The 71,717-nt window shown below is 46.1% G+C and overlaps 1 protein-coding gene across 1 annotated transcript; it reads left to right on the forward strand.

Annotated features, from left to right (window-relative positions):
- The first annotated feature begins 408 nt into the window (after positions 1-408).
- On the forward strand, positions 409-33,309 carry SCPEP1 (serine carboxypeptidase 1). Its single transcript, XM_028093009.2, has 13 exons — positions 409-526; positions 3,781-3,929; positions 8,115-8,204; positions 12,853-13,008; positions 13,358-13,432; positions 18,621-18,693; positions 23,300-23,337; positions 23,785-23,913; positions 24,517-24,610; positions 25,386-25,499; positions 27,223-27,360; positions 28,956-29,119; positions 32,725-33,309. The coding sequence occupies exons 1-13, from the start codon at positions 460-462 to the stop codon at positions 32,785-32,787; spliced, it is 1,350 nt and encodes a 449-aa protein (XP_027948810.1). The 5' UTR covers positions 409-459; the 3' UTR covers positions 32,788-33,309.
- Positions 33,310-71,717: the final 38,408 nt, after the last annotated feature.

Raw genomic sequence — 71,717 nt, forward strand, 5'->3', positions numbered from 1 at the left:
CAGTTGGTTCAGGCTTCATCTTCTTGGGGGGAAAGGCAGCTTTTGAAATGCCAGGCCTATTTTGGGGGAAGGAAGAGATGAGCCCGACAGGAAGGACGGTTCTCGTGGTTATTAGTCCGTAGCGTTTCATTCCTGTACCACGACCCGACCTAATCAAACAAATGCATTAAACGCCTCAACTTCTCTGATCCGTCCCCAAAACGGCGGAGGAGGACGTGGTGGGGCAGAGAGCATACCCCGAGCGCCGCCCCTCGCCTCCGGGTGGGCCAGACCAGCAGAGCCCGCCCAGGACACAGGCAGCGGTCCCCCGCCCATCGCCCAGGCCCCGCCCCCGCCCCCGCCCGGGCCCCTCAGACAGGCCCCGCCCCCGGCCCGGGCCCGGCCAGGCCCCACCCACCGCTGTCACGTGGTGGGGTGCGAGTCCCAGCCTACGGCTGATGCTGCCGCCCGGTATTCGCCATGGAGCTGGCGCCCCGAACCTCTCCCGTGTCTCTGCTGTTGCTGCTGCTTCTGGGCCTGAGCACCGGTAGGTTCGGGCAAAAGGTGCATCAGCGGCCAGCACCTCCGTCTCTCTCCAGGGATGAGCGTCTGTTAGTGGGTTTGTGCTTTTGAAAGCAAATTTCTTTCCCCTAGTTTCTACCTTGCGTAATTATACTGCTTTAGAACCTCGCTCTCTTTCCTTCTTTCTTTCTTCTTCTTCTTCTTTTTTTTTTTTAATGCTAAGTGCTTTTTCTACCCCTTTCTGGCCCTGAGTGCTCTGGTACTCCTCTCTTCCCTACGCCTAGGTAGAAGCAGTTGTGCAAAATACATGACTTGGGGAAACTGCTGATCGATGAGGTTTCCACGATCCTAAGTCCCCCTCCCTTTTCCTGCGGTGATTGGCTGCTAAACGGGATTAATGAGGACTTTCTATTTTGAGCTGAAACATGCGGTGCGAAGGACCCTGAAAAACCAACCCTACCACGATTGGGACGTTTCATTGAGATGAGGTCTTTCTCTCTCTTCTTACAGAACAAACAGCATAACATCTCCCCTCACTGCCGTTCTTTTTGACAAAAACAAAATCGTGTTTAATAGGATGACTTGCAAATCGATTTTCAGTCTTTCAGCAAAATGTTTCTTGGTCTGAATCAAGATCCGAGAATTCGAACTGGCCACCAACTTCCTTGTGATCTTAGGCAGAAGTTCCCGTCTTCCCATTTATAAACTGGGGATCATCTGGCCCTTCAGCTTGGGTCTGGGAAATGTTGTCAAATATGCCTCCCCCCCCCAATTTTAACAGCGGTCACTGCCAGGAAAGGGAGGAGGGCCACCGATTAAGTCAAAAGGGACCCGAGCCATATTTGTCATGTAATCTTGGGTCACTTGTACAGAGAATCTTCCAGCCACATCTATGATCTAGCCACTCTGTTTTGCTCTTCAAGCCACTTTCTGGTTTTCTTAATCTATATCCTTCTCACTTGCAAAACCTCATTGTCTCCTCCTCTACTCCCTTCTCTTCTTTTTGAGACCAGTTTTTGTGCTTTTCCTTGCCACGGGGTCTTGAAATTTAAGAAAAGAGGAAGTAGAAGGCAGGAAACTCCCATCATGGGGAGCCCATCATCTCTGAACAGCAGCCTTTTCTTACCCGCAGAGGGATATTTGAGAAAAACAAATGTAACTCAAGAGTTGTTACTTTCGCAAAGGTGACATGGAAAATGTATTGAACCTCCTCTTTTCAGATACGTATTTTGCAGATGCTACAAAGTTAACTAGGGAAAATTGGAGCTGTGGGATTAAAGGATATATGTATATATATAGGTTTTGATCTATGGAGTCACCCAGGTGCCCCTGAATCTGTCTTTCTAAAACAGAATTGCAAAACTCCATATATTTCTTTTGATATTTGGAAAGCCAAGCTGCCTTCCCCAAAACTGATGTCAGTGTGCACTCTTGCCAGCAGTGCCAAGGACTGGTCTCCTGTGTCCTTGTGGCCATTGGGCACTTGCCATTATTTTTTGATCTATCAAATAAGCAAAGATATTTTTAGTGACCATATTGGTTTGATTTTCATAGCTGAATATTAATGATGTTAACCCTTTTTTCACATATTTATCAGACATTCAGATTTCCTTTTCATAAATTATTTCCTCAGAGCCTTCACCCATTTTAACTATTAGGATCTTCCTTTTTGAAATTGATCTACACAAGTAAGAAAAATCACCCTTTTTCATATTTGTTGCAGATCTTACTTTGTTGTATGCCTTTTAATTTTATTTCTGATGTACATAAATTTTGTTGTACAGAAAATATAACAAGTCCCTGCCCTCAACTCTTCTGATCTTTTCCTTTATAGTCTCTGGGGTATGCTTAAATCACTTCCCCATCCAGAGATCAAAAAAACATTCAAATATATATATATATATTTTATTTTTATTTTTATTTTTTTTAAGATTTTATTTATTTATTCATGAGAGACAGAGAGAGAGAGAGAGAGAGGCAGAGGGAGAAGCAGGCTCCCAAGGAGCAGGGAGCCTGACGCGGGACTCGATCCCAGGACCCTGGGATCATGACCTGAGCTGAAGGCAGACGCTTAACCATCTGAGCCACCCAGGCGCCCTATATATATATATATATTTTTTTTTTAAGATTTTATTTATTTATTTGAGATAAAGTGAGTGAGAGAACACAAGCAGGGTGAGCAGCAGGCAGAGGGAGAAGCAGGCTCCCCACTGAGCAAGGAACCTAATTCGGGGCTCGACACCAGGACCCTGAGATCATGACCTGAGCCGAAGGCAGACACTTAACCGTCTGAGCCACGCAGGCATCCTCAATTATATTTTTATATTATTTTTAATATCTAAATTTTAAAATTGAAATACTTGAACTGCTTGAAATTTATTTTGGTTTATAGTGTCGAGTAAGGACCTACGTTTTTTTTTCTCCTTCACAAAAGCTAACAGTTGCCCCAGCATAAGATAGTGAATATTGGTCCCTCTCATTTGGGATATCTCTTTAATCATATATTAAATGAGATATAAAGGCTAGCATTTTGCATTGTGTGATTTTTCTTTTTTTCCAGAAATGTGAATCTTTCTTTCTTTTTTTTTTAAAGATTTTATTTATTTATTTCACAGAGAGAGACACAGAGAGGGAACACAAGCAGGGGGAGCGGGAGAAGGAGAAGCAGGCTTCCCGTGGAGCAGGGAGCCCGATGTGGGGCTCGATCCCAGGACCCTGGGATCATGACCTGAGCCGAAGGCAGATAGATGCTCAACACCTGAGCCACCCAGGTGCCCCTGAATCTGTCTTTCTAAAACAGAATTGCAAAAGTGTTTCATGCTAATTGTTAAAAATCCGAATATTACAGGGCGTGCAGAGGAAAAAGTGAAAGCCCTGACCTCCTATGCCACTCTTAAGTTTGGTTTGCCTTTTTTTTTTTTAAGATTTATTTATCTGTTATAGAGAGAGAATGGGTGGAAGGGGCAGAAGGAGAGAATCTCAAGCTGACTCTGTGCTCAGCATGGAGCCCGATGCAGGGCTTGAACTCACACCTCTGAGATCAGGACCTGAGCTGAGATCAAGAGTCAGAGGCTTAACTGACTGAGCCACCCAGGCGCTCCTGGTTTGCTTTATCATAACTGAAGTGCTTTTCCTTATCTCCACAATATATTAGAGTGAGTAGAGTGCCTAAAATAGAAACGAAATCATCTCCAGTTTATCATGGCCGTCTCTGTGGGCTTGGAATTTACCTGGACGTTACACATTCTTTGGGACAATCACGTTGTGCTTCTGTTTCAGGAGCGATCACGGAGTGGCCCACAGAGGAGGGAAAGGAAGTATGGGATTATGTGACCATCCGCAAGGATGCCCACATGTTCTGGTGGCTCTATTATGCCACTAACCCTTGCAAGAACTTCTCAGAACTGCCCCTGGTCATGTGGCTTCAGGTAAAAGTGGCTTGGCTGCCTGGTCAGGTTTCCCCACTTAACCACTTTGCTTGCTCTTAAGAACTCACAGTTCAGCGGGGAAGGACTGATCTGATCCAGCGGCCAGTGGGGGGTCTCCGAAGCTTGGGGCTTTGGTGTCCTCCTGAGGCAGGCAAAGGCAATGGTATACCAAGGGGGCCAAATCAGAGAGTGATTCTAGCCTTTGCAGGGCTTTTCTTATATTGAGCCCAGTCAGTGGCAGGATGCCTTCGTGGAAGCTCCTAAAGACACATTTGACTCTGTGCTGACAGAAATATTTTGAAAGATTCCAAAGCAAAGGCTGAGGTACTCTGAGCAGCACCCCCCTCTCCCTTTTCTCCCGGTCCTTCCTCGACCCTAACTCGTTGCCCCTAGAAAAGCTGATCTTTTGAAAGGACTCAGCCTTTTGTACCTTAGTGTTAAATGTACCCTATCCTTCTCCCTGAGTGTGTTTGCATCTTAATCTTGAGCTCTGATTGTAGGATGGAAGGCAGGGAGCTGGTTGAAGGGTATCTGGGGGCAGGCAGAGGATCCTTTCTTGCCTTCCTAAAATACCTGTCCAGAGGTGGCCCACACCCACCTGGAAGACGAGCCTCTAGGGAGGGGTTGAGGAAACTTGCTTCAGCCTCTGGAAACTGGACGTGTGGCTGAGATTGGGCTTCAGGTTGTTCACCGGTGAATAGGGTGTCCTGCTACTCCTCTCCATGGGATGCAAATGTCACTTCCTCCCGGAATGTCAGTATTCGCAGGAAACCTGCCAGTGCCCTGGGCTTGGCCTCCTCAGCTTGCCCCTACAGACTTTTCTGGTGAGATAGAGCTCAGAGGAGCTGCCCTTTGCAGGGAGGGCCATTTCTCTTGTAGCATTATCACAGTTGTCTCCTTCGAGGGCTGGAGGTGAGGCCCAGCCTGAGGGTGCAGATATGAAAACATCTGAGAAAAGACCCCACATGTGTACCCCACGGAACTTCTGTCCGCCCCCGGGCTGCCGGAGGTGGAGATGCAGCAGGGTTCCATTTTCCGAGCTTTGGTTTTTAATCTGAGGGATTTTGAGGGTTTTGAACGTCTTTATTAATTAATCAGCAGGACTTTTTCCACACTCAAGTGAGAGCTGACATACAGAGCCAAAGCAGAAGTGCTGGCGTGTAGGCCAGGTGCTGCCCAGTCAGTGTTCCCTTTGTCATGTGCTGCCCTGAGGCACTTTCTGGGCCCTCAGGAATTTAAAAACTGTTCAGGTTCAGAAGTTGCCAAACCTTCCCTTTGGTTGATTGCAGCGTGAGGTGGTGATTCAATCTGAATTAGTTGCCAACATTTTTTTTTTTTAAGATTTATTTATTTATTTGGGCGCCTGGGTGGCTCAGTTGGTTAAGCGACTGCCTTCGGCTCAGGTCATGATCCTGGAGTCCCGGGATCGAGTCCCACATAGGGCTCCCTGCTTGGCAGGGAGTCTGCTTCTCCCTCTGACCCGCCCCCCTCTCATGCTCTCTATCTCATTCTCTCTCTCAAATAAATGAATAAAATCTTTAAAAAAAAAAAAGATTTATTTATTTATTTGAGAGAGAGAAGTGGCGGGGAGGGAGAGGGAGAGAGAATTCCAAGCAGACTCTGGGCTGAGCGTGGAGCCCAGTGTGGGGCTCGATCTCATGACCCTGAGGTCACCACCTCAGCCAAAACCAAGTCAGAGGCGCAGCCGACTGCACCACCCGGGTGCCCCAGTTGCCAACATTTTAAATTCAAGACATTCCTTTTCCCAAAAATCAGGAGACTTGGCAACTTGGGGCCTGACCCTCCTTTCCCAGAGGAGTGACCCCCTTTCAGACAGGGCAGGAGCTTATGGAGGAGGGGATCCCTCTGCCCACAGCCGAGTTCTCTGCTCCGTGCGTACACTTCGTGGCCCCCAGAGGCCGCCCCGTTTGTCACCTTTGGTTAGGTTGACCCTCTGAGCTGAGGTACTATATGAAGTTTATCAACAGGCTAACTAACCAGCCTGCCCTTCAGTTCCCCAGAAGCCCACGGGAGAAGGAAAAAGACTAGGGAAGAAATAATTAATTTAGATTTAAAGGAGATCTATCTTAGCAGCCTACTGACGATGCACGTACTGACTTCTGTGGGCAGGTCTTTGAGAACTGAGGTCATGTCACCTGAGTGAAGTAACTCTGAGTGGAGTAGCGAGCTATTTTAGGTACACACTCAAGTCATTTAAGCATTTCGGTTGGTCTGTTGACACACTTCCCGTATTTCAGAGTCACTGGGTAGTCCTGGGCCATGACAGCACCCCATCCCAAGGTTCTAAAGGAAAAAGGATTTTGCAGTGGAATGTTCTCAAATAGAACAGAAACATCCTCCAGCCAGTTTCTTGTTGCCATTGCGGGGCGGGGGGGGGGGGGGGGGGGGGCGGGGGAGTGTCTTCTCCTGCTGCCAGCCACAGTTTATCAAAAGCAGGACAGGAAATTGGGGTTTGTGCCAGCAAGGTCAAGCCCCCTAGGATTCCCAGCTTCCCTCCTTCAGCTCTGGTCCTGTTCTGTCTCCCAGTCAGTCAGCTAGGAGAAAGGGGCCCAGCACTCACCCAGGGATCCATACTTGCTCTTAACTTACTGCGTGTTGCATTATAAGCATTTTTCAGTGTTGCCACATAGTTTTGTATAGTTTGTGGTTCTCAGTGGCTGTTTCATAGTCCGTCTTGTAGACGTGTCATAACTTACTAACCTGTTCCCAAGTGAGGGACACTGGAGGTGTATCCTTTTGCTGTTATAAATATCACTGTGATGAATAGCTGCCTCGGGTTGGTGAGCTTTTTACCATGCTATTAGGAAAGCTTAAGATACAGAGTGCATATAATTAGAGGGATTTATAGCCACCCAGTTTTGTAATAGTTTGGTGTAGGTTCAAAACATTACATAGTTTCATCAGTCTTTCCCTGTTGGGGTCCTCCAGTTACCCCTAAGCCCTGACCCTATGTTGTCTTTTTTTCCTTTTTTTAAGGTTTTGTTTATTTATTCGACATAAAGAGAGAGAGAGAAAGTACACAAGCAGGTAGAGGGAGAAGCCGACTCCCCGCAAAGCAGGGAGCCCGACGCGGGGCTCAATCCCAGGACCCCGAGATCAGGACCCGAGCCAAAGGCAGCCACTTAACCAACTGAGCCACCCAAGCGCCCCGGCTTTTTTTTTTTTTTCCCCTTTAGATTTCCCTATACAAATAGCCCTGGCTTCTCTTTTGCCAGAGCTATTCCTTCCATGTTTGTGGATCTCCCTTCCTGCCCATCTTGCTCATGCACTGGGAGGCAATATCCTTTTATTCAAGGCCTATCCCCTTGGCTCAGCTGGCCCCCGAGACTTTGTCCCGAAGAGTACTGACCATGCTTTCCCCTGACCATCTTCTGAAGGGCCTCCCTCCCTCACTTAGCCCTTCACAGCTCACAGGACCGCCACCTCTCATGGTTGGGCCCCAGCACCGAGCTCTGGTCACAGTGCTGCCCCGCCCTTGGTCCTGGGTGTGCGCGGTTTTGGGTCCTCCCTGCTCTGGAGACTTTTTTGCATTTGTTGAATTCTATGCTGGGGATCCTCGTGATCAAATTGCCCCTCAATCTGCATCCCTTGTCAGTCTGCAGGGACACTGAGGAGAGGGTGATGAGGTGGAGGGTGACAGGGCCCCAGGTCCAGGCCTGGCAGACCCCTAATTGCTGTGCCCCTTCCCTGAGCCTTAACTGCTCATCCTAGAAATGGGAGGAGGTGGACAAGGTGTTTTGAAGGCCAGCGAGCCCCGTGGCAGGCCAGGGTTCAATCTCAGAGGATCAGAGGTAGGAAAGTTCCCTCTGGGGCTCTTAGGCCATGTCTTTTCTTCCTGTTTGTTTATTTATTTATTTATTTAAATTGAAATTTTATTTTCAAGTAATTTCTGCACCCAACACGAGGCTCAAACTCGCAACCCTGAGATCAAAAGTCACATGCTCTACGGACTGAGCCAGCCAGGTGTCCCTGGGTCTCTTCCCTTTAAAAGGGGCTCTTTTGGTACAGACACCCCGGTTCACCGGGTCAGTTCGGTCTTTTGTATAATGTTGTCCCAGCCGTTGCTAAATCATGAATTGTTTATTGTGAATGTGGTTGCCGTTATAATGACTTAAGATTTGACTGATGTTTTCTCTGGGTTTATTTTTATTTTCTCTTCTGCAGGGTGGTCCAGGCGGTTCCAGCACTGGATTTGGAAACTTCGAGGAAATTGGGCCCCTTGATAGTGATCTCAAACCACGAAGAAGTACCTGGGTACAGTGCGCACAGCCCCTAAGTGCAAGCGCCCTATGGCATCCCCAGGGCTGAGGCCCTCCCCCCCCCGACCCTCCCCCATTCCGGGTGGGGTCACAAGTCCAGCCATCCTGCCCCATCCCTTTCCCCGTGTGTCCTGGGGCCTGCGCACTTGTCCACAGGCTTCCTCTCTGGCCGTGCCGCATCGAGGAGCTTTCTCTCCACTTGGTGGCAGAAGCCTATTCTAGCTGACACCCTGGACTTTGACACCTCCTACATCTTGGCCATCTCTCTAGCCCAACTGCAGGGTCCCCGCCTCCGGCCACAACCCCCAATCCTGTCCCGTCTCCCTTCACCTGCCTTGCTTCTTGACTCCATCAAGACCTCAGACCCCTTGTCCTCTGCCCTTCTGGTGTCTCTCTAGTTCTGTCTCCCTCCCTCCCTCATTCTTAGTTTCACTTCCTGCCGTAACCCCTCGCTGCTCAACCCCTGGCTCCTTCCTCCGTCTCCCGGAACAGCCCTGCCACCCCTAAGCTTGGGTCAGCCCCACTGTTCACCTGCTTGGCTCCTCCTCCCAGGTGCCCAGCACTGGCGGCCGACACCGTAGCCGGGTGGGGCTGTGGCCCGGCTGTGGGCTTTGCCCGGGCTTAGGGCCGCCTCTGCTGTGTGCTGAGACTCTGCTCCCCCCCCGCCCCGTGTCTGACCTGTCCACCTGCCTCCCGGGAGAACAGAGCCGTCTCCTGTGGTATGCCCTGTCCTCGCTAGTAAGTGCTTTACCCCTCTGCCCCTCAGCCTCCCTCCCAGAACAACACCTGAGGTTCCTCTCTGCTGATGTCCTTTCCTCCAATAGTCCACTCAGTTACTACCTTTCTCTATCCTTACGCCATCTCTAGGCTCTCCCTGGGATGCAGGCATGCACAGGTTTTCCCCAGCTTACTACACCAGCCCCTCCAGCTCCTGCGCTTCCTTTTTTTAAAGATTTTATTTATTTATTTATTTGACAGAGAGAGAGAGAGACAGCGAGAGAGGGAACACAAGCAGGGGGAGTGGGAGAGGGAGAAGCCGCTTCCCGCGGAGCAGGGAGCCCGATGCGGGGCTCGATCCCAGGACCCTGGGATCATGACCTGAGCCGAAGGCAGACACTTAACGACTGAGCCACCCAGGCACCCCAATCCCGCTTTTCTTAAAAGAATTCTTTATCCAGGCAAACCTCGGAGATACTGCGGGTTCGGTTCTGGACCACCACAATAAAGCGGGTCAGATGACTTTTTTTATTTCCCAGGGCATATAAAAGTTATGCTTACACTATACTGTGGTCTGTTCCACAGGCACTGATGTGATGTGTAAAAAAACAGTGTACGTACCTTAAGGGAAAAGGACCCTGTTGCGTAAAAAAACAGTGTACGTACCTTAAGGGAAAAGGACCCTATTGCTAAAAATGCTAGCCATCATCTGAGCTTTCCGTGAGTGGCAATCACTGGTTACAGAACACTGTAACAAGTACAGTAATAATGAAACAATTTGAAATATTGCAAGAATTACTAAAATGTGGCCCAGAGACATGAAGTGAGCAGATGCTGTTGGGAAAATGGTAGCGGCCGACTTGCTTGATGCGGGGCTGCCCACAAACCTTCGATTTATAAAAAGTGCAGTAAAATGAGGTGTGCCTCTGTTTACTGCTGTCTAGTCTTTACCTCCTATTTATGCCTTCACCTAGAGCTTTCTGGGCTGGGGGCTGGGGCTGAGGGCAGGAGAGAGTGGGTGCTAGGGAATCCAATGCACATTAGCTCTAGGATGGAATACACGGATCTCCTCCATGGCCGTGATGAGGTTGGGCAGCCCTGCCCTAACCCACCTGGCTCTCTCCTCGTAACTCTGCTGGAGCCCTTGTCCCCAGGGGCATGCTGGCTTCCCAATCCCAAGTCCAGCAGATCCTTCATGGGATTTTTTCATGGATTTCTTTTGCCACCCTGTTGGCCATTCCCGTGCCTTGGACGTTGCTGTGTCCCGTACTCTGTCCTTGGTAACATTCTCTTCTGTGTGTTCTTTGGGCAGCCCTGTCCTCTCAAACTGCTTTAAGGACACATAGAAGGTGATGATGAACTCCCAAGTCAGTATCTCCAGCTCAGAACTTTTGGCCCCAGAACTATTTCTCCATTTGCTTCTGAGATGTCTCCATGTCGATGTCCCTCATACATCCCCTATTCAGCATATCCCAAACTATATTCATTAGTACACCAGACCCTCTGTCCACCCACAAAACCAGCGAACTCCATGTGTCCCAATCAGGTGCCTGAGCCAGAAACCAGAGAGCCATCCTTGTCTTCTGCCCCTCACCCCGCTCATCCAATCGGTTTGACCTAAAAATGAATCCTTTTTTTTTTTAAGATTTTATTTATTTGAGAGAGAGAGAGAGAGAGAGAGAGAGAGCACAAGCAGGGGGAGGGAGAAGCAGACTCCCCGCTGAGCAGGGATCCCAATCCCAGGACCCTGAGATCATGACCTGAGCCAAAGGCAGATGCTTAACCGACTGAGCCACCTAAGGTGCCCCTAAAAATGAGTTCTTAAAATATAGCCTTATTGAAATATAATTCACATACCATACGACTCACCCATTTAAAGTATACGATTCAGTGGCTTTCCATATATTCAGAGTTTTACAACCATTACCACAATCAGTTTCAGAACATTTTCACTACCCTCCCATCCCAGAAAACCTCATACCCCTTAAGTATTAACCACCAGCCTCTCCTTAGGCCACCACTAACAACTTCCCGTCTCTACAGATTTGGCTGTGTTAGCCGTCTTATAACTATGGAGTCATACAGTATGTGGCCTTTGGGGTGTGGCTTCTTTCACGTCGCATGATATTTGCAAGGTTCATCCATGTCGGATGTGCCACTAGTCCCCATTTTGTAAGGCTGAATAATAGTCCATTGTGTGGATAGACCACAGTTTGTCTCTTCATCTGTTGATGGACAATTGGGTTGTTTCCACCCTTTGGCTCTGATGACGAGTGCAGGGGATACTGGTGTGCAAACATTTGTTTGAGTTCTTATTTTTGGTTTTGTGGGGGGGAATCCACCTCAAAGTGGAATTGCTGGGTCATATGGTAACTCTGTGTTTAACACCCACGTGTTAAGATTCTTCATCCATCCCTTTTCCATCCTCTCTAGTGGCTGCTTTCAGAGTGCCTCTCCAATACAAATCACTCCTTAGTTTAATATCTTTCAGTTCCCAGAAGATCAGAGCCAGATTCCCGGGCTTAAATTGGTCTCTGCCTACCTCCTGCCCCATTTCCCAACGTCTGTCCATGTACATACTCCCTTCAGGCCCTGCCTGGCCAGTTCCTTGGCTTGGACCTCATTCCTTTGGCCCCTCATTCACATCTAGCTTCCTATACTCACATCTACCATTCAAGACTCATTGCAGGACCACCTCTTCCTTAAGGTCCCCTCTGAGCCCTTGGATTCTCTTTGTCTCCTGCTGGTCCTTCTTAAGTGCAGTTTACTTTTGCCTCAGGGTCTTTGCACATGCCGTTCCCTTAGCCTGGAACATTCCTGAACTTGCTACGTGCTGTAGCAGAGCGCCACACTGGCTTGTTCGCAAGTTTTCCAGAACTCAGAGCACAGCGCAACTCAGGCAGAGAGCCTGAATGAGAAGTGAGGAGGCCCAGGCCTGAGTGCTGATGCTGCCATTACTTGTCCAGCTTTGTGACCTTCTTTGGACAAGTCCTGGGTCTTTTCTCAACTTTAATTCCCTGATCAGTAAAGGACATGGCTGGACTGTGTCACCAGTGAGGATCCTTCCAGACAGAGGATTCTATAGCTCTGAGCCTCTTTGGAAAAGGTATTAGGGTGAGTTCTGTACTTGCGGTGTACTGGAGGCCAGGCTTCTGTGGAAATTGGATTCATCTTGAAGAAAACTGATGCGTGATATTCAGACCTCAGTGGTACCGTCACTGCTTTGAGCCGTGGCTCCGACTGATGCTGCGTGGCTCTACCTGAGCCAGTGGATTATGTTTAGGATGCCATATTGTGTGAAAAGTGACAGCTTAGATGCTTTGGTCCCTGTGTGTATGTTAATCTTTCCTTCTTGCCTCTTCTTTTCTTTGCCTCTCTTTGCCTTAGTAGTCTATGTTCCTGGTCCTTCTTATTTATTTTTTTAAGTAGGCTCCAGGCCCCATGTGGGGCTTGAACTCACAACCCTGAGGTCAAGAGTTACAAGCTCTACCGACTAAGCCAGCCAGGGGCCCCTCCTGACCCTTATTTTTTGAAATCCCTTTTAGCAGTAGGATCGTAAGCACACTGGTATCTTCACATGCATGGGTTAACACGCATAGAAGATGGTGGAAATAAAAATAAATAAAGGGCGCCTGGGTGGCTCAGTTGGTTAGGTGACTGCCTTTGGCTCAGGTCATGATCCTGGAGTCCTGGGGTCCAGTCCCACATCGGGCTCCCTGCTCAGCAGGGAGTCTGCTTCTCCCTCTGACCCTCTTCCCTCTTGTGCTCTCTATCTCTCATTCTCTCTCTCTCAAATAAATAAAATCTTTAAAATAAATAAATAAATAAATAAATAAATAAAAATAAATTAAAAAAAAAGATGGTGGAAAGATAGTCGGTGACTAACTGAGTGGTTGTACCACTTGACTTTCCTGTGTGATGTATAGCTCCAGTCAGCCAGTCTCCTATTTGTGGATAACCCTGTGGGCAGTGGGTTCAGTTATGTGAACAAGAGTGACGCATATGCCAAAGACCTCGCCACAGTGGCTTCAGACATGATGGTTCTCCTGAAGACTTTCTTTGATTGCCACAAGGAATTTCAGGTGAGCAGTGACTTGGGGACAGGTGAGCAAAGGGGCTAGCAGTCACCCTGCTACAGCCATCTGAATTAACTTGTTTCCCCAAGAGTTCAATGTCCAGCCATTATCAGAGAAAACTTTTCTGCACCCGAGAGCAGGTTGTGGCCTTTTGTTTCTATCATCTCAAAGTGGTTTTGAGCTTGAAAGAATGACCTTAGAACCCAGTATTCTAATCAGATATGGGGGAAAAGACCAAGAAAAGCAGATTTGTTTTGTTTGGCCATTACATGCGGTAGAAATTTGAACTTAACTCATGTGGGGGAAAAGAAGGCATCCGGGATATTTATTCTTTGTAAATTCCTTTTCTTGCTAGACGATTCCATTCTACATTTTCTCAGAGTCCTACGGAGGCAAAATGGCAGCTGGCATTGGTCTAGAACTTTATAAGGTAACGGGGAAAATGACTTTGTTGCTTTGGTTTCAGATAGACACTGATTCTGTTTCTTTCTGTATCACCTGATACTGAATGTACTTTGAGTGGGACCTTGTGTAAAGTCTGTAATAATAACCACAAAAAGTTTCAAAGAGAACAGTGAAGGTTGCCCTAGCAGATGTGGTACAAGCTATAAAGAAAGCTACAGCATGTAAACCAGTGTGGTACTAATGTAGCAGCAGACTAGAGGATTAAATGCAGCAGGACATGATGTGTACATATGTGTATGTAAATAACGTGTCACGCATATGATCATATGGCATTGTCATATCCGATGATAAGATGGCATTTCAAATCATTGGGTAGCAGATAGAATAGTCAATGAATGGTATGGAAATGAACGGCTCTCGCTTTGAAAAACCATAACGTGGAGTTCTTTCTTTCATAAAACATCAGTTCTAGATAGATTAAAAATCCAAACATAAAAATCAAAACTGTAAGAAAACCTGAGGCTTTCCTTCATTTTTTAAATTTTTTATTTTCTTTTCATTTTAAATAATTTTTTTTTTTTTTTTTTTTTTTAGAGAGAGAGAGAGGGGGTGAGTGCTCGTGAGCCGGGGAGGGGGGAGGGGCAGAGGGAGAGAGAATCTCAAGCGGAGTCCATGCCCAGCACAGAACCCAACACGGGGCTCCGTCTTACAACCCCAAGATCCTGACCTGACCCTAAATCAAGAATTGGACACAGCTGACTGAGCCACCCAGGCGCCCCTGAAGCTTTCCTTCATACGATGGAACACCCAAAACACAAAAAGGATAAGGTTGACATATTTAGACCACATTCGAATTTAAAACCTAAGAGTTCCATAGATAATTTCAAAAGATGTATGTATATACATACACAAATATATGATAGAAAAAGTATTCGTAGTGATAACTATAAAAAAGGACAATATCCCAGTAGTAAATTGACAAAGAGTATAAACAAGCCATTTATAGAAAAAAATAAACAGCCCGTGAAGATAAGATAAATGCTCCACTTTTTTTTTTAAAGATTTTATTTATTTATTCGAGAGAGAGAGAGAATGAGAGACAGAGAGCACATAAGAGGGGGGGAGGGTCAGAGGGAGAAGCAGACTCCCCGCCGAGCAGGGAGCCTGATGCGGGACTCGATCCCGGGACTCCAGGACCATGACCTGAGCCGAAGGCAGTCGCTCAACCGACTGAGCCACTCAGGCGCCCTCAACTTTTGTTAGTAGCTAAATCTGTAAGGCTTATAAATATTTAGAGATTGATGACACCCAGTTTTGGTAAGAAGTCAGGGAAATAAGTGCTCTCCTACACTCTTGATGGGAATGGAGATTGCTAAGTCATTTTAAAAGAGCAATTAGGCAGTCTCTGTCAACTTTTAAAATCTATATGCCCTTGGACCCAATAATTTCAGTTCCAGGAACCCGTCCTTGGGCATTCTTAAGTGTGTGTGTGTCAGAGGATTTTTTTTAAAAACTTTTATTTATTTATTTGAGAGAGTCAATGAGAGTGTGGGATGGTGGGGGAGCAGAGGGAGGAGAGAGAATCTTTTTTTAATTTTTTTTTTTAGATTTTATTTATTTATTTGAGAGAGAGAGAATGAGAGATAGAGAGCACGAGAGGGAAGAGGGTCAGAGGGAGAGGCAGACTCCCTGCTGAGCAGGGAGCCCGATGCGGGACTCGATCCCGGGACTCCAGGATCATGACCTGAGCTGAAGGCAGTCGCTTAACCGACTGAGGCACCCAGGCACCTGAGAATCTTTTTTTTTTAAAGATTTTATTTATTTATTTGACAGAGAGAGAGATAGCGAGAGCAGGAACACAAGCAGGGGGAGTGGGAGAGGGAGAAGCAGGCTTCCTGCCGAGCAGGGAGCCCGATGTGGGGCTCGATCCCAGGACCCTGGGATCATGACCTGAGCCGAAGGCAGACGCTTAACGACTGAGCCAGCCAGGCGCCCCCCTTTACTTTTTTAAGATTTATAAGTTCTTTAAAAAAAACCTTTCATAAGAAATAGTACATGTGCATAACAGAAAATTAGAAAATACGGCAAGTACAAATTAAAGCTGAAAATGTCACCTTCCCAGCAGCTGGAGAGCTCCCTAACGCCTCAGTGGATGGCCTTTACGTCTTTTCCTGCACTTTTATAAAAGGCTTTTTTAAACCAATATGAGATGATCTTAGACATAATGTCTGCAGCCTGCTTTCTTCAGTCACTAGTCCTCACCTTCCCATTTCAGTACATTTTTTGTCTCAAATATGCAGATTTCTTTAATGATCCCGGCATGTCCTTGATAGCTGGTTAGTCTAAGCCATTAATCAGACCAGATGCAGGAATTCGTCTGGCTGCGGTGTCCCTAAAGTCTGTTTCCATCTAGCACAGCCCCTTTATTATGACTCTGATTTGGTGAAGAAACCAGACCACTTGGCTTGTTTCCTTTTCAGGCTTTGGTAACGTCTTCATGGTGTTTATTTATTTTGTTTATTTCTCTCTTTACTGCGTTTCCTATGAAACTATCAGTTATATATAATGGTCTAATACATTCAAGGTAAAAGTTTTGGATAGCATATATTATAATAGGTCAGGTTTGGGGAAACTATGGCCCAGAGGTCAAATCCAGCTCACCACCTGTTTACATACAACCTGTGAGCTAAGAATGGCTTTTACATTTTTAAGTGGTGGGGGTGCGGGGAGGGGATTAGAAGCAGAATAATATTTCATGATGCATGAAAGTTATATGAAACTCAGATTTCAGTGTCCACAAATAAAGTTTTATTAGAACTCTTCATTTGTTTACATACTGCCTATAACTGCTCTAGCCTTACAGTGGCAGAGCTGAGTAATTACAACATAGACTGGTCTAGAAAGCTTAAAATATTTTAAATTCTGGCCCTTTATAGAATAAATTGCCAGCCTCTAATAATCCGTGATGTTGTGCACTTCATTGTGCTTCAAATCAGAAAGGACATAGTATCTAGATCTAGTCTGATTTTTCCACTGGACTGTCTCACCCTTTGTCTGGGCAGAAAGTTATGAGTCGTGTTCTCTTAACCCTGTATGGATGTCCAGTTCATCCATCTTTCACCTAATGGCTTTAGCATCATTTTTAATTCTCCTGTAAGTCCATAAGTTCATTAGGAGTTTCAAAATGATGGTTTTCTCCTCCTATCTTTTTGTTCACACCCATTAGCTGGTATTCTTCTATAAAGTGGAACTTTCCCTCATCGTCTGGACTTCTTAGGTCACTTATGAAATAAGTTCCTGGGGGCACCTGGCTTGCTCAGTCAGAGGAGTGTGTGACTCTTGATCTCCAGGTTCTGAGTTTGAGCCCCACATTGGGTGTAGAAGTCACCTAAATTTTAAAAATAAAACAAATGAAAAGAACTAAGTTCCTTCTGGAAAACCCAGATAAATGCATAATTCCTTCTCTATAATTACTAATGCTCCAAGTCAGGTAGTTTTGTTTTAGATCTCTAAGTAGTTTGTGCAGGTACATAATTTAAAATTCAAAAAATGAAAAAGGTATTCTGTAAAAAATCTCCCTCTTACCTCTGTCCGCCTCCTCTAAGGCAGCCTCTGATATTAGTTGCTTCCGTATCATTCCAGAGGTATTCCATGCCTCCATAAACTAATCCAACGTGGGGGTTAGGAGCTATCACCTCCTGCTCAGTGGAAAATCCACATATACTTATTTTTTTTAAAGATTTTGATTATTTGAGAGAGAGACAAAGCAGGAGCGGTGGGGGGGGGAGGGCCAGAGGGAGACGGACAAGCAGACTCCCCACTGAACGCAGAGCCTGACGCAGCGCTCCATCCCAGGACCCTGAAATCCTGACCTGAGCCAGAGGCAGACGCTTAACCAACTGAGCCACCCAGGTGCCCCTACACACATCTTTTTTTTTTTTTTTAAGATTTTATTTATTTGACAGAGAGAGATACAGTGAGAGAGGGAACACAAGCAGGGGGAGTGGGAGAGGGAGAAGCAGGCTTCCCGCGGAGCAGGGAGCCCGATGCGGGGCTCGATATCCGGACAGTGGGATCATGACCTGAGCTGAAGGCAGACGCTTAACGACTGAGCCACCCAGGCGCCCCAAGGTTTTTTATTTGTTTGACAGAGAGAGAGAGACAGGGAGAGAGGGAACACAAGCAGGGGGAGTGGGAGAGGGAGAAGCAGGCTTCCCGCGGAGCAGGGAGCCCGATGCGGGGCTTGATCCCAGGACCCTGGGATCATGACCTGAGCCAAAGGCAGATGCTTAATGACAGAGCCACCCAGGCGCCAACACATACATCTTTTTTAAACGCTTTTTTTTGTTTGAGGACAGTTGACACACAATGTTACATTAGTTTCAGGCGTGTATCATAGTGATTCATGTTCTCTATATAAGTTATGCCATGGAAAATACAAATATAACTTTTGACTCTCCCCAGACTTACCTACTAATAGCCTACTGTTGACCAGAAGCCTTACTGAGAACATAAACAGTCGATTCACATATTTTGTATGTTATGTGTATTACATACTGTATTCTTACAATTAAGTAAGCTAGAAAATAAAATGCTATTAAGAAAAACGTAAGGAAGAGAAATACATTTACATTACTGTATTGTATTTGTTGGAAAAAAATCAGTGTATAAGTGAACCCGTGCAGTTCCAACCTGTGTTCAGGGGTCCACTATATATTCTTTTTTCTCATTTTATACAAATGATAGTATAGTCCTGAGGCGTCCATCTCTCCCTCAAGGACCTCCTGAGGAGGCCCTCCACCCTTCAGTGACTGCCATGTGGACAGTGACCGTTGTACCCTGGTCCTCCCCCCCCCGACTCAACCCCCCAGCACCTTGTTAGAAATCCCAGACCTCAGGGGAAAGAGTGCCAGTGACCCTGGGAAAGAAGCTAGGGCTGCACCAGACCCCATGCACATCGTGCCAGCACTCTTAAAAACAGTAGAGAAAAACTTGAGCTGTTCTTCATTTTGCAAATGGCAGCAGGAAAGAGTTACTCTTGCTCTTTACTGGGTCTCTTGGTTTTCGGATACCCAGGGAGTCTTAGAAAGGATGGGCAGAAGTTCTCTATGGTTGGTAGAGGGGGTGCCTAAAGGCTTGGCTCCCTCCTGCTGAAGAAGGGACGGAGGTCCCTGGGTTCCCTTGGCAAGAATGTTTCTGGGCTCTTCTTTCAGGCCATTCAGCAAGGAACCATCCAGTGCAACTTCGCCGGCATCGCTTTGGGTGACTCGTGGATCTCCCCTGTTGGTAAGGACACAATCCTCAGATACTTCTTTACTCCTTTTCTCCATCCTTGCCTGGGACTTTGGGCTGTGTGGTCCAGATCAGAAAACAGGGAAACAGAATTTTCTGGGTCCTTAGAGATGTCAACACAGAAAGTGTTTACCCCAGGAGTGTCCAAGAAATTTGGGGATGAGAACTCATTTATAGAGCCCCTACCATGGACTGCTGCTGGCCAGACTGAATTCTCTTATTTGATTCTCACACCAAAAGAATCACATTTTACAGTTGAAGACTTTTTTTTTTTTTTTAAGAGTGGGAAGGGCAGAGGGGGAAAGAGAGTCTTTCTTTTTTTTTTTAAAGGTTTTATTTATTTATTTGACAGAGAGAGAGAGAACACAAGCAGGGGGAGTGGGAGAGGGAGAAGCAGGCTTCCTGCAGAGCAGGGAGCCAGATGCGGGGCTTGATCCCAGGACCCTAGGATCATGACCTGAGCCGAAGGCAGATGCCTAACGACTGAGCCACTCAGGCACCCCGACAGTCTTAAGCAGGCTCCCTGCCCAACACAAGCCCAAGGCAGGGCTCCATCTCACAAGCCTGAGATCATGACCTGTGCCAAAATCAAGATTTCGACACCTAACCGACTGAGCCACCCAGGCACCCCTACAGTTGAAAACATTTTATTTTTTTTATTATTATTTTTTAAAAAGATTTTGTTTATTTATTTGACAGAGAGAGACACAGCGAGAGAGGGAACACAAGCAGGGGGAGTGGGAGAGGGAGAATGAAAACATTTTAAAGACCAGGGAGGTGATGGAATTTGCCCTCTGACACACAGCATGAGTGGCCTGGTCAGGATTCAAACCCCAGTCTGTTGGTTATTTGTCACTGCCACTAGAATGAGCATTTGGGATGAAATTGCCGTGTGTTACTCACCGTGGTGATGAGACAAGGTTACCATTAGGTCCTGCCGCTCAGGTTCATAGTTTCATAACCAGAGTGTCCTCTTTGGGAGTACAGATCAAAGTTGTTTGTGATGCAGACATCTGGGGTGTGGCTTCTGACATCTGAGATAGTCACGTTGGTGGGGTTAACTCTAACACAGGATTTCTAAGTCTCGGGGCTACTGACATTTTAAGCCACATAATTCTTTGTTGGGGGAGCTGTCCTGCACGTTGTAGGATGTTAGCAGCGTCTCTACCCTTTAGATGCCAGTATACCCACTCTGGTGTGGCACACAGACTCCTCCAGATGTCCCTGGTTGAGAACCACTCGAACTTAACAGAAGGTGACTTTTCACAGGCAAAACCAAACTACAGAGTAGGAAATCAGAAGAGAAGTTACCTCTGGAGGAGGGAGGGGAATGAGCCGGAAAGGGGTACCAAGGAACTTTCTAGGCTGTGTATGCTCTGTATCTTCATTGGGCTGGTCGTTACATGGGTATATGCATTCATCAAAATGTCTCAGTTTGCCTGTATGATTTCTGATGGATGATGATGCCTCAGTTTTTAAAAATAGTAATTTATATAAAGTAATATTTTTCCCCTAAAAGATAGGGATTCAGTTTGGTACAGAGCCATGTCCGTAATGGATTTGGGATATTCTGATGCTACTGGGAATGGTATTTCTTGCCCTTATTCTTGGCATCACCCGGGGCTGAAATGGCATAAGTGGGAGCTCTTGAGTTAGCACTGGGAGAAAGGCTCCTCTTTGTTTTTCCTTCCTGGGTGGACCTCCCAGGACATCATGAAGCTTCAGAAGCCTCGATCAGAGGCGTGAGTCCCCCTGGCTCACTCAAAATCACAGCCATGGGCCTCATGCTGCCTTCTGGGGTCTCATCACAGTTTCCTAACAGCACTCAACACTTTGCATATGTTACCTTCATTTAATGCTTACGACAGCTCCATGGGATGGCTGCTATCATCATCACAGTTTTGGAGATGATGAAACTGAGACTCAGAGAGGTTAAGCAATTTTCCTAAAGTCAACACAGCTAGAGTCAGCATTCATCTCCAGGAAGCAGGCTCCATAATCTCTGCGCTCACCCAGTACACCTCACTGCCTGCGCAAGACACAAGGCTTCACAAGTGCTATTCATCTGTCTGTAAAATCTACCTTTCTTCACCTTACTGTGACCAACTTCCCCTTAGAAATCCTCCTACCCAGGAGTGCCTGGGTGGCTCAGTCAGTTGAGTGTCCGACTCTTGATTGCAGCTCTGGTCATGATCTCAGGGTCGTGAGATCGAGCCCCATGTTGGGCTCCACGCTGGGTGTGGAGCCTGCTTACGATTCTCTTTCTCCCTCTCCTTCTGCCCCTCCCTCCCCACCCCCAACCCCCACTTCCTGTTTGCGCATGTGCACTCTCTCAATTAAAAAAAAGAAAAAAGAAAAAAAGAAATCTTCTGCCCAGATCTGAATCCCTCCTTTCAGAACCACTTAAGTTCTACCCCTTCACCCCAGGAATACTCCTTTTTTGAGAGAGAGATACTGTTAATTTATATGAACAATTATTATTTGCTAGGTAGTAGGCATTGTGCTAGGGGCTAGGAAAGATGCACAGGCATGCTCCGTGTCTTCAAGATCTGCACAGTTCAAGATGGTAGCCATAGCCGTATGCCACTAAATTTAAATTAATTAAAATACAATAAAGATTTAACTCTTTCAATTGCACTATCCACATTTCAAGTACCCAGTGACCACATGTGATTATTGACTTGTTCTGGACCCCATAGATAGAGAATATTTCCATCATTACAGAAAGTTCTGTTGCACACCGGAGGTTGGCAAACTACAACCTACAAGTTGAGTCTGTCCTGCCACCCTCCTTTTTTTTTTTTTAAGATTTTATTTATTTGACAGAGAGAGAGACACAGTGAGAGAGGGAACAGAAGCAGGGGGAGTGGGAGAGGGAGAAGCAGGCTTCCCGCGGAGCAGGGAGCCCGATGTAGGGCTCGATCCCAGGACCCTGGGATCATGACCTGAGCCGAAGGCAGACCCTTAACGACTGAGCCACCCAGGCGCCCCATCTGCCACCCTCCTTTGGTAGAGAAGTTTTTTTACTGGGACACAGTCATGCCCATTCATTTACATGTTGTCTGTGGCTGCCTGGAGGCTGCCACAACAGAGTCGAGTAGTTGCAACAGAGGCCGCCTGGCCTGCAAAGCGAAAAATGTTTACTGTTTGTTCCTTTATAGAAAAGTTTTGTCCCTCCCTGGTCTAGATCAAGCAGGGAATGGGGTGCATTGGAGAATTGCAGACGATTCTCTATTTCAAGAAACTAAGGCACAAGCTTGATAGTTAAGTTGGAGAGGTGAACGATAGCAAGGTTCCGGAGGACCTGGTATGCCTGCATGTCTCCGAGCGTACCCTGACGAATACCACACCAAAACAGGTGCTGTACAAAGGGCTTCGTAGTTAAATAAGTTGCCAGGGCTAAATACTGGTGAATACTGGCTAAATACTAAAAGAATCAGTTCTTTTAGCTTTATTGACATAATTACATACCACAAAAGACCTCAAGCTTTCACAGGCATGTTAAAGGCTCTGGGAAGTCCTGCGGGGGGGAGAAATATTCTGTTTTGCATAGCCTCAAAGATATTTAACTGAAGAATCATTTTTTCTTCTCTAATACCTAGGCTTACCTCCTGCAGTACTGAGGTTACTTGAAACACACTTTGAGATGCTTGGCCTTAGGGAACGATTGAAGACTTTTAAGCAAAGGAGTGACATATTCAAATGTGCAAGTTGCGGTCCTTGATACTTTGTTGGCACATCTCAGTGGTCCTAGCCTTACCTAGAGTTATGGGAATTACGAATCTGTCAAACCGAGTGCAACTATTCTCTTTGAGGCAGGCATTGTTTTACTCATTTGTATCGCTCTAACTCCTTGCTGGCTTCAGACGCTTTGTAAATTTTCAGTATGTTTGTGGAATAGAAAAGAATTGGTTGAGGGGCACCTGGGTGGCTCAGTCGTTAAGCGTCTGCCTTCAGCTCAGGTCATGAGCCCAGGGTCCTGGGATCGAGCCCCCGACTCGGCAGGAAGCCTGCTTCTCCCTCTCCCACTCCCCCTGCTTGTGTTCCCTTTTCTGCTGTGTCTCTCTCTGTCAAATAAATAAAGTCTTTAAAAAAAAAAAAAGAATTGGTTGACAGTATAGTCATAGGCACTTGAATTACAAAATCCTTAGTCTCCTTCCTTAATTAGCTCCTTGGCAGAAGCAAGTGTCCCCAAACTGGAGGAGCAAATACAGAGCAGAAATGTGAGGGCAGGGGAAATATTCTAAGCTGTCAAAAAGCCTAGAGGTCTAACAGGAATTTTCACTGTGTGCACATGTGCGCGCGCATGCGCGCGCGCGCACACACACACACACACACACACACACACTCGCTGCTCCAGTATCAGGCCAAATTAACGTGTCATTAGCCCTGAGTCAACAGAAAGGCCCCCACATCATCCCACCTCCTGGCCACTGAGCCGTCAGCCCTGCAGGGACATCAGTGAGGGGAGGAGCCTATAGACCTGAAGCCACCAGCTTTCTTGCTTCTGTCTCCACTTTGGGAGGGAAGCTAGTTTGGTTTTTCTTTGGGAGGACAGAGCCACTGCGGACTTATTTTGTACACCTGTGGTTTCCTTTAGATTCGGTGCTCTCCTGGGGACCTTTCCTGTACAGCATGGTGAGTAGATGAGTTCCCACCTCTGCACCCTCCGTGGTAAGCCGCACAGCTGATCTCTCCTGGCTCTGTGCCCAGGACAAACAGCCTAGCTGGGTTTGCCTAGGAGGTTGACACTGCTCCCTGTGGGCAAATTTAATGAACCGTCAGCCCAGTTCCCCATTGCTCTGGGTCTAAGAAACACAATGTTTAAAGTCTCCCCAACTTTTTATGATAAAAATTTTCACCTGTGCAGAAAAGTTGAAAGATCCCTGTGAACACCCATATACCCACCATCTGGCCTCCGCTCACGTTTTGCTCTATTTCTTTCACCAGTGACAACGTGACTGACCGTACACTTTCACCTATAGGTCTTTACCCTCCCACTCTCTCTCACCCGTCCCCGGCTGTGGTGATGCCAGATCTGTGTCTGAGCAATGTGGAGCTTTTCGTTCTTGGTTTGCATTCCAGTCGCTTCTCGACGACCAAGGCCTGGCAGAGGTGTCTCAGGTTGCAGAGGATGTCCTGGATGCTGTGAATAAGGGGCTCTACAAAGAGGCCACCCAGCTGTGGGGGAAAGCAGAAATGGTCATTGAACAGGTAAGGAGACACGCTCGGGGGCAGCCCGCTTGCCGTGTTCCCGTGGAGCCAGGGTCCCCTGGTTGGTGCTGTCAGGGCTTGGGTCTCTCCTGAGACTCCCCTCAGATCTGAAAATGATCACGTGCTAAATGATAAAGCCGACGAGTCTGAGCAGTGACAAGCTCAGAAAGCCGGCCCAGGCCTACAAGACCCACTTGTCCCTTGACCAAATGTATGGACACTGTAAGAAACAATATGTCTTGCAGAAGGAAATGTTTGAATCCTCACCAGGCAACATGTCCGCAGTGAGCCAGGAGGGAAGAATGCACAGTCGAGGACGAGTGTGCAGGACCCTGCTTAGCCCTCTTCTCCCTGTAAATTAACACATGGGCCCTTGGTTTTCTCCAGCATCTGAGATCCACTTGGACGAGCTGCTCACTACCCACCCCCACCCCCCGAGATCGGGCTGACAGCTGGTCTCAGAGCTGCATTTCTTTCTGGTCCAGGCACATTTACAAAGTTAAAGCTGTCCTTGGATAAGATGGAGAGCCTGTCGCCTTTCTGTTAGGCAGCTTTGATAATGGATAAATAAAACAAACAGCCAAATATCATTCTGTATTTCAGAACACGGATGGGGTGAACTTCTATAACATCTTAACTAAAAGCACTCCCACATCTGCAGTGAAGTCGAGCCTAGAATTCACCCAGAGCCCCCTAGGTAAGTGAACCTTGACGTTGCTAGACCCCGTCTCTGTCTCCATGCAAGAGGGAATCAGTTCTTTTAGCTTTATTGACATAATTTACATACCACAAAACTCACCCATTTTAAGTGTATGATTCCGTGGTTTTAGTGCATTCACAAAGCTGCACAGCCATTACCACAATCCAGCTCTAGAAATTTCCACCATGCCAGAAAGATCCCGTGTCCCCTGGCAGTCAGTTTCCGTTCCCACGCCCAGCCCCAGGCAGTCACTAATCTGTGTTTCTAGATACGGACGTTTCATATAAATGGAACCATGCAGCAGGTGGTCTTTTGCATCTGGCTTCTTTCGCTTACCATAGTGTTTTTGAAGTTTGGAAACCACCTTCTGCACATTACACGTTACAGTCCTTCTGAAGGCTGGATTGAGCTGTCTTTCAGCTGACCCAGCTTCACCGTGGATGCTGAATGCCTGGCGTCCTCCCTCCGTAGGAGGCCTGTAAAGGCTTCAGGAGCCTCTAGATTCCACTTCTCAGCTGATTTCCTTTGGCCGTGCTGGATAATCTCAATGGCCCCAAAGTACATAAAGTGCAGCAATCAAAATTAATAAAGCATCTCCACTTTCAATGTCTTTCTGGCTTTCTTCCTCCATCTGGGGTGAACGAAGGTGACGCTTTTCGTTTTCCAGCTGAAAACCTCCCTCTTAGACACTATCTTTCCCGACCGCTTGGGAAAGGTGTGCTCTTGGTCGTATTTCCAGTCCTTTGACTCACTGGGTACCAGTTTGTTTCAGTTCACCTTTACCAGCGCCACGTGAGACACCTACAACAGGATACCTTAAGTCAGCTCATGAACGGTCCCATCAGAAAGAAGCTCAAAATTATTCCTGAGGATTGCTCCTGGGGAGGTACTTCTGTGACCTAATTAAGGGCCATTTGTGGGGTTGCAGGGCAGTAGAGGGGCCAGTTCAAAGGCCTAAGTTTGAAGAATGATGGGTTTTGGCGGTGGTGATGATAGGTTGCTGGTAGGACAGCATTACTGGCCACATTTTATAGATGAGCAAACATAATGTGCCCAAATTGGTTCAGAATAAGAGGTTGGTAGGGAAGTGGGTGGGGAGGGAAATGAAATGATGGGTTAGGTGTTGATAAATCTTGTTGCAGCCAGGTTATGGGCACTTGGGAATCCTCTTACTCTTCTGACTTGTTATCAGTTTGAGGTTTTCCATAATAAAAAAAAAAAATCAAGATTAAAAAAAGTCACGCCCAAAGCCACAGTTGGTTATGGGTATGACTTCCAGACCAAGGTCCTTTGGGGCAGGTTTTGACCAGCTCCCCAGCCCGGCTCCCCCCCAATCCTGATGCTGGATGTAGTTCCAGGGTCTACTGTATTCTGTTCTGGGGACCATATTAGGAATTGTGGGGGGCAAGGGGCACTGCCCAGTGTAGTCCCCTTACCCATGGTTTGGCAGACCATGACTGATAGAGAAAGCTCCGTGGCCCCAGCTGTGTCTGGTCCGGAAAGGACAAACTTGCCGGCCGATACCCAGGGCTTGAGCTCCAGCATGCAGTTAAGCCTCCGCACGTGGAGCCCGCCGGTCCGTGCTCACACCCCACCTGCCACTGACTGGCTCGTTCACCCTGGCCATGTATCTCAGCCTCTCGGAGCCTCATTCGCTTTAACCTAACTGCACACGTTAGGACTCTGTACCTCCCAGTTTACTAGAGGGAGAAACCACCTTAACTTGACAGTGGCAAGACCTCCAGTATCTTGTAGGTCCTCTTTAGTGTACAAAAGTTCTTTTGGAAACCTCCCTTTTTCCTTACCCCCAACTCCAGAGCATATAGAGGGAGTATATATCCTTGATGACGAGGAAATGCGATCTTGTTTGTAAAGTGCTTGCGGACAGAAATGAATAGTAGCTACTGTTTTTTTGTTTGTTTGTTTGTTTTTGAGATTTTATTTATTTATTTGCTAGAGAGAGAGAGCATAGGCGAGAAAGAGTGAGCGAGAGTACAAGCAGGGGGAGCTGCAGGCAGAGGGAGAAGCAGGCTCTCCACCGAGCAGGGAGCCCGATGCAGGACTCGATCCCAGGACCCTGGGATCATGACCTGAGCTGAAGGCAGCCACTTAACCGACTGAGCCACCCAGGCGTCCCTAGTAGCTACTGTTATTGTGGGGTTCAGTGTCACGGTGATGACAGTCAGGAATCCGCCAGGGGTGCGGTGCCGACCATCTTCTCTTGCCTGGGGCTTATCGGCCTCATCCTCCCCGTGGCTTTCCTGAGGGCTAGCTCTGCACCGGTTTAGGTCTGATTTGGTTTATTACTAGGGTAGCCCCACTTGTGGCCCTGGTGTTACTTAGCAAAGGAGGAAAACTAACACCTGCCCCAATGCAGAGATTGTTCCCTGAGAGGACCGGCCTAACGAGTATTTTGTGAGGCTCCCTGTTTGCTTGGCCATTAGCCTTCAGGAGACTGGCTCCGGGCCTGGATTTCTGGGTGGTCGGTACCTGTTGGTGAAGCACAGTGGTTACTTTGGGTGCCAGAGCCCAGGAGGCTCTGGTCTGAAAGGTGCCCCGTGTTCTGGCAGATTGAAGGCTCTTACCTCTTTCTCTTTCCTCACGTGCAGGCCAGTCTGCCAGTGTCTTCCAGAACATGGAGGGGGACTTCATGAAGCCGGTCATCAGCATTGTGGATGAGCTGCTGGAAGCAGGGGTCAATGTGACCATTTATAATGGACAACTCGATCTCATCGTGGACACCATAGGTAAGGAACACGCTCCGAGGGGCACCTGGAGGCAGTTCCGTGGGGTGAGCTGGAAGGGAACTGGCCCTGGCCAGACATGCCAGTCTTGGGGCTGTGGACATTGAAATGCCTGGAGGAAGGCCATTTCCTGTTACGTTCATCTGCCCCGACCTTGACCTCTTTGAAGAGGACGGAGCTTTTGAGGCAGTTGTTGAATGTAGGTGAGGTTTGATGGGGTGAGGTCCGGAGCTGACGGCCAAGAAAGAATTCTTTTTTGTTTTTTGTTTTTTTCAAGAAAGAATTCTTGAGACATCTTTGGTGCAAAAAGGTGGTTTTATGAAAGCACAGGGACAGGCCCTGTGGGCAGAAAGAGCTGCTGCTTCAGGGTTGTGAGGGGTGACTGATTATATACGCTGGAGTTGGGGGTAAGGAAAAAGGGAGGTTTTCAAAAGAACTTTTGTATGCTAAAGAGGACCTACAACATACTGGAGGCCTTGCCATTGTCAAGTTAAGGTGGTTTCTCCCTCTGGTAAAGCAATAATTTTAAAACAGTTGGGAGTTTCCTTCTGCAAGTTAGGTGATTGATAAGAATGCTTTTTTTCTTATAAATCATGAAGACATTTGTAAACTGAGGGAGGCGCTGGTCTTGCTAGACTGTGATCTCTGTTAGTTAAACATTTGTTTTTCCTTCCCTTAGCTTTAGGGCAGCGGGAAGTACCTGAGGAATGTCACACAGATCCCACCTGGGGGTAGGGGGCCAGTTTGCAGGGTGTCAGCTTGTGCTTGCCCTCAGCTAGCCTTCTGCGCCCTCATCATGGTGACCCCTTAGGAGAAGCCTGGGCCTGCCAGATTTTGAGTCCCTTACGTATGATTAAGAAATGCATAACACCTACTCCCACCACAAATAGAAAAGGAGACCTTTTCCTGGCCATGGGGTCAATGCACTGTTGAGTTGAGTTTTTGTCACTGTCCCAGTAGGTGGTAAGCTCTGCAAGCTGAATTGAAACTAAACCCTGCAGATTCTACACGTGAGGACCCAGGGGAAATGGCCTTTGGGGTTCTGTTTCAGTAAGACTAGGTAAAGACTGAGAGGCAGGTTCTCAGAACCAGCAGGTAAATCGAGGCACACAGTCTGACAGGTATGATGCACCTCTTGAGGTCACCGGGATTGAATATTTCCGCCACTTGTAAGCCAAGGGCACTAAGGCCACTTTGAAATGGTTCTGTGTTTCTTCCATGACCTGCCCAGTGATCCACGTTAGCACCTTCTGACCCTGAGACCTCTCAGTCCTCCGGAGAGTCCTGCCACCTCCAGAGGTCCCCACTTGCCTTGCTTCAGCACGAACGGCGGTGGGAAAGGCAGAGGCAAAAGCAGTCAAGCTTCTCAGCGTTTAGGTTTGTCCCAGGTATCTTTGGGCATCACTGGGAGTTTGCTGCAAAGGCAGTCTCAGACCCCACCCAGACCTACCAACCCTGAATTTGCATTTTAACCAGATCTCGGGATGGGTTCTATGCGCATCACAGTTTGGGAATGGGCGCGAAGTGATGGGATCTAGATTTTTGTTTCTACCCCACCCAGCTATTGATGCCAGGCCCTGCTCTTTCCCTCTCGCCAGGTCAGGAGGCCTGGGTGCGGAAACTGAAGTGGGCAGAGCTGCCCAAATTCAATCAGCTGAAGTGGAAGGCCTTGTACAGTGACCCGAAGTCTTCAGAAACGTCTGCTTTCGTCAAGTCCTACAAGAACCTGGCTTTCTACTGGATCCTCAGAGCCGGGCACATGGTGAGGCCGCGTCCCTCAGCCTTTGTGGCAGGCTCTCAGCTGCTCTGAGGGTGAAGCCATGGGCAGTTGATTATGCGCTGAGTGCACTGCCTGGACTGGCCTTAGAAGAAGTGATTTGTTTTAGGGAGTGTTTCTAGTTCTCTAATGAAATCCTGCTATTAGTGCTTCAGTCCTTTGAATCTAGAGATCCTCATTTAAAACTAAATCCTTCTGAGAGCATTAAGCTGGGCTCTATCTTTTACTCTTTAGCTTAAATGAGTTTAATGTTACTTTCCTCTTAATCATTTGTCTTGGGGGAAGAAGGGAGAAATTGTCTTTCCCTAACATTTTTGGGGAGCGAAAACCAAAGTTAGCGCTCTGGAAAGCTGAGTCGCAGTGCATGGTACAAGGTAGGGGGAGTGTTCGAGCAGCAGTAGCTTCCAGATTTCCAGTTTGGAAGAGGCTTTGTGTGCAAAGATGAGGTTGTCTCACTCCTGCACTTGATAAGCGAACACACTGTCTCCCCTTAGGTCGTAGGTTGACTGAGTGGCTATCCATGGGCTAAGGGAGATTCTGGAGGGATAAATCCACTGTAAACACACACGTGTATGCACATACGCACGCAGACACCTGCAAAGGCGCCCAAGGGGTTGGGTGCTTCCCTCACGGTTAGGCTTTGGTCTGGCCACTTACATGCAGGTTCTCTCTTCTTCCCAGGACAGTGCTTTCCTGGAGGAGATTCACTGGGAGGGGTGGTAAGGTGCCCTGTGGGCGGCTCTCTCCACTTGGTCCCCTGGTGCTTAGGACAGAATCTCCATAGAGAAGGGGCTGAGGGGTGGTGGTCTGGCTAGAAAACTGGTCTTTAAGCTCCGTTTGTACATCAAGCACATATAGCGTGTTTACTTGGATGGCCGAGGAGATGCTAAGAGAGATTTCAGCAGGAACTAAAGTGCCCTCTCCAGAAACCACTCCTTAGGGGTATTATCTAGGCAAGGAGGAGGTGTAGGAGCAAGAAAAACAGCATTGGCAGGTCCAACGGAGCCTCAGGAGGGGCCCTGGGGAGAGGTGAGGCCGGGGACGCCTTGTTAGGGAGCTCACACGTATCCCGAAAGCAACGGCGTGCCATTGAGGGTCTTACAGCAAAGGAGTGAAATTGACAGATTTGTCTAAGAAATGGCATTCTAGCAACAAAGGTTTGGTCTGCTTCCCCAACTGATGGGGCGCCCCCCCCCCCCAGGGGATGAGACCGGGGCAAATAGCCGATTTAAAGCGCTTTTTTTTTTTTTTTAAGATTTTATTTATTTATTTGACAGAGAGAGCACAAGCAGGGGGAGCGGCAGCAGAGGGAGAGGGAGAAGCAGGCTTCCCGCTGAGCAGGGGAGCCCGATTCGGGGCTCGATCCCAGGACCCTGGGATCATGACCTGAGAGGAAGGCAGACGCTCAGCTGACTGAGCCACCCAGGCGCCCCCTAAGATGCTCTTATAGTAATCGAGGAGGGAGAGAAGTAGAGGAATTTGATAGTGTCAGAAGGGAGAACTGGCCGGACTTGATACCTGTTCGCTGGTAGAACCGCCGTGTAGGATGCTCATAAGGCAACTGAATATATACACTGTGTATATATGATCCAGAGTCAAATTTTTGCTCTTGGAGAGATTTGGGAGTCGAATGTGAAAAAGGCCAGGGACAGACCTGTATTTAAGAGGCAGGAAGTGAAAGAAGGACCTACAAATGAGACTTGAGAGAGGGCAGCCAGAAAAGGAGGAGGGAGACCAGGGACGTGGGTATCCACAAAGTCGCCAGGGGCCGGTGGTGTCGCAAGCTGCCACCATCTCAGATAAAGGAGCGAAGTGCCAGCAGTGATTCGGGCACAGTGGTATCCATAGTGCTCGTGGCAAGCGCTTTCGGTGCAGTGGCAGGCCTGGAAGCCAGCACGGAAAGGGTGCAGTAGATGAATGGGCAGTGAGGGAGGGAAGACAACTTCCCCTCAGGAACCGGAAGGAGGAGGAATCTGCCCTTTTAAGAAACTTCATCTGAAGAGACCATGAACGAGGCAGCAGGACCCAGGGTTAGGAGGGCATTTTGTTAGGGCTTGCTTTTTTTTTTTTTTTTTTTTTAGGATTTTATTTATTTATTGAAGACAGAGACAGAGGGAGAGACAGAGAGAGCGTGTGTGTGCACGCATGAGCAGGAGGAGGAGGAGGAGCAGAAGCAGACTCCCCGTGGAGCAGGGAGCCTGATGCGGGGCTCGATCCCAGGGCCCTGGGATCATGACCTGAGCTGAAGGCAGACGCTTAACGACTGAGCCACCCAGGCAACTCCCTGTTGGGGCTTTAAGTATTCTGAGTACCCTCGGTATCAACTAGGGAGGAAGCTAGTAGGAAGTCTTAGGGCACAGTGCTGTGAGAAGGGTCCCCGCAGGGGCAGGTGGGAGGGGAGGGAGGAAGGGGAGGGGAAGGAGAGCACATGCTCTTGCTCATATGCTGGAGTTCAGGCCCGTTTCCTCTGGCTTGTCACGGAGAGAACCGAGACATCAGTTGGGGCAGCCTTAAAATAGCTCCTGGAAACTGGTATTAAATTATCCCCAACCACCTCCCCTTTAGTTGATGAAATGTCTTTTTGGTATACTCCACTGTGCCTGTGCCTCCAGGGGACCTTGCTGGGCAAGAGGACTGGGGACAGCAGTGTGCCATAGAGAATCATGGACCCATGGGCTTTCAGAATTTGGGGCCGTCAACTGGATGCCCATCTTTATGGAGGAGAAACTGAGGCCTCTGTCCTTCCCCTTTCCGATGGTGTGTGGGAAGGGGGTTTATAAAGGAATTACTTGAAAAATCTAAGGGATGGGGTGCTTGGCTGGCTCAGGCAGTAGGGCGTGTGACTCTTGATCTCAGGGTCATGAGTTCAAGCCCTGCGTTGGATGTGGAACCTATTTGAAACATTTAAAGGAAAAACAAAAGAAAATTGAGTAATAATAATACCAAAATGGGGTGCCACCCAAACAAAGCATCTTGTTCGTTTGTTGTATCTGTTGACAGATTTGCTATTAGCTTCCCTCTATTTTGTACTCCATTCCCAGAGAATCCTTTAAAATGTTTAGAATCTTCCCCTCTTCCTTGAACAGGCTAGGTCCTGGTAACGTAAGCACAGGTCTTCTAAGGCAATCAACAGGGACGCCTGGGGGGCTCAGTCAGTTGAGTGTCCGACTCTTGATTTTGGCTCAGGTCATGATCTCAGGGTCATGGGACCAAGCCTTGGGTCGGGCTCTGCCCTCAGTGGGGAGTCTGCTTGGGATTCTCTCTCTCCCTCCCCCCCCCCACTCGTGCTCACTCTCTCTCTCTCTCTCTCTCTAAAAATCAATCGATCAATCAATCAACAGATCAGCCCCAAATGGAATGGTAGGTTCTTTCCTAAATGCTGACTACTTTAGACCCCTGCAACCTGACAAGCTTCTGTCCCGTGCAGGGGTCATTTCTCAGATGGGACCCTCCCGTAAGGGGTGCATTCAGGCGCAGATGTCCTCCTAGGCCGTGTCGTGGAGCCAGCACTCCTCCTGGGAGCAGGGTCTCAGGATGTCGCCCCTGAACCCAGAACGTGGAGTGTGGACTCGGATACTGTTTGGTTCTAGGTTCCTTCTGACCAAGGGGACATGGCTCTGAAGATGATGAGAATGGTGACTCGGCAGGAGTAGCACGGCCTGGCGGTGACTTGCTGGGCTCTAGGGCTTGGGGGCCCAGAGTGAGGACCCGGGAAGCACCGGTCTCCCGCGAACCCAGCTGCCTGTACCCGTGAAGGTTCCTGCCCGTGTGTCCAGAGAACAGACTCGCTGCCTCCGTGGCAACTTGGAAATCATCTCTGCTTCTGAAAAACCCCCATTTTTTTTTTTCAACGGATTTGTTTTAATCAAAATGAAGAGCTGAAATAGGTTGACATTTTGGTATGACAAAAGTAAAGGATGTGATGTATGGGGAGAAAAAGAAATACAGGTCAACAAAGTAAACACCCTTTTCCTCCCTTCCCTGGGACAAGCTGTTATCAGTTTAGTGTCCATCCTTGCAAGCCTTTTTTTTTTTTTTTTTTTTTGCTATATATGCCTATATATTTTTTACAAAAATGGAATCATTACTGTATGTTGTTTGACTACCTGGCTCACATATCAGTTTGCCCTAAACACCTCTTCATGTCAATAAATGTTCTCCTGTAACATTTTTAATAGCTGCTGAGCATTCCATTTTGTGGATGTACCACAATGCGCAACTGTTTCATGTGAGCAATGTCTAGTGTGTCTGCTGTAGAAAGTGCTCTGGTGATTCATCCTGACAGTTCTATTTTATACACATCCTTCTTATTTTCTTACAGCAAATTCCTAAAGGCACAATGGTTTAGTCAAAGAATGACAGCTTCTCTTTAAAAATTGAAATGATGTCTTTAATTTAAAAATCAGGACTTCTAAGTTTTCATTTGCAGCCCACGGTCTGCAGAAGGGATGTCATAATTTCTATGATGCCCCTGAAAGAAACACTGTGTCTTGTGGTTGTGGGGCTCAGTTATTAAAAACCAAGCCCAGGTCTTCCCGTGGAACGTGAGGAGAGTGGGTTTTTTTGGTTTGTTTATTTGTTTTTTGAGGAGAGTGTTAATAGTGGGTTATGCATCTGAAACTGATAATGTGCTATATGTTGGCTAATCGAATTTAAATTTAAAAAAAGATAGTGGGTTATGTCTACATGACCATCCCCCTCGGACCTGAGACTAAAGCAGGCTTCTGGGGCAGAGGCACCCTGCACTTACCTGTGGTTCGCTATTGGGGAGAAAGCATTCCTGTGTGCCCCTGGATATGGAAAAACATGACAGGCTTATGCTGGATCCCGCTGGACCCCCCACCAGTGCATATTGTTCTCCTGTTGCTTCTGCGGGGTGTCCTTTGCTGGAAGAAAATTTAGCCACCAGTATGACTCCTTACCGGGTCTTGTGAGTCCTTCTGGCATTGAACTACAACACATTTGAATTCCCAACCTCACAGCGTCTCTTTCATTAGAAGTTAGGGTGTTAGGGGGCACCTGGCTGGCTCAGTTGGTAGAGTATGTGACTCTGGATCTTACGGTCTGAGTTTAAGCCCCATGCTGGGTGTAGAGCCTAATTTAAAAAAAAAAGGAAGTTAGGGTACTAGTTGGGAAGGAATCTGAGTTTGAACATTAGGATGGCCACATGGGCAGATTCCAGTGAATTCCAGATTCCTCAAACGTTTTTTGCCACTAGAAGCAGCCCTTCCATCCCTGCCCAAGGAAGTCAATCTCCTCCTGTCCTAAGATCCTGTCACCAATTCCAAGATGCCCAAAGCCCTCTTCCCCCTACATTACATTCACTCTCAATCCACACCCAGGCCTTCATGGGACGTTCCCTGTGATCAGTTCACGTGGGGATGAAGTCTGGGGCTTAGTTTACCAATAGTTCTGCACTGGTGGGCATGCATCAGCTGAGAGTGGACAGAGTGGAAATCCTCCCGGGGGACAGAACTTGGGACAAGGTACCTATTTGTTCATTTTGCCTGGAAGGAGAGATGGTCAGAAGAAAGGGTTCATACCAAATCATCATTTGGCTGGGTAGTTGGACTTGGAAAGAACACAAGTGAAAAATCCAAAGGCCTGAGGAAGAGGTATGAGGTTAGACCTTTGAATGGCAGAATATGAAGCTACCTTGTGTTCCACGTGAATGCTCACCAAAGGGTAGAGGAAGATTTTACTAATCAAATGGATAGAACGACCCTTTCTGTAGACATCGGCCAGCCTCCTTCCCCAGCAACTCCTGGGGACTCAATGCCAACCGAAGTAGCCATATTGACAGCAATGGAGGTTATACATTTGCTCTTGGACATGGACTTGTGCTCACCAAGAGTGACCTGGCCACAGCTGCTGCTGAGTACCTAATCTGCCAGCACAAGAGACAACACTGAGCCCCTGATATGGTGTCATCGCCCGAAGGGATCAGCCAGCTACCTGGTGTTAGGTTGATTACATTGGACCACTTTCATTATGAAAAAGGCAGCAAGTTGTTCTTATTGGAATTGACACTTGCTCTGGACATAGATTTGCCTTCCCTGCCCACAGTGCTTCTGCCAAAACTGCCATCTGTGGCCTTAGAGAATGTGTCATCTGCCATCATGGTATTCACAGCACACGGAATGCAGAAGTGGGTTCATGCTCTTGGCATTCACTGGTCTTACCATGTTCCCCCATCAACTTGAAGCAACTGCCCTGACACATGGTTGAATGAGTTTTTGAAGATTAGGTTACAGTACCAGCTAGGTGGCGATACCTTGCAGGGCTGAGGCGATATCCTTCAGCATGTGGTATATGATCTAAATCAGCATTGTGCTTCTCCCACACCCTGGATCCAGGAGCCCAGGAATCAAGGCATAAAAATGAAAGTCACTCCTCTCCGTATCAGCCCTGTTGATCCAACAGTGAAATTTTTGCTTCCCATTCCTGCAACTTTAGCCCCTGCGAGTCTAGAAGTCTTAGTTACAAAGGGAAAAATGCCTTCACCAGGAGACACAGCAAAGATGGTCTTGAAATGGAGCTTGAGGCTGCCATCTGGAGTGTTTGGGCACTGAATAAACAGGCAAAAGTACTGGCTGGGGTGATCCTGACTATCAAAGGGAATTTGGGTTGTTACTACATAGCGGGGTTAAGTCAAGAGAATGCCAGAGATCCTTTGTGGTACCTTATAGTACTCGCATAGCCTCTGATTAAAGTCAAAGGAAAACGATAATAACCCAATTTATACTGGTAATGGCCCACACCCTCCACAAAGGTTTGGGTCATTCCACCAGGCGAGGAACTATGACCGAGGTGCTTGCTGAGGACAAAAGAAATAAGTAGTGAATGATGATAGTTATAAATACTAGCTATGACCTCATGACCTGTTGCAGAACAAAGACTGTAATAGTTACGAGTATTTCTTCCTTATTGTGATTCGAATATATTTTAATAAATATTAGCCAAATTTTTTAAATCTCTCCTCTCAATGCTTTATCTTCTAATTTAAGATGTGCTCATAATAAATGACTTTATGTGTAAGTATTTAAGTTATAAGAGGAGTATGAACCAGCTCGGAAAAGAATGCACATTCTCCAAAGACAAACAAGGGTCTCTGGGGAGGTCAGTGTGGTTTTGGCCGTACGGGGGATTTTGTATCGTGTTGCGCAGAAGCGTGATTTTGTTACTGTCTTTATTTGGAGAGTGAGTCTGGTTTAGGGCAATCTGTACAGGTGCCAAGTTGAAAAGGGATGGACGGTGAGGTCTTTGTAATGTTTCCACTTGCCTAGGCCAAATTATATTTTCCAGAATTACCTTTCCTGTATGTTTCTGATTAGAACGGCCCACAAGACTAGAGATTCTCATGGAGATTTGGAGGATGGAAATGAGACAGCGGCCAATTTTAGCTCAAACATGCTGTCATCTATCTGCCTGCTCAGCCCATTAGCAGCCAGGCCTGCCACGGCTCCACCTTCCCTTGGATCCTCCTGGAGCATCTCTGCCTCTTGGGCCAGGTGAGTGTGCTTAGCTCTGTGATGAGGACCCAGCTAGCATGAGTTTCTGTCCCGTGGACTGTCCTCATGGACTCTAGCTCACGGGATTCAGACTGCTCTTCTTTCTCTACTTTATCTCTACTGTCCCTTTCTGACTTCCGGCCCTCTGTCCCTCAATCCCCAGCATCACATTTTGAAGGCACCAGCTTGAGGAGGACTGCCCACCCAGCTCCTACACTGCATGAGTCCAATCCCTGCACACGCGTATGCGCACACATGCACGTGCATGCACAGAGTTCCACTTCTCTGACTGAATCCTGACTGATACCATAAATTAGATTCAGTTATTCTTTAATGGATGCAGAGTTCCCCACAACCGGAATCTGCATGTATGACAATGCCTTTCTGTTCTATACATTGAGCAGCAACTTAATCAGATGCAGAGCCCTGGGTCACATCTCGCCTTCACTGTGGGCATCAACTGTTGCCGAGAAATTTGAAACCAACTTGACTTTGGGTTTTTTGTTTGTTTGTTTTACTTTTATAAACACTTAATTTTGATACCTTGATGCTGTACACTTCTTTGTTTAATCTTATAGATTGGTAACTTCAGGTGGCACATTGATGTTTGTAGTTTTTTTTTTTTAAGATTTTATTTATTTATTCGACAGAGAGAGAGAGTGACAGCTAGAGAAGGGAACACAAGCAGGGGGTAGCGGGAGAGTTAGAAGCAGGCTCCCGGCTGAGCAGGGAGCCCGATGCAGGGCTCCATCCCAGGACCCTGGGATCATGACCTGAGCTGAAGGCAGACGCTTAACAACTGAGCCACCCAGGTGCCCCGATGTTTCTAGTTTTTAATTAATTTTGCTTGATATTTAGTGAGCTTTTTGTGGTTTTCTTTAGTGAGTTGTTTTTTGTTTTGTTTTGTTTTGTTTTGTTTTGTTTTGTTTTTGAGAGAGAGAGGGTGAAGAGGGAGGGGCAGAGGGAGAGGGAGTGAGAGAATCTCAAGCAATGTCCGTGCTGAGCACAGATCCCGACAGGGGTCGCGATCTCACAACCTTGACATCATGACATGAGCTGAAATCGAGAATTGTACACTTAACCAACTGAGCCACCCAGGCGCCCCCATTCAGGGTACTTTTAACCAAGACTGCCATCAGCAGGTAGTAGCTAACACTATGGTGCTAATCATTTTGCAATTTATACATGTATCAAATGTACACCTGAAATTCACACAATGTGTCAATTGTATCTCAAAAAAAGCTGGGAAAAACAAGACTACATTAGCATCACTACTTCAGTTTTTGGTAAACTCTGGTCAATTTTTTAAAAGATTTATTTATTAAGATTTTATTTGTTTGAGAGAGCCAGAGAGAGCACAAGCAGGGGGAGCAGGAGAGGGAGAGAGAGAGAGAAGCAGGCTCCCTGCTTGAGCAGGTTGCCCAACGTGGGCCTCGATCCCAGGACCTGGGGATCATGACCTGAGCCGAAGGCAGATGCTTAATCGACTGAGCCACCCAGGTGCTCCTAAGTTTTATTTATTTAAGTCATATCTACACCCAACGTGTGGCTTGAACTCACAACCCTGAGATCAAGAGTCATACGCTCGTCCAGCTGAGCCAGCCAGGTGCCCCAAATTTGGTCATTTGACATTTCTAAAGTGCTTTTATTTTCTGTAATTATGTGTCTCCTTATTTTCCCGTTATGCCAACTGGTGTTGTGCCTTCTGACTGAAGTCTCCTCGTCTGCTTCTTCATTTCCTATTTCCTGGACTCCGTGTTTGCTCTAATCTCCTTGAAAGGGAGCAAAGTATTTAGACTTTCCTAGTACAAAACTTCGAAGGAATGTTCCTCATCTACCTTTTGTATCTCGTGTTAACTTCTTGAGTTTCGGCTTTTGTGTGTGTTTTTCATGTTCGTGTGTTTGCCTATGTCTGTTTGAATGAGGGTGGTTATGGGAATCCTAATTCCCTTTCCGGTTCATCTGGTTATTTCTTAGATTGTTCACTGAGTTCTTATTCAGGAAAATTGGATGTTGTGGATCTATATGATCCATTTAGTCTTTCTGCTGCCTGAGGAAGGTGGATGCTAGCAGGTTGGGCAGTAATTACTGGGAACGTATTCCCTGTGGATCACTAACAGCAGAAACACTCAGATTTTGTTGTATTTCCTGCTTCAGGATGGACCAACCACTTTGGTAAAGAAGCAAAGTCGAGAGACCTAGGGACTCCTTATTTGCTGGGCGTATTAGTTATGTATTGCTGCATAATAAGGTACCCATAAACTGTGACTTACAACATTTATTATCTGGTAGCTTATGTAGGTCAAGAACGTGGGTATAGCTTACCTGGGTCCTGTACTTGAGGGTCTCCCAAGGCTGCCAGCGAGGTGTTGGCCGGGGCTGCAGTTGAGACCCCAAGGCTCCAGTGGGGAAGGACCTGCTTCCAAGCTCATCCAGGAGGTTGTCTGTGAGATTCAGTTCCTCCCAGGCTGTTGGACTGAGGGCCTCCCCCAGTTACTTGCCCTGGGAAACTCTCCCTAGGGCAGCTCACAGTGTGGCAGCTTGATTCATCAGAGCAAGCAAGAGAGGAGTCAGAGTTCAGACAAGATCAAGGTCACCATCTTAGATCTCAAAAGTGCTATCTCATCACCTTGGCCTATTCTGTTCTTTAGGAGCAAGTCAGCATGTCCAGCCCACACTCAAGCAGAAGACATTACAGAAGGGCATGAGTACCAGGAGCTGGACTGTCATCAGGAATCATTTAGAAGCCAGCTGTCATGGTGGGTCGACACTCGGTCTTCTTGTATTTGCTTCTGTCTTCCCTCACCTCAGATCTCTTCTTGTCCGGAACAGGGTCCATGGAGAAAGCATGGTGACATGTGGCCTTGTGGGCTCTCCTCACTCCCCACACTCCTGTAGTGGAAGAGTGAGCTCACCAGGCTGTTTTCCGTGTGTCCTGACACCTGCCCGACTCGAAGTCCATCTTAAAAGTGGGAGGAATAGTAGCGCAACCCTTAAGAATTGCTTGCACTCACTTTATACCACACTGCATTCCTGCCTTGAAGGGAGGAGCTGGGTCTCACACCTGCTTCTCCTCTGATAGTTTGGTCCAGAGGAACAACAGATAACATGAACACCGTGTCACAGCCTTTGGGCATTTATTCTATACTAGATGCTTTGTGTGGATTTTCACATCTCATTCCTGACGGCTTCTGAAGTCAAGTACAATAATTTGTTGCCATTTTAAAGGACCGAAAACCTAGGCTTGGAAAGATCACGTAACTTGGCCGGGGTCCGATAGCTATGAGTGGCAAATCTGGAATGTAAGTGTGTAACCACCATATAAAGTTTCAAATACTCTCAAGCAAACTCGTTGTTTGGGGTTTGGTTTCAGAGAGAGGGTGCTTTAGGTTACTTTCTTTTTTTTTTTTCCTAAGATTTTATTTATTTGAGAGAGAGAGAGAGAGCACATGAGAGGGAGGAGGGTCAGAGGGAGAAGCAGACTCCCCGCTGAGCAGGGAGCCCGATGTGGGACTTGATCCAGGGACTCCAGAATAATGACCTGGGCCAAAGGCAGTCGCTTAACCAACTGAACCACCCAGGCACCTAGGTTACTTTCTTTTCATCCCAATTCATTTTGTGAACTTGCTTCATTAGTGATTACAATGTTGGATTTGGATTCAGATTCAACCTTTTTCTGGCAAGCACCATCCTGGGCAGTTTTCCCTTTTTGTTCTCCTGAGAGAAGGGTTTAAATATGCCCAGTTTACAGATGAAGAAACTGAGAAGCAGAGCTCACACAGCCCACGAGGTGCAGAATAAAGAAAACATTTGTTTCTCAACTCATTGTACTTCCTGCAATGGTTTTTTCCTTGTTTTGCTTCTTTGTTCATTTAATACATTTTAACTTTAGGACTGTCCCTTCAAATATGCTTCTCTAATGGCTTTCTCATGGCCTTATGTTCAAATCCACAACACTTAGGTAAACCCAGAAGGCCTAATAGAATCATCCTCCTCAGTCTCATTTGGTGTCTCTCTACTCCTAGCTCTTTGCACTGCAGCATATTAGAAGATGGGATTTTTGGGAGGATCCTATAAATTGTATTCTTCCCTACCCACCTTCTGAAACAATTGGAAAAACAAACAAACAAACAAAGTCAGCAGGTAAGAAAACTGAAATAGATTGGAAGACATAGCTCAGTGTTTGAGTCAAAATCCCCTATCCCCAATCTTGACCTTGGACCAAACCATCTAAGGGAAAGGTAGGCGTGTGTAGGGCAGACACTGCCTCCCACTCATCCCAGTAGAGAGAGAAAAAGAAAAACCAAATCCTGAGATCCAGGACCTGTGCCAGATTGGATCTACCCAGTCAAGAAATGTAGGCTAGTGTGTGTGCCCGCTGTGATGAGTACTGTGGCCCAGCTCTTCCAACCTCCAGCCCACCCTCCAAGACACCGTCCTGACTGCAGAGGTCAGAAAGCCAAAAACTGTAGTCACAGACTCCTTTGTAGCTAGGGTTCCGGTTGGAAATAGGTGCAAATTTGATGGTGGCCCCTTTTGATTTTTGTTATCGTTGCTGGCAAGTCAGGGTGTGGAAACATGAGATTTTTCTACAGCAACCTTCCAGCACCCATCTTTGGCGCATATCAACAGGCTGATGTGGCAGCTTCTTGACTAAGGTCTCCGGGTCCCTGACTTGCAACTGTGGGGGTCTGCGTTCAGTCAGTAGTCCAGCGGAGGGCTCAGAGATGGTACAGCTCCCCCCTCATGGGCCATTTCTTCTGGGCTTCTGATGTCACCCCTGGAGACCTTATCCTTGAGCCTCTTTCCAGTCTTTCCAATGATGTAAGCATGAATACCTGCTAAATCCTTTTCTGCCCAAAACATCTAGAGAGCTTTCTGTTTCCTGCACTAAACTTTGTATGATACTATAGTCAGTGCCTGGCAGTTAGCTTTTTAGACCGTAACACAAGTGCCTGCCATTAACTGAGCCTTGGATTGCCAGGGCATCCCTCTGAAAGACATCCGTGTCCAATAAACGTACCACCAGCTACACACATGGATAGAGAACCAGGCCGCCCCATCCATGAAGTTCCCCTTTTAGAGGGCCCTGGGTGACCTACATAACTGGCCACGTGGGGGACCCTGTCTTTCCCTTCCAGTGCTCTAATTCTCACTCTTATGTTTGATTTTTTAAAGTTTTTCCTTTTCTTTTTTTCATCGAGATATAATTGATAAGCAATATTGTGTAAGCTTTAGGCGTACATTGTGTTGATTTGATACATTTATATATCGCACTATGCTTACCAGCACAACGTTAACCAACACCTCTGTCATGTCACAAATTTTTGTGTGGTGAAAACGGTTAAGATCTAGTTTCTTAGCAACTTTGAACTTTATAGTACAATTGACTGTAACCGCTATGCAGTGCATTAGATCTTCAGAACTTTGCTTTATATTCACCAATAAAGAGTGAACTCATGAAGCCCGAGGCCCCCATCCTCAGCCCAGAAAAGGCCGGATCCCGGGTCTGCTGCACTCTCTTTATCCCTGACCTCCAGGTGTGGCCCTCAGGCTGCTGTGTACCCTCCAGGGCTTGTGAGTAATAAACCTTGTTTTGTTAAGGTTCCCTGAAGGTCATTGGGAGGTGCATCTTGCAGCCTAGCGGCCAGGTTGGCTCCCGTAGGAGGAAGGGAGGCCTGCAGCAGTACTAGGGGGTCCAGGTGAGTGCCCCCAGGCATTCCTAGCTGGTGGCTTCACATCACCATCAACAGGCTGAGACCATCGCAAAACAGATACCCATCAAGTAACTCACCCTTCCTCACTGGGGACCATTAAGGGAGGGCCAGAGGCCAGGAGACTTTAGGGAAGACTTAAAACCAGAACTAGGGAGGAGGCATTTCTCCTCCCCACCCCAACACCCAGCACTGGACTAGTCATGTGCCCTTCTCGCCGAAATACCTCCTGCTCCTCCCCACCTGGCTACTTCTTCCTTAGCTTTCAGGTCTCAGCAAAAACAGGACCCCCCTCCCAGAAGCCTTCTCTGGTCCCCCAGACTGGGTTAAGCGTCCCCTCCCTTGCCTTCCTAGCACTCTCCCTGTCCTCTGTAATCCTCAGGCTTCTTGTGATGATGTCCTTGTGGCCCTGGTACAGGGCAGGCCTTCAGTGTTCATTAGATGGCTGGCTGGCTGACATTCCAGGGTGGGGCTGGAGGAAGAACCCGATGGACCTCCTCCGGAACGTGCAGCGTGGCCCGCAAGCTGCATTCTTGGCCCACTGGAGTTTGCTCTGTTGCAGGCTCTGACCTACCTCACTTGCTTCGGCTGGGATTTCAACGTTTCATGAAACACCCACTTTTTGCCTCATCTGTTTATAAAAATTTGCCACATTTCCTCCTTCCAGAAACTTGGTCTCCTCACAGGTGCTGCTCTTTTTCCAACTCTCGTGGCAGATGAGGTTCACAGTAGCGGGCTCCTTGGGAGCAGTGTCGTCAGTGACGACAAGAAGGAGGGCATTTCTCACGAGGAACTGTCCTGTGACTTAGGACTGCCTGTTGCCAGGTTGGACATCATGGAGGTCCATATCCATGCAGTGGTGTAGGTAATCCAGAAGGTTGTAGGTTGAATGTGCCAGGACTAAAAGCCTTCTCTGGCTTAAAATGGATTTGTCTTAAATCTTAAGAGCACTTCAACTACCTGGACGGGTCCTCTCCAACTTCACCTCCATGTCGTCCCCAGATTACTAAGACTCTCTGTCACCCGGTGCAGCTTCGGTTATAGGACTGACTCCCTGAAGTCACCATTATCCGTTCCCCCCAGCAGGCTGGAGAGCTCTTCAGGGGAACAGAAAGTGTCTTACTCATCTCTGTATCCCAAGTCCCTGGCCCAGTGCCTGACACTTAGAGTACTTGCTTAATCTTTGCTGAACTGAACTAAATTGTGAGCATCATATTGGGAGCATGGAGCCTACCGAAGACATGGAGGAATACATGTCCAGTTTCATTTGGGACTTCGGTGATGTCAGCTTTCCTGTGGCCATGCAGTCCACCGCAGCCACGAGAAACCATGCCCTTTCTCCCATCTCTCAGGATTCCCTCCTGCCAGGTGCGCCTTTGTATCACCTGGAGAGCTCTGCCTGCTTGACCTTTAGCATGACCTGATGTGGGAAGCAAAGGCAGGAGGAAATACAGATAAAATTAAATGTCCTTATAACCTGCAGCCCTTGGACAAATACTCAAGGCAGGCAGAGTAGAACCTTCCTCCAGGAAGCTCCCAACCGTCTTAATGTGAATGCCTTGCTGGAGGAGAAAACCACCTTAGCTTGACAATAGCCAGGCCTCCACGATCCTGTGAGTCTTCATTAGCATATGAAAGTCCTTTTATTTTTATTTTTTAAAGATTTTATTTATTTATTTGACAGAGAGAGAGAGAGAGAGAGAGAGAGGGAAATAGCATGAGAGGAGATAGGGTCCCGAGGGAGAAGCAAGCTCCCCGCTGAGCCGGGAGCCCGATGTGGGACTCGAACCCAGCACTCCGGGATCATGACCTGAGCCGAAGGCAGTCGCTTAACCAACTGAGCCACCCAGGCGCCCCTGAAAGTCCTTTTAGAACTTCCTTTTGTCTTACCTCCTCCAACCCCCAAGTACAGAATAAGTTGCTTCCCATAATCCCGAGGCAGCAGTTCTTTCTGCCCATAGGTCCTACCCTATAAAACCACATTTTTGCACCAAAGATGTCTCGAGAATTCTTTCTTGGCTATTGGCTCCGTACCCCAACAACACTCCAAACCACAGCAACCCAACTGGGAACGAAACTTGGGTTGCATTATTTCCATTATCTCATTAGGGTCTTGTTTCCTGACTTGTCGTGTCTTGTGGGAGATACATAGAACTCTGATTGATCAGGTCATCAACGACACTTTGGTGTTTTATTTTTTTATTTTATTTTTTTAAGGATTTTATTTATTTGACAGAGAGGGACAGGGAGCAAGGAGCACAAGCAGGGGGAGTGGGAGAGGGAGAAGCAGGCTTCCCGTGGAGCAGGGAGCCCGACGTGGGGCTCGATCGCAGGACCCCGGGCTCATGACCCGAGCCGAAGGCAGACGCTCAATGACTGAGCCACCCAGGCGCCCCCACTTTGGTGTTTTATTAAGTGAAACAAGTTTTCTTGTGTTTTTTTCCTTAAAAATGTTTGACCTTGAAATAATTTTGCAAAAAAAATTTGCCCTTCCTGCCTTATCATCTTACAGTTTCATTTCTGACTGCCATACCATGCTAACAACTAACATTTATTCAGCACTTGGCATGTATGAAATGCTGGGCCAAGTGTTTACAGGCGTCACATGTCTTATTTATTCTTTACACCGACCTCATGAACTGGACACCTTAAAAAAAAAAATTGTCCCATTTTCTCTATGAGGAAATCAGTTTAGAAAGATGAAGTATAAGCACTTCTGATTTTGATCCCTATGGAAATTTAATTTTGATATGTTTTTAAACATCAAGTATTTCTATTTCATGCCCTACCCTGTTTTTCTCTTTCATGCCTAATATTGCATAGAAAATTTTCCAGTGATTGGAGCTTCCAGGTTGGTGAACAGATCGAGGTGCTGGGAGGGTGACATACTCAGAGAGGACATGGAAGCTCCACACCCCTCACCCCATGCCCCGCCCTATGCATTCCTTCCATTTGGCTGTTCCTGAGTCATATCCTTTCTAATAAACCAGTAATAGTAAATAAAACAATAACAGCCACAACAACTTTCCAGGGACTTATGTAAATTTTATAGTTCCCATTTTCTGGACTCAGAGCAATTCTATGAAATTGATTTATAATGGGGCGCCTGGGTGGCTCAGTCGGTTAAGCGACTGCCTTCGGCTCAGGTCATGATCCCAGGGTCCTGGGATCGATCCCCTCATCGGGCTCCCTGCTCGGCGGGAAGCCTGCTTCTCCCTCTCCCACTCCCCCTGCTTGTGTTCCCTCTCTCGCTGTGTCTCTCTCTGTCAAATAAATAAATAAAATCTTAAAAAAAAAGAAATTGATTTATAATGGTTTATGACCTTGTCTTTATGTTAGCTTCTCTTTACATTTACTGCCACAAGCATTCTTTATCTACCGCAAGATAATATTTTGAAATGTTAATCCTTGAGATGTTCTTCTCTATCTCACTGAGTGTATGATCCTTCACCAAATCATCCAGAGTCATCTAAAATGCCTGAAGAGGGGCACCTGGTTGGCTCAGTCCGAGGAGCATGCAACTCTTGATCTTGGGGTCATGAGTTCAAGCCCCACATTGGGCATGGAGCCTACTTTTTTTTTTAATATTTTATTTATTTATTTGAGAGAGAGAGAGAGAGAGAGAGCACTCAAGCAGGGAGAGGGAGAGGAAGAAGCAGACTCCCCTGCTGAGCGGGGAGCCCAGTGCAGGGCTCAATCCCAGGACCCTGGGATCATGATCTGAGCAGAAGCAGATGCTTAACTGACTGAACCACCCAGGACCCCTGGAACCTACTTTTAAATGAATGAAGGAAGGAAGGATTGGAGCTATTAAAACAACGCAAATAGGGGTTCCTGGCTGGCTCAGTTGGTAGAGCATGCTACTCTTTTTTTTTTTTTTTAAAGATTTTATTTATTTATTTGAGAGAGAGAGAATGAGAGATAGAGAGCACGAGAGGGAAGAGGGTCAGAGGGAGAAGCAGACTCCCCGCCGAGCAGGGAGCCCGATGCAGGACTTGATCCCGGGACTCCAGGATCATGACCTGAGCCGAAGGCAGTCGCTCAACCAACTGAGCCACCCAGGCGCCCCGAGCATGCTACTCTTGATCTCAGGGTTGTGTGGGGGTGTAGAGACTACTTGAAAAAAAAGAAAGAAGCATTAGGAACCACAGCTTTTTATTTGCAAGAGAAAGGAAGAGGTATTTGAGAATCAAAAAGACCCTGCAAGGAAAGGGCAGAGAATGTGTACCTTAACAACACATGGTGTCAAAGATCAACAAAGCTGGACCCTAATTAAAGCCGTGAATGTGGATCTAGAATAGAGATTGAGGATAGTAATGCTCTGGCAATAGGGGACTGAACTCACCTTCAGTTTGTGCAGAGGTCTGAAATAGAATTGTAAATTTGGGATCAGGGGTATATCGATGGCATGTTGGTTGCTGGCCCAATGTTAATTCTCTTCTTGTTTTCTAATTGAAATATAATAGATATAGCAGTGTGTAAATTTAAAGTGTGCAACATTTTGGCTTGCTACATTTCTACATTGCAACATGATTACTCTAGTAGCATTAGCTAACATCTCTTTCTTTTTTTTTTTTTAAGATTTTTATTTATTTATTTAACAGAGATAGAGAGAGAACACAAGTAGGCAGAGCGGCAGACAGAGAGAGAGGGAGAAGTAGGCCCCCCGCCGAGCAGGGAGCCCAATGCAGGGCTTTATCCCAGCATCCTGGGATCACGACCCGAGCCGAAGGCAGCTGCTCAACCGACTGAGCCACCCAGGCGCCCCGCTGACATCTCTTTCATGTCATATAATTATCATTTCTTTTTCATGGGGAGAACAATCAAGATCTAGTCTCTTAGCAACTTTGAAGCTTATAATACAGTATTGTTGACTATCATCACTATGCGGTGCATTAAATCTCTGGAAGTTACTTACTAGTTGCAAGTTTGTAACCTTAAACGTCTCCCCAGTTCTCCCATCTCCCAATCCCTGGTAACCACCATTCTACTCTCCAGTTTTATGAGTTCAGCTTTTTAAAATTCCACATATAGTGGTGCCTGGGTGGCTCAGTCAGTTGGGCATCTGTCTTCAGCTCAGGTCATGATCCCAGGGTCCTGGGATCGAGTCCCGCATCGGGCTCCCTGCTCAGCACAGAGTCTGCATCTCCCTCTCCCCCTGCTCATGCTCTCTCTCTAAATAAATAAATAAATCTTTAAAAAATAAAAATAAAAACAAAATTCCACATATAAGTGATATCCTATGGTACTTCTCTTTCCTTGTCTGACTTACATCACTTAGCATGGTACCCTCAAGGTCCATCCATGTTGTTGTAAATGGCTGGATTTTCTTCTTTTGCATGGCTGAATAATATTCCACTGTATCTATTTAAATTCTCTTCATTCTATCAGTCTTAAATTGTTCAGAGTGCAATGTGCTTAAAGATACCTTCCCCAACTTCCCAGCTGCTATAGGAATGGCCAGCTCTTCCCAATGAGAGGTAAGCAGAAGTAGGTGGGTAGATCGCCAGGATACTTTATACAAAGAGAGAGAGAGATGTGCATTTGTGTCTTTTCCCTATCTGCCCAGAACGTAAACTTGCTAGAGGCAGAGCATCCGTCTTGTGATATAAGGCCAAAGAGCATGCAAATGCAAGCTACATGTGAGGATGCTGGAGAAGAACAGAAGAGGGTCCCCGGGACAACGATGACGTTGTAGAACTGCTGTACCAGCCCCCCATCACGTATTCTCGGTCTTACTAGAAAAGTAAGCCCCGTGCGCTGAAGATAGTATAAGTCACTTTTTCTGTTGCACGTAGTCAGATGTTATCCTGCTACTGAAAGCCACTGAACCCAAGGGCCTTGAGATGGCCCAGGGAGAGTCTAGACTGTGAGGAGAGAGGGGGGCCTAGGAAGAATCCTATGGGAACTTGAAACACTGAACAGCCAGGCAGAGGAGGCAGACTGGCAAGAGAACCTGGAGAAGTAGGAAGAAACTTGAAACTGGTGTTTAGCAAGGAGTGCTTGGAAGTAAGCATCTCTAAGACGAGGAAGTAGAAAAGTTAAAAGAGGGGCGCCTGGGTGGCTCAGTCAAACATCTGCCTTTGGCTCAGGTCATGATCCCAGGGCCCTGGGATCAAGCTCCACATCGGGCTCCCTGCTCAGGGAGCCTGCTTCTCCCTCTCTCTTTGCCCCTCCCCCTGCTCATGCTCTCAAATAAATAAAAATCTTAAAAAAAAAAAAAGAAAGAAAGAAAAGTTGAAATAATCATCTCATAGCCAGATTACCTGGACTCAGTCCTGGTTCAGGTCACTGCTACCCAGATGGCCTGGGCCTAAATCTCCTCATTTGTAAAATGGGGATAATAATGATAATAATCTGGGTCCCAGGCTGGTTCAGTCGGTAGAGCATGAGACTCTTGATCTCGGGGTTGTAAGTTCGACCCCACATTGGATGTAGAGATTACTTAACAAAATAAAATAAAATGAACCATAGGTTATTGTGATGGTTAAGTGTGAAGGGCATACAGTAAACCCTCAGTCAGCATTAGCTGCTATCATTCCACAGAAGGAGGAAGGTTTTTGTTTTTGTTCTTTTGTTTTTGGTAAAGGCTAATCCCTCAGGAGGTCTGTAAATGGTGTTATCCTCCACGGAATTAACAGACACGAGTCATCAGACAGGCCTAATGAAAGACCATTCCCCTCCTAGGTGGTGCAGAGTTCCTTCTCTGAGTCTGGCCGGCTCATCCTGTGGTCGTACACTAGCAAATAGCTGTCCATTCAAAGAAACACTTAGAAGCCTTTGCTGAACCCCGTGCACGTGTAGGGTCCGCGTTGTTTGATGGTGGGATACAAGGATGTACAATATAGTGTGTGCGCACGTGCCTGGCTGGGGAGAACCCTCTGGGACAACAGCCACTGCTACCTTTTTCCGGCAGGGCTTGAGCCAGGACAGGTGTGACCATCCGGAGACGCCACAGGAAACCTGAAGATGAAGCTAGCCTGGCACAAGGCAGAGCCCAAGAAGTGGAGAGAAATAGAGTCCCAAAGCAACGAAATATTTGAGCCCTGAACCAAATAACATCTGAAGGGAGGAGTATTCTCCATCTTTTCCTCTGGGATCCTGTGAGTTAGATTTTCCTTCACTTGCAACTGAAACAATCCTAAATGATACAAGTGATACCTAATCATATTTGCCTCCTGCCTTAAATTTCACTGCTTTGTTTGCAGTTGTTAATGCTCAATTAAATGAACTGTTGACATTGCCTAGCTAGCCAGTTTTGGAAACTGGAGTAAATCCTAGGTACCATTTTTCACAAAATTATATTATGGAAAATTGCAAACAAATACAGCCGTAGAGACAATAGTATGATGAATCCCCATGTTCCCGTCACTCTGTTTGGACAATGATCAGTGCACGAGCAAACTTATTTTACCTATTCTGCCTTCCACCCCCCAGAATGGATGATGATTATTTGTTTTTTGAGAGAGAGAACGAGAGAGCATATGAGTGGGGGCGGGAGGGTCAGAAGGAGGGGGAGAGAGAGAATCTTAATCAGGCTCCATGCTAAGCATGGAGCTCAATCTCATGAACCCCTGAGATCATAACCTGAGCCGAAATCAAGAGTTGGCTGCTTAACCGACTGCGCCCCCCCCCACATGGATTATTTTTAGAGCATATCCCATGCTTTATTATATTTGATCAGTGTGCTTGGGTCACAGGATGGCACGGTAACTGCCAAGGAGCAGACAGAGCAGAGGTCTAGACCCCTTCAAAGCCCAAGACTTCTCTAGCAGAGAAGTCCCCTTGATCCTGGAAAGGCAAAGTAGTGACTTTCCGTTACGTCCATAACAGTGAGCCCAGGGAGAGAGGGAGTGATTGGGGAAGCTTTTAGAGAGGAAGAAGGATTAAATTGAACCCTGTGAGCTGGTTAGAATGTAGGTACCTAGAAAGACCAGAGAATAGGATTTATTTTTATTTCTAATAAGACAAGAAGTGTAATTGTTAAGAAAAAATCGGAAAATAAAGAAATATAAGAAAAAATAGTCATTAGGAGTCTCATTAGCCAAAAAGGTCACTGGGGCTGGTTTTCAGTATTTGCTTGTTTTTGTTTCTTTTTTCCTTTTTCTCTAGGTTAGTTGTAACTGTACTGCAAATCTATGTCTCTGTATTTTTCTTTAACAGGATAAGCAGTTTTCTGTTACTGTGGACTCTGTAAACCTAAATCTTAACAGATGCCTAATAGTTCATTAAGAACATATTCCATAGTTGATGTGCTCAATCCCCCATATTTTGGCATTCTAATTCCATTTTTTGTGTGTGATTACAAGTAACCATGGGATGAATGTGGTTTTGTTTAAAACTTTTTCTGTATTTAGGGCATTTAATTACTATGGACTGCCAAAAGCAAAATTACTGGTAAAAGAGTATGAATATTATAAAGAGTGGGGCATTTCTTTTTTCTTTTCTATTTTTTGCCCCCTGCCCATCTGAGTGGGGCATTTCTAATACTGATTTTATGCCATCTTGTATTGTTATATGGTAATCACAAGAGGCGTTCCAATTTTTTCAAGATAAATTGATAGACATGGATGAATTTTAAGAATAGAAGCCCTAGAGTATATGACAAAGAAATGGGATTTTTATTTTATTTTATTTATTTATTTTAAAGATTTTATTTATTTATTTGACAGAGAGAGACACAGTGAGAGAGGGAACACAAGCAGGGGGAGTGGGAGAGGGAGAAGCAGGCTTCCCGCCGAGCAGGGAGCCCGATGCGGGGCTTGATCCCAGGACCCTGGGATCATGACCTGAGCCGAAGGCAGACGCTTAACGACTGAGCCACCCAGGTGCCCCAAGAAATGGGATTTTTAACTGGGCACACAGCTGTCTAGAAAAAAAGGTCTACATTGGCCAGCCTCCCTTGTAGCCCAGCGCGACCCTGAGACTAAGTTTTAGCCAATGGAATAGAAGCAGAAGTGTTCTCCTGGTAGTGGTAATGAGCATAAGGGCCAAAACACAGGCATGATGGGGAGGGAAGCCAGAAGAAGCCAGGGTCCTGAGCTCTCTGAAGAATAGAGCCACCATTCCACTTTCCCACCACTTCCCTCTCTGCATAGGAAAGAAAGTTCTGTCCTAAGCCCCTCATGGTTTGGGTTTTCTACCCCATAGAGCCAGACCTAGTTCTAATACAGTGTGGTGTTAGAAACTGGGAATGCCATTGCTACACTCTGTTTTGTAAGCCCAGAGACGTTGAGAATTACTGCCATGAGAAGCGTTTCAAATGTATTTTGAGACCATATTATTAGGTTTCGCTTCTTAAGTCTTCCTGATCCCAATACAAAATCTAGCGTCAGCAGCAGGTAATTTCCAGGTTCAACTGGGAGATTCATGATGTGCAAACTCTAATACAGTTGTCTTGAGTGTAAAGGAAAAGAAAGGACTTGGGGCAGGGTAATCTTCTCCCAGTTTACCTTGTTTCCAGAAATTACCATCCCCACTCCAAGAACTATTAAAAGGCCCTCTTGAGAGAACTGCAACCAAAAATAAAGTGGCATTTGGCATCTCTCTGGGAACACATTTAACTCTGCTCCTAGAAGAATAACCTGTTTTAATTTGCTAAAAAGCTCAAGTCAAGCAGTGTTTTCATCTGGGCTGGGAAAAGGAAACCACTGAGAAAATATTTTAAAATAAAAATGCCAATCTAAAAAAGAAGTAAAATGCCAAGTCCAAAGAAGGTTGTGTTAGAATGTACGTCGGTTACAGTAAATCAGGTCTGCTGAAAACACACTTTGGGATTTAGATCTAAAATATGTTAGGATTGGGGAATCAGGGTTTTTTTTTGTTCCTCAAAAAAAAAAATACTTTAAAAAAGGATGGTTATTGGGGTGCCTGGCTAGCTCAGTCAGTATAGTGTCTAACTTTTGCTCTCAGGGTCGTGAGTTTGAGCCCCACGTTGGGTGTAGAGATTACTTAAAAAAAAAGTGATTTGTGGGCGTGGTGAAGGGAGTGCAATATTTTACTGTGATGTTTAGAGCAATCGTGGTGCTTACTCTTTCCTGCCAAAGTTAGAATTCATCAGCAGTGAAAATCAGGGTCAGACTCAAAAGCAAAGAGCGGCATCCAGGTGATTCTCTCCAGAATTAAATAGGAACGTCAAGTTAGCTTAACATGATGTCCTCTGGTGTACAGAGCTCTCTCTCTTTTCCAAACTCCCTGCATACTGTCCCCTCTACCAAACCACATGTGAGGGGTCTGGCCAGCTTCTGCGAGATTCCCTCTTCCCGCCTAACTCACTGTGGACTGAAGCTTCCGGTGTGTGCACAACCGTGCAGTCCTCTCTCCAGGGAGCCGAAGAGTGGCCGTGCAGTCTGTGATTTGGCACATGGCAACATGTGAGCCCGAGCCAGCCATTCTCTTGCCAGTCCACACACCTCTGGACTATTCCAGTCGGTTGCCACCCATCTGGGGAAAGCAAACAAAGCTAAGTGTTGTTTTAGTCAAAGCCTAACAGAGGTGGCAAATGTGTCTCAAAGGAAACCATGCAGTGCAGCCCAAAGCCAATACAATTACAAGGAAACATGCAACCATCCTCGGCCATTCTCTTATTATGATAAATAATTAACCTTCAGCGGGTCAAATTGTCCATTTATGTATGGACTTTAGGAGGCTTCCGGTATTATAAGACTTTTTCAGAATAGATATTTCACCTCTAGGGTAAAGGAGACCCTGGCAATGAAATCTATACTCTCTTGGGGAGTGGGAGCGGGGTGGGGGGGGTAAACCCCACATTGAACTTGAATCAGTGATGGGTGTTATCATTATATTCCAGTGTGTTCAGCCAGGATAACGGCTCACTATTACCTTGTGCTTTCTAAAAGCCACCTGCCTCTGTGCCTCGCTCACTTTCCCTTTAAGAGTTGTTAGTGTTTCCGCTGGTAAAGTTCCAAGTGCCCTCTGGACTAATTGGCACAATGTGAGAATTTTCCAATTTGGAAGAGAAAGAGCCTGTTCTCCAGGGAAGGCTCTTCAAGGTAATTGCTCTCTGAGAGATTCCTGCCACTACCTTTGGCAGCTGTCACCAGAGACAAATCCCTCTTGCTGTTAGGAGTTGCTAGATACCCACAGATGGAAAAATAGGAGCTCAGGACAGACTTGCCAAGACCTTTGAAGCCGATGACCTTTCAAAGGGAGGAAGTGGGGAAAAGGCCAGTGCAGGCAAAGGCAGCTGAACAACCCCTCCCCATCCCCCAACACAAGCACCACAGCTCTGGCTAGACTTTTCCACTGTCCTCTTTCTGAAGAGCTTCCGTGAGGGCAGGGGGCTGTAGAGGGAGCTCATGTATTAACCAGCATTCTAAGCAGGGAGAGAACAGCACTTAACTTGGAACAAATATTTGAACAAATCACTTGGGCTAGAGGGAGGGCCCAAAGGACGTACTGTATAAGAAAAGGGAGTGGTGGGGCACCTGGCTGGCTCAGTCCCTAGAGCAGGGGACTTTTGATTTCAGGGGCCTGAGTTCGAGCCCCACATGGGGTGTAGAGCTTACTTAATAAGTTAAAAAAAAAAAAAAAGATAGTGGCTAACCCAAACAAGCCTCCAGGAGGAATCTGTGTGTGCCCAGAGGATGAGGGGAAAGTGAGAAGCAAAGACACAGAGAAGAGAGAAGGCCTTTCTGGACCACCAGCTGCTACACTAGAGAGCAGGGGACATGTGTGGGGAAAAGGCCAAGAGGGGGATGAGTGTAAACTGGGTAGCAGGCTGGAAAGAAGGGTTGAAGAATGAAAACGGAATAATGGTTTTCTGTGAGTCATGGGCTGTAGGTCCCCTCCCCCAGCTGTGCTTTCAAATCTTCATTCAAGTTGGTGGTGCTCCCTGTTGTGCGTGTGGGTGAACACAATCTTTTTGGAAACTGAGGAGGCGCTGAGTTCTGTGGTCTGTGGACATGGGGTGAACAAAAGAGGGAACGGTGCTGGACACAGGAGGTAGGAAAGCCCCAGCAGGGCTGCGGCGCTTTTGCTGGTCTGCACATTCACATCACAGTCCTGGAAAATGGCAGGAAGGAGATGGTGAGGTCACCAGGCCGGATGTGGATTCAGCACTGCCTGACTCCACAGCTCCTGTCTCCATTATCTGGATAGTCATGTCCTTCCTGGACAGGGCTTTGGAACTGTTGCAGCTAGTGCCTAAAAGCTGAGCCTCTGTTTTGTTAGGAGGAGCATAGCATGCGGGCATAAAGGGATGTGTCTGGGAGCAAGATTCTCTGGGGTGTGAACTGAAGCGCAGGTATTGACTCAACCTTGGACAAATTATTCTGATTCTCGGTACTTCAATCTCCTCATCTGCAAAAGCCAGACAGATAAAATAGTGCCTTCTTTATATCAGGGGGAGTAAATGAGATCATGTACGTTTGAATTTTAGCACAACGCCATAAATATTCGTTGTTATTTTCATTACTTTCTAACGACACAGGACCATGCCATGAACCATCCTGGTGTTCAGCAATGCTGATGCTATCCTTTTATCTAGCTTTCTGATCCACAGGAAGAATTCAGGTTCTGGAGTCAAACAGATTTGGTTCCCATCCCAGCTCTGCCCCCTCTAGCCGTGTCACTCTGGTCACATGACTTAACCTCCCTGTCAAAGGGGTGAAAAACACCTCCCCTGCCCTGCAGCATTGTTGGGAAGATGAACTACCATGAAAAGTGCCTGGCCACATGCTGTCCATCTGGTCTGATCGTCAAGTGGCCCAGTGGCTCCCCTTGATGGCACACATATTCTAAACAGCTCTGGGGTCTCCGAGACTTCTCATACTTCTCCCACGTGTGGTTAAGTTTGGCTAAAGTTAAACTCACTTGTTGGTAACTGTTCCCCCTGTGTTCTCTGGACACGCCGTTAGCCTTGGCTTAGATCTTGCCGGGCAGGTTGGCTGAAATCGGACCGGGTCAGTTCTCGAGAAGTACTACGGGCTGTCTTGAGAAGCACTTGGAAACCTAAACTGGCTAAGATGGAACACACGAAGTCAAACACATTTATTATGAGGCATCCGTTTCCCTTCCTCCTCCAGCTCTGGGTTGCTGTCCATGAGAGCTGCATCTCCCCAGCTTCCGGGGACCCCCCCCCCCAGAGGCTGTCACTGAATGCTGCCATCTGAACTCTTTACGCCTCATAAACAAGGATGCCAAGCCCCATTACAGCCCCTCCAGAAGGCTTGATTTCTCTCAGGGTGTCATGGGGACCAAGATGTTCTGTTGGGCCATTGAAAGAGTGACCACAGAAAGCCGAAGGACTTGAGAACATATATATCCCTATACAGGTGGCTAGAGATGCATGACGATTGCTCCAGAAGAATGAATCTGAAGGCTAATGGTGGCTAGCTCTAAATGTGGGATAACATGGTCTTACCCTTTTCTTCAATCTGTATTTTATAATCTTTTCTACAGTGGAAAGGTATGGCTTTGGCAATGGGGGAAAATGACTGTTAAAGATAAAATCGATATTCTTAGCTGGAAAATTTATCTGACAGACGTTTACAAAGCCTGTGGTTATGGCCAGCGCTGGGCTTGGTCCTGGATGAACAAAAGGGATATGAAAGACTGGTGCATTCGAAGAAACTGCAACGAGCTGAAGAAAGCCTTCAATAAACAAATAAATACGTCGTGACAAATTGGGATGCAAGGCAACAGAAGAAATGACCTGACTCCTGGGCTTGACTGTAATGGGAGGAGGCTGTGTATGGTGGAACCCACTTTAGAAGGTGGTTAATAGGTGCCGTGTAGGCCCAGACCTGAAGGAAGAAAAGGAGCGTGCAATGCAGAGTAGGCGGAGGGGAGTTCCAGACACAGGGAGGGCTTGCGGGATGGTCCAACAGCAAGAGCGAGCTTGGCACTCGGGTGTGTTTGGGGAGTGGAGGTGGTATTGTGGAGGGGCAGGGCCCAGCTCATGTAGAGCCTCTAAGCCTTGGCAAAGATTGGGGTCTCTATTCTAAAGGCAAGAGGAAGCCAGCTAGGAGGTTCTTGAAAAAGAAGAAAGAGGCCAGAGTGGCGTCCATGGACCTGGAAAGAGGTGCGTGGGTTTAGGGCATTTTGAAAGGAAAACAAATAGAGCATGCTATTGGATCAGGGGTGGGAAGGAGAGGGAGGGAGCCATAGATGGCTTCCTGTTTTCTGGCTTTGGAATTATCTACCAAAGTGAGGCAGACTGTGGGAGGAACAGGTTTGGGCATGTTAAATTTCAGATGTCTGGGTTTATTAAAAGGGCGGCATTCAGAGGTGACTCAGCCCTCTGATGTTATGAAGTCCAATGCAAACAAGAGAAACAATTCGCCAAATTGCTTTGGCATAACTTAACAGCTTTATAAAGGTTTAGTTCCCTATTTATAGAACTGTTAAAGACCTAAAAGAGTCATGTATAATTTTCAGTTGTACTTTATTTCATTTAATGGGTGACAGTATATGGTATAGGGGCATTTGGTAGTTTGGGGTTCCATAAGGATAATGGGTATAATCCTCATGAATGTCAAAGATCCACTATAGATAAACTACACAGTATATTGAACTGATTTCCAATACAGCTTTCTGGAAAATGTAAAGTGGCTGGTTGGTGTATGGTCCGTGGATACACGACATTTATCCTTTATTTAGCACTTACTCTGTGCTCCACATTCTGTGACACACTCTATATCATCCATTTCACATGTGAGAAGGAAAAGCTCAGAAAGGTTAAGTAACTTGCCCACAGTCACAGAGCTAGGAAGGGGCAGAGTCTGTATTGGACCCAGGTCTGAGCTGACCAGAAAGTTTGGATTTCTATTAAGCAGATGTTGTCCTTGGTTACAGAATGGGTGCAAGCAGAGGCCGAAATGGGATTGAGAATGAGAGAGGTTTACTGGGGAGTGACACCCACAGGTGGACAAGACCCAGTGCAGACTAGTCAAAGTCTCTGCCAGCCCAACATGGAGCTCTGAAGCAAAGACTGCCCATTTCAAGGGGTCCTGCATTTGGGCAGAGATGGGTGGACCCTTGTACCACTACTGCAGCTCACCCATTGGCTGGGGAGAGCACTCCAAGAAGAGCATGATCTCAGCTTGAAAACTGGGCTGGCCCCTCAAGGCTGTCAGTGAACTGCACTCCTTGCATCAGGCACTTAAGATCTCCTTAAATGGGGATCTGAGCAGTGCATCTCCCTGTCTGTCACATGCTCTAAAAATTCTAAAAAATTCCTGAAAACCCCTTTCATCCAAGAGAAGGGTGTTTGTGAGTTATCTATCACTGCGTAACAAATTGCCCCAGAATGTAGCAGCTTAAAATAGCAAGCATTTGTTATCTTACAGTTTCTGTGGGTCAGGAGTCCAGGCATAGCTTACCCAGGAGCCTCTGGCTGAATGTCTTCTGTGAGGTTGCAGTCAAGCTGTAGCTGGGGTCACGGTCTCATTGGAAGGCTCAACTGGAAGGGAAATAGGCTTCTGAGCTCACTTGTGTGGTTGTTGGCAGGTCTTGGACCCTCATTGCCTGGGCCTCTCCACAAGACTACCTCCTGACATGGCTTCCTCCATGGGCGGGGGGACTTCCTCCAGGGGAAGCAACCTGAGAGGCAGTGAGAAAGAGGACTCACGGTGAAACTCATGGCTTTTTATAACCTACTCTCGGACTTGACATCCCATCACTTCTACCATATTCTATTTGTTAAAAAAGAGTTAGCAAATCCAGGCCATACTCAAGGGATATACAAGTACAAGAATACCAGGAGTATTCAGAGGCCCTTTCAGAGGCTGCCTACCATTGGCAGGTGTGTATTCAAATAAACAACACTAGTGAGGGGCACCTGGCTGGCTCAGTGGGTAGAGCATGCAACTCTTGATCTCAGGGTCTGAGTTCAAGCCCCATGTTGGGTGTGGAGCTTACTTAAAAAAAAGAACAACAACAACAAAAAACAAGAATGACAATAATAATGAGTTTACCCACCATGTGGTGAACATTTGCTATGAATTAGGGGTGGTATTGGGTCTCCACATGTATCACCTCATCCCTACTCCTTTATTTTTATTTTATTTATTTATTTTTAAGTAGGCTCCAAGCACAACATGGGACTTGAACTCACCCTGAGATTAAGAGTCACATGTTCTATTAGAGGGCAAGATGGCGGAGGAGTAGGAGACCTGGATTTCCTCTGGTCTCAGGAATTCAGCTGAATACGGATCAAACCATTCTGAACACCTACGAACTCAACAGGAGATCGAAGATAAGAAGAGTAACAACACTCTGAACACAGAAGCGACCACTTACTGGAAGGTAGGACGTGCGGAGAAGTGAATCCGAGGCGATATTCGGGAGGATAGACGGCGAGGAGGGGGCCTCCGTCGGCCGCTTCTGGCAAGTGATAGAGCCGCGGAGCACAAAATCGGACCTTTTAGAAGTTGGCTCCGCTGAGGGACGTCGCTGCAGTGGCTAAGCAGGGGGTGGAACCCTCCCAGGACAGTGTGGTCTCAGGACCCTCGGGGTCACAGAAAGACCAGGGCTGCCTGAGTGCGCCAGAGCTCCCAGGTATCGGAGCGGGGAAGCCGGCTGCAGAGACGGAGCCGAGGCGTGGGCTCTCAGCCCGGGGTTGCCATAAACTGTGATCCGCGGCCCAGTCGGGCCACTGCTCCTCCAGCAGGGACCCAACAAGCGGCAGAGCCGGGGAGACTTCCCTTCCTCCCCAGGGAGGAGCGGCACGAGAGCACACTGCAGGGATCTGCTGGGTTTGGAGACTCCACACGGGGTTCGGGTGCCAGGCATAGAAACGCTCAATCACAGGCTGGGTGAGCAAGGAGTGCGGCCGGAGACCAGGGAGACGGGAGTGACTGCTTTTCTCTGGGGGCACACTGAGGAGTGGGGCCCCAAGTTCTCAGCTCCTCCGGGCGGAGATTGGGAGGCCACCATTTTCACCCTGGTCCTCCAAAGCTGTGCCGAGAGCTTGCAGGGAACAAAATCTCCTGAGAGCAAACCCGAGCAGCTTGCTTAGCCCGGACACACAAGGGCAGGGCACTTCAGCCTCTGGCAAAGACATTTGGGAACCACGGCAACAGGCCACTTCCCCAGAAGATCAGCATGAACAGCCAGCAAGCCAAGACCAAGTTTACCGATCCAGGAGAACGGGAGAACTCCAGCGCTAGGGGAATACCGCACATAGAATTCATGGCTTTTTTACCATAATTCATTAGTTTTTCAAAGTTAATTTTTTTAACTGTTTTTTTTGGAATTTTTCTTTTTCCCTTTTTCAAACAACACCTTATCAATCCCTTTTTTAAAAAAACATTTTTTATTTTTCATTTTTAGAGTCATATTTTTGTCCCTTCATAGTAGTTACCCTTATTTTTGGCATATATATATATATATAAGTTGTTCTCTCTTTAAAATTTTGAGATACAATTTCTTCTAACAGATCAAAATATACTCCAAATCACTAGTGTATGGCTTTGTTCTAGCCTCCTGCCTGATCACATTCTCTCCCTTTTTTTTCTTTTTTTTCTTTTTAAATCTTCTTCTTTCTTTTGAAAAACAACTTATCTTATCAATTCCTTCTATAAAACCTTTTATAATTTTCATCTTTACAGTCATCTGCCATCCCTTCATTCTATCAACCCTTATTTTGTACATGTATAAGTCTTTCTTCCTTTAAAATTTTAACAGGCATTTTCTTCTAACAGACCAAAATACACCCAAAAGCTAGTGTGTGGCACTGATCTATGCACTAGCCTGATCATATTTGATCATATTCTGTTTTTTTTTGTTTTGTTCCGTTTTTGTTTGTTTTTATCTTTTTCTTTTTCCTTTTTTTTTTTCTCTTCTTTCTTTCCCATTCTTGTCCCCTGGTTTCAGGTCTTTTCTGATTTGTATAGAGTATATTTGCTGGAGACGTTGTTAACCTGTTAGCATTCTGTTCTCTCATTCATCTGTTCTCCTCTGGACAAAACGACAAGACAAAAAAAATCACCTCAGCAAAAAGAACAAGAGGTAGTACCGTCTGCCAGGGACCTACTCAATACTGACATTAGTAAGATGTCGGGCCTAGAGTTCAGAATCATGACTTTAAAGATACTAGCTGGGCTTGAAAAAAGTGGAAGTTATTAGAGAAACGCTTTCTGGAGAAATAAAAGAACTAAAATCTAACCAAGTCGAAATCAAAAAGGCTATTCATGAGGTGCAATAAAAAATGAGGGCACTAACTGCTAGGATAAATGAGGCAGAAGAAAGAATCAGCGATATAGAAGACCAAATGATGGAAAATAAAGAGGCTGAGAAAAAGAGAGAAACAACTACAGGATCACGAGGGCAGAATTCCAGAGATAAGCGATATGATAAGATGAAACAACATTAGAATAATTGGGATCCCAGAAGAAGAAGAAAGACAGAGCGGGGCAGAAGGTATATTGGAAGGCAGCTATGCTCACCACTATACCACCAACGCAGGAAGGTATACTGGAACAAATTATAGCAGAGAACTTCCCTAATGTGGGGAAAGAAACAGGCATCAAAATCCAGGAGGCACAGAGAACCCCTCTCAAAATCAATAAAAATAGGTCAACACCCCAACATCTAATAGTAAAACTTATGAGTCTCAGAGACAAAGAGAAAATCCTGAAAGCAGCTCAGGAGAAGAGATCTGTAACCTACAATGGTAGAAACATTAGATTGGCAACAGACCTATCCACAGAGACCTGGCAGGCCAGAAAGGACTGGCATGATATCTTCAGAGCACTAAACGAGAAAAATATGCAACCAAGAATACTATATCCAGCTAGGCTATCACTGAAAATGGGAGAGATTAAAAGCTTCCAGGACAAACAAAAACTAAAGGAATTTGCAAACACAAAACCAGCCTTACAAGAAATATTGAAAGAGGTCCTCTAAGCAAAAAGAGAGCCTAAAAGCAGCATAGATCAGAAAGGAGCACAGACAATATACAGTAACAGTCACCTTACAGGCAATACAATGGCACTAAATTCATACCTTTCAATAGTTACCCTGAATGTAAATGGGCTCAATGCCCCAATCAAAAGACACAGGCTGTCAGATTGGATTAAAAAACAAGACCCATCCATATGCTGTCTGCAAGAGAGTCATTTTAGACCCAAAGACACCCCCAGATTGAAAGTGAGGGGGTGGAAAACCATTTACCATGCTAATGGACACCAAAAGAAAGCTGGGGTGGCAAACCTTATATCAGACAAATTAGATTTTAAAACAAAGACTGTAATAAGAGATGAGGAAGGACACTATATCCTACTTAAAGGGTCTATCCAACAAGAAGATCTAACAATTGTAAATATCTATGCCCCTAACATGGGAGCAGCCAATTATATAAGGCAATTAATAACAAAAGCGAAGAAACACATTGACAACAATACAATAATAGTGGGGGACTTTAACACCCCCCTGACTGAAATGGACAGATCATCTAAGCAAAAGATCAACAAGGAAATAAAGACTTTAAATGACACACTGGACCAAATGGACTTCACAGACATATTCAGAACATTCCATCCCAAAGCAACAGAATACACATTCTTCTCTAGTGCCCATGGAACATTCTCGAGACTTGATCACATCCTAGGTCACAAATCAGGTCTCAACCGGTACCAAAAGATTGGGATTATTCCCTGCATATTTTCAGACCACAATGCTTTGAAACTAGAACTCAATCACAAGAGGAAAGTCGGAAAGAACTCAAATACATGGAGGCTAAAGAGCATCCTAGTAAAGAATGAATGGGTCAACCAGGAAATAAAAGAAGAATTAAAAAAATTCATGGAAACCAATGAAAATGAAAACACAACTGTTCAAAATCTTTGGGATACAGCAAAGGCAGTCCTGAGAGGAAAGTATATAGCAATACAAGCCTTTCTCAAGAAACAAGAAAGGTCTCAAATACACAACCTAACCCTACACCTAAAGGAGCTGGAGAAAGAACAGCAAATAAAGCCTAAACCCAGCAGGAGAAGAGAAATAATAAAGATCAGAGCAGAAATCAATGAAATAGAAACCAAAAGAATAGTAGAACAGACCAACGAAACTAGGAGCTGGTTCTTTGAAAGAATGAACAAGATTGATAAACCCCTGGCCAGACTTATCAAAAAGAAAAGAGAAATGACCCAAATCAACAAAATCATGAATGAAAGAGGGGAGATCACAACCAACACCAAAGAAATACAAACAATTATAAGAACATATTATGAGCAACTCTATGCCAGCAAATTAGATAACTTGGAAGAAATGGGTGCACTCCTAGAGATGTATCAACTACCAAAACTGAACCAGGAAGAAATAGAAAACCTAAAAGGACCTATAACCACTAAGGAAATTGAAGCAGTCATCAAAAATCTCCCAAGAAACAAAAGCCCAGGGCCAGATGGCTTCCCAGGGGAATTCTATCAGACATTTAAAGAAGAATTAATACCTATTCTCCTGAAACTGTACCAAAAAATAGAAATGGAAGGAAAACTTCCAAACTCATTTTATGAGGCCACCATTACCTTGATCCCAACCCAGACAAAGACCCCATCCAAAAGGAGAATTACAGACCGATATCCTTGATGAACATGGATGCAAAAATTCTCACCAAAATACTAGCCAATAGGATCCGACAGTACATTAAAAGGATTCTTCACCATGACCAAGTGGGATTTATCCCTGGGCTGCAAGGCTGGTTCAACATCCGCAAATCAATCAACGTGATACAATACATTAACAAAAGAAAGAACAAGAATCATATGATCCTCTCAATAGATGCAGAAAAAGCATTTGACAAAGTCCAGCATCCTTTCTTGATCAAAACTCTTCAGAGTATAGGGATAGAGGGTACATACCTCAATATCATAAAAGCCATCTATGAAAAACCTACAGCGAATATCATTCTCAATGGGGAAAAGCTGAGAACTTTTCCCCTAAGGTCAGGAACGTGGCAGGGATGTCCACTCTCACCACTGCTATTCAACATAGTATTAGAAGTCCTAGCCACAGCAATCAGACAACAAAAAGAAATCAAAGGCATCCAAATCGGCAAAAAGGAAGTCAAACTCTCACTCTTTGCAGATGATATGATACTGTATGTGGAAAACCCAAAAGACTCCACCCCAAAACTGCTAGAACTCATACAGGAATTTGGTAAAATAGCAGGATATAAAATCAATGCACAGAAATCAGTGGCATTCCTATACACCAACAAGACAGAAGAGAGACAAATCAAGGAGTCGATCCCATTTACAATGGCACCCAAAACCATAAGATACCTAGGAATAAATTTAACCAAAGAGGCAAAGGATCTGTACTCAGAAAACTATAAAATTCTCATGAAAGAAATTGAGGAAGACACAAAGAAATGGAAAAACGTTCCATGTTCATGGATTGGAAGAACAAACATTGTGAAGATGTCAGTGCTACCTAGAGCTATCTACACATTCAATGCAATCCCCATCAAAGTACCATCCACCTTTTTCAAAGAAATGGAACAAATAATCCTAAAATTTGTATGGAACCAGAAGAGACCCCGAATAGCCAGAGGAATCTTGAAAAAGAAAAGCAAAGCTGGCGGCATCACAATTCCGGACTTCCAGCTCTATTACAAAGCTGTCATCATCAAGACAGTATGGTACTGGCACAAAAACAGACACATAGATCAATGGAACAGAATCGAGAGCCCAGAAATGGACCCTCAACTCTATGGTCAACTCATCTTTGACAAAGCAGGAAAGAATGTCCAATGGCAAAAAGACAGTCTCTTCAGCAAATGGTGTTGGGAAAATTGGACAACCACATGCAGAAGAATGAAACTGGACCATTTCCTTACACCACACACAAAAATAGACTCCAAATGGTTGAAAGACCTAAATGTGAGACAGGAGTCCATCCAAAGCCTAAAGGAGAACACAGGCAGCAACCTGTTCGACCTCAGCCACAGGAACTTCTTCTTAGAAACATCGCCAAAGGCAAGGGAAGCCAGGGCAAAAATGAACTATTGGGATTTCATCAAGATAAAAATCTTTTGCACAGCAAAAGAAATAGTCAACAAAACCAAAAGACAACCGACAGAATAGGAAAAAATATTTGCAAATGACATATCAGACAAAGGGCTAGTATCCAAAATCTATAAAGAACTTATCAAACTCAATACCCAAAGAACAAATAATCCAATCAAGAAATGGGCAGAAGGCATGAACAGACATTTTTCCAAAGAAGACATCCAAATGGCCAACAGACACATGAAAAAGTGCTCCACATCGCTCTGCATCAGGGAAATCCAAATCAAAACCTCAATGAGATACCACCTCACACCCATCAGAATGGCTAAAATTAATAAGTCAGGAAACGACAGACGTTGGCAGGGATGTGGAGAAAGGGGAACCCTCCTACACTGTTGGTGGGAATGCAAGCTGGTGCAACCACTCTGGAAAACAGTATGGAGGTTCCTCAAACAGTTGAAAATAGAGCTACCCTACGATCCAGCAATTGCACTACTGGGTATTTACCCCAAAGATACAAATGTAGGGACCCGAAGGGGTACGTGCACCCCAATGTTTATACCAGCAATGTCCACAATAGCCAAACTGTGGAAAGAGCCAAGATGTCCATCGACAGATGAATGGCTAAAGAAGATGTGGTATATATACACAATGGAATATTATGCAGCCATCAAAAGGAATGAGATCTTGCCATTTGCAACGACGTGGATGGAACTGGAGGGTGTTATGCTGAGTGAAATAAGTCAATCAGAGAAAGACATGTATCATATGACCTCACTGGTATGAGGAATTCTTAATCTCAGGAAACAAACTGAGGGTTGCTGGAGTGGTGGGGGTTGGGAGGGATGGGGTGGCTGGGTGATAGACATTGGGGAGGGTATGTGCTATGGTGAGCGCTGTGAATTGTACAAGACTGATGAATCATGGATCTGCACTTCTGAAACAAATAATGCAATATATGTTAAGAAAAAAAAAAGATAGCAGGAGGGGAAGAATGAAGGGGAGTAAGTCGGAGGGGGAGACGAACCATGAGAGACAATGGACTCTGAAAAACAAACTGAGGGTTCTAGAGGGGAGGGGGTTGGGGGGATGGGTTAGCCTTGTGATGGGTATTAAAAAGGGCACATTCTGCGTGGAGCACAGGATGTTATGCACAAACAATGAATCATGGAACACTACATCAAAAACTAATGATGTAATGTATGGTGATTAACATAACAATAAAAATTATTAAGAAAAAAGAGTCACATGTTCTACCCACTGAGCCAACCAGGTGGCCCCCTAATCCTTTATTTTTTTTTTTTAAGATTTTATTTATTTATTTGAGAGACAGAGAATGAGAGAGATAGAGAGCATGAGAGGGAAGAGGGTCAGAGGGAGAAGCAGACTCCCTGCTGAGCAGGGAGCCCGATGTGGGACTCGATCCGGGGACTCCAGGATCATGACCTGAGCCGAAGGCAGTCGCTTTAACCAACTGAGCCACCCAGGCGCCCCGGCCCCCTAATCCTTTATTCACTCGGGATCCATCAGCTAGCGGGCACTGCTCTGCTGAAAAAAGAAAGACAACTGAAGTATACTTTCTGCTCTTGAGGTGCTCATGTCCAGAGGTATACTTGGTTTCAGTTTTACAAAGGAGGACAAGAGGGGTCACACAGTTAGCAAGTAAGTGGCTGAGCTAGGAGGCAAAACAAAGCTGGTCAGTATGACATCAAAGCCACTATTTTTTTTTATAAATTTTTTTCTTTAAATTTTTTATTGTTATGTTAATCACCATACATTACATCATTAGTTTTTGATGTAGTGTTCCATGATTCATTGTTTGTGCATAACACCCAGTGCTCCACGCAGAACGTGCCCTCCTTAATACCCATCACCAGGCTAACCCATCCCCCCACCCCCTCCCCTCTAGAACCCTCAGTTTGTTGTTGTTGTGTTTAAGATTTTATTTATTTATTTGAGAGAGAGAGAATGAGAGATAGAGAGCACGAGAGGGAAGAGGGTCAGAGGGAGAAGCAGACTCCCCGCTGAGCAGGGAGCCCGATGTGGGACTCGATCCTGGGACTCCAGGATCATGACCTGAGCCGAAGGCAGTCGCTTAACCAACTGAGCCACCCAGGCGCCCCTCCTCAGTTTGTTTTTCAGAGTCCATTGTCTCTCATGGTTCGTCTCCCCCTCCTATTTACCCCCCTTCATTCTTCCCCTCCTGCTATCTTCTTCTTTTTTTTTTTCTTAACATATATTGCATTATTTGTTTCAGAGGTACAGATCTGTGATTCAACAGTCTTGCACAATTCACAGTGCTCACCATAGCACATACCCTCCCCAATGTCCATCACCCAGCCACCCCATCCCTCCCACCCCCCACCACTCCAGCAACCCTCAGTTTGTTTCCTGAGATTAAGAATTCCTCAGATCAGTGAGGTCATATGATACACGTCTTTCTCTGATTGACTTATTTCACTCAGCATAACACCCTCCAGTTCCATCCACGTCATTGCAAATGGCAAGATCTCATTCCTTTTGATGGCTGCATAATATTCCATTGTATATATATATATATACACCACATCTTCTTATTCCATTCCTCTGCCGATGGACATCTTGGCTCTTTCCACAGTTTGGCTATTGTGGACATTGCTGCTATAAACATTGCGGTGCACGTACCCCTTCGGATCCCTACATTTTTATCTTTGGGGTAAATACCCAGTAGTGCAATTGCTGGATCGTAGGGTAGCTCTATTTTCAACCGTTTGAGGAACCTCCATACTGTTTTCCAGAGTGGTTGCACCAGCTTGCATTCCCACCAACAGTGTAGGAGGGTTCCCCTTTCTCCACATCCCTGCCAACGTCTGTCGTTTCCTGACTTGTTAATTTTAGCCATTCTGACGGGTGTGAGGTGGTATCTCATTGAGGTTTTGATTTGGATTTCCCTGATGCCGAGCGATGTGGAGCACTTTTTCATGTGTCTGTTAAGGCCACTAATTTTTGTGAAGATGGCATACTCCTGAATCCACAAGCTTGAAAACATTGCCAGTCTAAGAACAATTGTGAGGAAGAAACAAGTCACAAAGAATACATACAATGTAATTCCATTTATATGAACTTCAAAAACGGGCTTGCTTAGTGGTACACAAATAGACACACTGAACAGAATAGCAAAAAATGATTTCCACAGATTAGGGTAGTGGCCATCTCCGAAGGGAGGAGGGGAGTGTGGGGGGGGCGCGGTGGGTCCACTAGGAGCTTCCGGGGAGCTGAGTACTCTTCTGGACCTGGTGGTGGCTGCCCAGTTATAATGACACACGCAACTGTACATATGCTCTGTTTACTCCTCTGTATGGATGACATATTTCACAATAAATAAAATTAGAGTAACAAACAATTGTGTGGTGAGGGATGTTATTGGCCAGGTGCAGGTACCCATGATGGCAGGCAAAGAGCCACAAGGGGCAAAAGGTCTTTTTGCCTTCTGCAAATGTCCCATGCAGGTGAACCCACAGGCTGGCTCACCACTATGGTAATGTGCATTAGACACAAAATAAATTCTGAAGAGGACAGTGCTTGGTGAGATCATCTTGCCATTTGATCCTACATGTCTGAGCATTCTTAAAAGGGCTGCTGAAGAATGAGACCGCATTCACGTTGTAACAATAGCTTGGAGCTTTCCACAGAAAAGTGCAACTCCGTACAAAAGCGTGAAGGAAAGCTCCCTCCCAGGTACCTCAGATTAATTAGGCTTTACTTTATTCTCTTTATTTTTTTTTAAAGATTTTATTTATTTATTTGAGAGAGAGAGAGAATGAGAGATAGAAAGCATGAGAGGGATGAGGGTCAGAGGGAGAAGCAGACTCCCCGCCGAGCTGGAAGCCCGATGCGGGACTCGATCCCCGGGACTCCAGGATCATGACCTGAGCCGAAGGCAGTCGCTCAACCGACTGAGCCACCCAGGCGCCCCTACTTTATTCTCTTTATGAGCCTGTCAGAAAAGCAGAGTGAGGTGGGGCAGGGGCGGGGCGCCTGGCTGGCTCAGCCAGAAGAGCATATGACACTTGATCTTAGGGTTGTGAGTTCGAGCCCCACATTGGGTGTAGAGATTATATAAACAAACAACGTTTTAACAAAAGGGCAGAGGGGACTTCTGGGTTGGGTTTTGTTTGAGACTCTGGAGCCAGACCAGTTGGAAATACATGAGAGGAATTTGGAGGTCCGTCTCTGTCCACAAGAGGGGTGGGGAGGAGGGGGGGACTGGGAGGAGATGTCCTATCTCCTTTGGGGATTTTGAGCTCATTCCATTCAGTCCCACCTTGGTCAAGATGGAACTTAGCTTTCTGAATTACCAGCCCTGTCTAGATGCTTCCTGGGCTCCTGACAGTGTTCTATAGATAGACTTGGGGGGTGGTTACTTGCACTTGAGGCAGGGTCACATGGAACTGAGGTGTGTTTAGGGCCAAGAAGAGCATCTCTTCATTATCAATGTGTGTGTGTGTGGGGGGGAGGTGTAGGATTGCCAGATAAACACCTGTTAAATTTAAATTTCAGATAAACAATAAATAACTTTTTAGTATAAGTATGTCCTAAGTGTTACATGGGACATACTTAAGCATAATTCGTTGCTTATCTGAAATTCTAATTCAACTCTTCAACTCAGTATCCTGTATTTTTATTTCCTAAATCTGGCCACCTGAGGGGAGGGCATTCAGCATCTGACGGCCAGGTGCAGGCAGGCTGCTCCTGAGTGCTGTGCGGCTAGCCGTGGGTATTGCTTGCTTGATATGCTCATGACCCCTGCTTTTCTCCCCTTCCCCAGCCTCCGGAGGCTTCAGCCTAGTGTGCAGGCGTTGCACCTGCTCTGCCACGGGATGGTTAATAATACTAAGGAATCATTGCTCATTATGTTGTGTGATAATGGTATTGTGGTTATGCTGGGTTTTTTTTAAAGGAGGTCTTAACATCTTAGAGATGTATACTAAAATATTTATTAAAAATTGGGGTGCCTGGGTGGCTCAGTCGTTAAGCGCCTGCCTTCGGCTGAGGTCATCATCCCAGGGTCCTGGGATCGAGCCCCGCATCGGGCTCCCTGCTCCGCGGGAAGCCTGCTTCTCCCTCACCCACTCCCCCTGCTTGTGTTCCCTCTCTTGCTGTGTCTCTCTCTGTCAAATAAATAAAATCTTTAAAAAAATAAAATAACAGAAATAAAAATAAGTCAATAAAATATTTATAAACAAAGTGATAAGCTATCTAACATTTGCTTCAAAATAATATGACGGGGGATATATATTGTGAAAAAAGGCTGATCATGGTGGTCTGGGACTAGCACCAGAAGGAGGAAGAGACTGCAAAGGGGCACAAGAGAATTTGGGGGATGATAGAAATGTTCTGTATTTTGATTATGGCGGTGGTTTCAAGGGTGTATATATCTGTTAAATCTCATCAAATTGTACACTAAAATGGATGCAGTTTATTATAAATGAATTTTACCTCAATAAGGAAATAACCTCAATAAAGGGATGCCTCAATAAAAGTACTAGTTGGAAAACTAAAATATGAGAGGGGAAGTGGACAGGGTTATGGGTGAGACAGGGTTGGCCACAAGTTGGTTTCCAGTTGATGGGGCTGGGTGGTGTTTACACATTGGTTTCATTATGCTGATTATCTGCTTTTTGAACTGTGTACATTTTCCATAATAAAAAGGTTTTCAAAAGATAATAAGGACAAAAGAAGAAAATTCTAAATTAGATGTTTTGGAATTTCTCAATAATGTAAAAAATATCATTGGAATTAGATTTGGTTGCTTGAGTCTGATTCATTGGAATTAGATTGATAACTGTGAATGACTGACATAAACCTTTTATTACCTAGAAGGAGTCTGTATTCAGATTTCCTCTAAGTGACTTTGAATTCTCACTGCACATTAAGGAAAAAAATGAGAATCCAAAAAAGCAAGAATGCATAATGGTACAGCCACTTTGGAAGACCGTTTGGCAGTTTCTTAAAAGCTAAACATAGTCTTACCATACGATCCAGCAATCACACTTCTTGGTATTAACCCAAATGAGTTGGAAACTTATGTCCACATACAAACCTTCATATGAATGTTTATAGCAGCTTTATTTATAATAGCCAAAACTTGGAACCAACCAAGATGTCCTTCAGTAGGTGAATGGATAAACAAACTGTGGTACATGCAGACAGTGGAATAGTGTTCAATGAATAAAAAAAATAATAATAAGCCACTAGGGGGTTGGGGTGTGAGAAATGGGGAGACATGGGTCAAAGGGCACAAACTTCCATTTATAAGATTAATAAGTTTGATGATCTAATGTACAACGTGGTGATTATAGCTAATAATACTGTATCATGATGAGGAATAGAAGCAGAAAAATGTTCATCTTCAGTTCAGAAGTTTGACCTATGGCCTGCAGAGTTTTGATAAAGATCAAAAATGTGCTGGTTGCTGCATTCTTAAAGGGTCTCATGACCCTTGCCTCACTGATAGTTAATATCAAACTGAATAATAAGCACCAGAGAAATCTTGCAAAAGTAGTTTTACATGTAGAAATTTGAAGACATTTATGATCATATATTCCCTGCACGACCTCTTCCCTTCGGGCACTAAGCATCTGACCACCAGCTTCATACAGCTCTTTCTGCCCACGGATCCTGCCCCCCATGCTACTCAAATAACCTTACTAAGTTGCACGGTAGAACAGCTCAAGAATTCTTTCAACTATCCTGCACCATTTTTGGTGGCCCATATGAGGACAACATAATGAGTCCAAGAATGTTGGTGTGACTGGATAAGTCTTCTTTACCCCCAGTCTTTGTTTCTTACCTGAAAGGGACCAGTGGGAGCTATTACCCAGTTGAGGCACTCACCCAAGGGGGACTGCTCCCTTGGGCCTGGATCATGGATAAAGCTCGCAAGACAGTTGCCTGGATTAGATAGGAGTTTCATAATTTGGGTTATTTTCATGTTTCTCATTTGTCCTTCCCCATGGGCTGTTTGGCATTCTCCATCCTGCTCTCAGATTGAAAGTACTTCTAGCTTAGATATATGATGTCTACTATGATATAAAATAGCTGCCCCTTCTTAACAAAGGCCATGGCCTCTACCCCATCCATTAATTAGAGGCTTACAAAGGGTAGTATCATTGGTCGCCAAATATATCAACTCACTCAAAATGGAAAGAGGCAGCCCCAATCTCTGTGGCAATTCAGTCCATTCACCAGCATCTACTGTAGCCTAGGATGCAGCAGGGAAGTAAAGGGAGGTCAACATCCCTTCTCGAATGACACAAAGGTGTCAGAGCAGTTGAGAATGAGGGACAACTCCCGCCACTCTAAACCACAGGAAACTTCAGCAATATTCCTGATGGGACAA

Source organism: Eumetopias jubatus, unplaced genomic scaffold (genome assembly GCF_037043125.1).
Source record: "Eumetopias jubatus isolate StellerSeaLion01/CBP00866 unplaced genomic scaffold, mEumJub1_p1.0 scaffold_10, whole genome shotgun sequence".
In the NCBI taxonomy this organism is placed as follows: Eukaryota; Metazoa; Chordata; class Mammalia; order Carnivora; family Otariidae; genus Eumetopias; species Eumetopias jubatus.

Coding starts and splice junctions, on each gene's coding strand:
- SCPEP1 (XM_028093009.2), top strand. CDS start 460: ATGGAGCTGGCGCCCCGAACCTCTCCCGTGTCTCTGCTGTTGCTGCTG. Junction 8,205..12,852: donor AACCACGAAGAAGTACCTGG/GTACAGTGCGCA, acceptor TGTGATGTATAG/CTCCAGTCAGCCAGTCTCCT. Junction 27,361..28,955: donor TCTCATCGTGGACACCATAG/GTAAGGAACACG, acceptor CCCTCTCGCCAG/GTCAGGAGGCCTGGGTGCGG.